This window comes from Taudactylus pleione, unplaced genomic scaffold, assembly GCF_031769625.1.
Source record: "Taudactylus pleione unplaced genomic scaffold, aTauple2 ptg000043l, whole genome shotgun sequence".
Classification (NCBI taxonomy): domain Eukaryota; kingdom Metazoa; phylum Chordata; class Amphibia; order Anura; family Myobatrachidae; genus Taudactylus; species Taudactylus pleione.
In genome coordinates this window covers 5,647,808-5,719,896 of record NW_028284445.1, presented here as the reverse complement: position 1 = coordinate 5,719,896, position 72,089 = coordinate 5,647,808, and the positions used below count along the sequence as shown (strand labels likewise).

At 44.0% G+C, this 72,089-nt stretch overlaps 1 protein-coding gene across 2 annotated transcripts; it reads right to left on the bottom strand.

Annotated features, from left to right (window-relative positions):
* Positions 1-12,700: 12,700 nt before the first annotated feature.
* SPART (spartin) lies at positions 12,701-44,478 on the bottom strand. 2 transcript variants are annotated; one of them, XM_088460145.1, is made up of 9 exons: positions 44,365-44,478; positions 29,217-29,992; positions 25,066-25,263; positions 22,045-22,183; positions 21,501-21,695; positions 19,871-20,029; positions 19,026-19,116; positions 17,900-17,945; positions 14,517-14,601 (listed from the first exon to the last, which is right to left on the bottom strand). In XM_088460145.1, exons 2-8 carry the CDS (start codon positions 29,988-29,990, stop codon positions 17,900-17,902), a joined length of 1,602 nt encoding a protein of 533 aa, XP_088316271.1. In that variant the 5' UTR covers positions 29,991-29,992; positions 44,365-44,478; the 3' UTR covers positions 14,517-14,601. The 2 variants fall into 2 exon arrangements, with proteins under 2 accessions (XP_088316270.1, XP_088316271.1); XM_088460144.1 differs by lacking the exon at positions 17,900-17,945 and having other exon boundaries at positions 12,701-14,601.
* Positions 44,479-72,089: the final 27,611 nt, after the last annotated feature.

Below are 72,089 nucleotides of genomic sequence, written 5' to 3'. Positions count from 1 at the left end.
AGATAATCAATGTTATTCACTTCACCCGTCAGTGGTGTTAATGTTATGGCCGATCAATTGTATATTCCCTTGTACAGTGCTGAGTAAATGAAGGTGCTATATAAACTTTGTTAATAATAAATACCAAGAGAGAAGTGGGGTGCTCATTTTTCTACAACTTACAGAGTTGTGCAAATTATTAGACTCAACACCAGTTTTTTTAATTTCATAGTTTTCTTGACTTTGTGGCCACAAACTTAGACTGTAAAACTTTTGCAATGCAATACAGTATTTTCATGGGTTATCTAACATTCTAGGTTCCCTATTTAAAAATAAAAAAAATTGATAGGGAAATTTTGGTTTTTGAAGGTGGTAGCTTTGGCAGAAAATAACATAGATATCATTCCCTGGCCAGGTAACAGCCCAGATGCAAATCCAATGAGAATCTTTTGGGAAAGAAAAAATCAAGACGATCGCCATCAAGACTGATCTGAATATGGCATAGGAATGAAGACATCAAGAGAACTATGAAACTCATGAACAGCAGTGAAATCGTATCAAAACGATTATACACAACAAAGTGTATACAAACAGTGCGTCAATAAGAGTTTTATAGAAAAAGTGTGACTTTGTTTTAAATTCCATTTTGAGTATAATAATTTGCACACCTGTGTATGATGTGACAGCATGAATACTAATAAAATTATTTACATCATGTGTTTGGAGTTTTAATTTGCTGCATGTATTGGTGTAATTAATTTGCAATCTATTAACTAGCATATACAGTATATATTGTAACACGGGGTGTAGAAATGAGAATTCAGAGAGGCAGGTATTCGGTAAAGAAGTGTCTTTTTATGGGAGGAGACATTGCACGTAAGCATACATGAGCTTAGGTCTGGACATACAAAGGCACATAACAGAAAATAAATGAATAAACACAAAAGTCCTAGCACTCCTCGTGCTTAGTAGCCAGTAGTGGCTTGCAGCCACAATCGCCATGCTCTGCCAGCATAGCCCTTGGTCCCTGGCACTACAACACTAAGGCCTACTACCTGGCCGCTAGACAGCATCAGGGCAAAGAGCATCAGATGTGTGTGAGTTTTAAACCCTTCCTGTGCTGCTGACTTCCTGCTGGCTCTGGGTGACCTGGAAAACCCGGAGTTCCATATTCTATACCAGCTGCAGAATGTGCCGGTCTTGTTCTTCTTTCCCACTGTGACAACCTGGAATTCCACACCTCCACTGCCACTGCAGGATGCACAGGCCTCACTCCAGCCTTCCTTGGAGGGAGCTGATCCCACCAGAATTCAGGTGAGAGACAACCCCTCTCACCACAATAAATAGATATATATATGTCATTTTAAGTAAAAAAAGACAATCCGCACACCTACATTGTATATCAAAGATTTATTTTAGTTTCCAACACATACTCCAATAATTAGCCATAAGCCATCAGATCAAGAAAAGCAAACACGTAAAGTGCCTTAGTGTTTGAGGGTGCAGACTTGTGATATTTGTTTATATATATATATATATATATATATATATATATACACATATTAATAAGATCAGGGTAGGAGGCCCCTCTCCTGGGGTAGATGGACACCTCCAAACACGCAGCAGCCAGGAAACAGCACAGCAGTCCAGGTTTTCGTGCAAGCTATCTGCAATTAGTTTTTATTATGCAGTATGAAAACAGAAATAATAAAAATAAATCCTAGCCCATCTGGGCACTAAAAAAACAACATATGCCTTCTCTCAAAAATGGTAGGGCCTATTGCCCTCACCAAAACAGGCATATGCAGTCTTTACAATAAGTATAACTTATGGTGCATACACACGGTCCAACTTTGCAGGACGATATGAACGATATCGTTTATCGTTATATCGTTGACTTTTTTGCATTGAACGACCAACGATGCACGTGGCTGTATGGACGATAACGATATCTGAGGTCGACCGTACATGCAGGCCAATTTGGTCGATATTTAAATACTGTCAGATATCGTTCATGATCGTTGATGAAATCGTTCAACGATATCATTCATAATCGAACAAGTTGGACCGTGTCTATGCACCAATACTGTCTCTGAACAAGCCTGTCTGCTTACTCTCCCCAGGTGAGACCCTGAGCCAAACCCTGACACAGCTTATATGAGCCTCTTTCAGGTGCAATCACTAATCAGCCTGCTCTCAGGCTGAAAGGCCCAACCCCTGATACGGCCCTGTGGATGGAGCCCTCCCTTCTCTTCTAACATCCACACCCCCAGGACCCATTATCCGGCTTTTTTTAAAGCCCAAAACTCCAATAAAGCAGATACAGACTTTTCCTGGGGGTTTAAAAGACCGTGGGCCTGATTCAGAGATGTTGGAATTCCATCCATTTAAAATGCAAATGCAGGAGGTGTCATACACCTCCTTGCCGCATTTGCGCGGTCAGAGCCTGGGGTCACCATCGGAACAATGATTGTTGTCAATGTTTTTTGGCCAGGCTGCAAGACTAAAGCTGGCCACACATCAGACCAACTTTCCTCCAACCAAGAAACTGAGCAACCGTCCAACTTGTTTGTCCAACTAAAACGCTTCCTCACACATCTAACCAACTTTTCAGCCAACCTGCCAACTTTTTTTTATCAGACCAGCCAACTTCTGTCCAACTTGTGATTTCACAGAAGTAGGCGGAGACTGCCTGCCAACTTCTGCATGTTTTGAATAAATATATTGAACACACACATATATATAATTGTATATGTATATATACTGTGTATATATATATATATATATATGTGTGTGTGTGTGTGTGTGCGTTTATATATATATATATAAAAAAAAAATATGACACTGGAGAATGCCAAATGAGGGGAGGAGAGTTGGGATGGATCGGCAGATATGGAGCCGTGATAGTCGGGAGGACGGTGGCCGGATGCAGTAGAAGTCAGATGGTCATAAAATATATAAGGGCCCATTTATCATTCAACATTTGCGCTGTATTCCCCCAAAACACCCGTTTTCGGGGGATAGCCGCAAATATTAAGTATTCTCCGCTATCTGTTGCTATCCCTCCATTTCTGTCGGCAATACAACCCCCATTAGCTTCTATAGGGGATGCAATGCTGACAGATTTATTATGTTCCGAAATGCGAAACATTCTGGACCTTGATGCGCGCAGCATAAGCCATCTGAAAATGGTTTAAGCCGCTGTAGCCTATGGGCTACACATCACAAATCTGTCCATGAGAGGATTCCATAGGAACTCTCCCTTGGCAATGGCCGCAGCACATGCGTGGTCTGCAGACCGCACGTGCGCAGGATTCAAGCACAGGAGTGAAGTGACTGCTGTCTCTGCAGGTGGAACTTCATACATCCGGGTGGTATGATCGCGTCCTGCAATGCGACCATGAGCGCTAATATGGCACCCAGATCGCATTGCAAATCATTACTAAATGGGCCACACATATACAGTCAGGTGCATAAATATTGGGACATTGACAGAATTTTCATATTTTGGCCTCTATTCACCACCACAATGGCTTTGAAATGAAACAAACAAGATGTGCTTTAACTGCAGACTTTCAGATTTAATTTGAGGGTAATTACATCCAAATCAGGTGAACGGTGTAGGAATTACAACAGTTTCTATATGTGCCTCCCACTTTTTAAGGGGCCAAAAGTAATGGGACAAACTAAACAATCCTAAATCTAACTTTCACTTTTTAATACTTTGTTGCAAATCCTTTGCAGGCAATTACAACCTGAAGTCTGGAACGCATAGACATCACCAGACGCTGGGTTTCATCCCTGGTGATGCTCTGCCAGGCCTCTACTGCAAATGTCTTCAGTTCCTGCTTGTTCTTGGGGCATTTTCCCTTCAGTTTTGTCTTCATCAAGTGAAATGCATGCTCAATCGGATTCAGGTCAGGGGATTGACTTGGCCATTGTATAACATTCCACTTTTTAGCCTTAAAAAACTCTGGTTGCTTTTGCAGTATGCTTCGGGTCATTGTCCATCTGCACTGTGAAGCGCCGTCCAATGAGTTCTGAAGCATTTGACTGAATATGAGCATATAATATTACATCTTGTGGTGAACCCTCTACATCATCTCCTGTGAAGTTGTCTCTTGATTGTTGACTTTGACACATATATACCTACCTCCTGGAGAGTGTTCTTGATTTGGCCAACTGTTGTGAAGGGGTTTTTCTTCACCAGGGAAATAATTCTTCTGTCATCCACCACAGTTGTTTTCCGTGGTCTTCGGCGTCTTTTGGTGTTGCTGAGCTCTCCGGTGCGTTCTTTCTTTTTAAGAATGTTAGAAAACGGTTAATTTGGCCACACCTAATGTTTTTGCTATCTCTCTGATGGGTTTGTTTTGATTTTTCAGCCTAATGATGCCTTGCTTCACTGATAGTGACAGCTCTTTGGATCTCATATTGAGAGCCGACAGTAACTGATTCCAAATGCAAATGTCACACCTAGAATCAACTCCAGACCTTTTACCTGCTTAATTGATAATGAAATAACGAGGGAATAGCCCACACCTGTCCATGAAATAGCTTTTGAGTGGATAGTCCCATTACTTTTGGCCCCTTAAAAAGTGGGAGGCACATATAGAAACCGTTGTAATTCCTACACCGTTAATCTGATTTGGATGTAATTACCCTAAAATTAAATCTGAAAGTCTGCAGTTAAAGCACATCTTGTTTGTTTCATTTCAAAGCCATTGTGGTGGTGAATAGAGGCCAAAATATGAAAATTCTGTCAATGTCCCAATAATTATGCACCTGACTGTATGTATGTATATATATATATATATATATATATATACACATATATATATATATATATATATACATATATACATACATACATATGCTCCATAGGGATGTGGTTATGAGACCGGCGGTCTCAATTCCAGCTGCGGAATCCCGACAAGGGATTTAACAGAGGCGTCAAAATACCGACGCCTCTGTTAATCCCGACGCTGGAACGCCGAACCGAACGTCTTCCTGTCAGGTAAGTACAACACTTAGCCTGGGAATGGGGGGGTTAGGATTAGGAACCACCGGGGGGATTTAAGATGCCTACACACTAGGCGATGTGGTCACGATCCGATATCGTGTCCGATTTCCCTTGAACTTTCCCCGGCACTCCAGGACATTAGGTGCAGCAAAAGCTGCACGATGTGTCACAAGATCTATCGTGCATGATCTAAAGATTTGCCGATCTTTAGATCGTGCAGGTTAGCAGGCAGATGCTTGCACGGATCACGGATATCCATGATGCATGTATCTGTCTGTAAAAAAATAAACACAGATGCAGGGATGGGAACAGTGAGACCTGTCTGTGCTGCTGTGTTTAAAAACACCGTGTAAAAAAAAAAACAAACTACGTAACTCCTCCCCCAAAAGAACAACCAGCCCCGGGCTTTAGTGACCTGCTGGTTGTGCAATATATGGTGAACAAACTACGTAGGGGTCCCCCATACTTAAGCACAACCAGCATCAGGCTAGTCAGAACCAGCCCTGGTTGCCAAAATACGCAGGACAAACGACGTAGGGGTCCCCCGTATTTTGCGCAACCAGCGCTGGGCTCTGATCCAGTCCTGGTTCTGGAAATACAGGGGGAAAAATTAGTAGGGTCCCCCTGTATTATCCAGAACCAGCACCAGACTTTTTCTAGCGGGGAGCTAATGCCACAGCCAGGGGAGCCCTTTCATTGGGCCGGGGATCCCTGGGGAGCTAGGGACTCCCCTAATAAAGGGGTCCCTCTCTCCAGGGCACCCCAGGCCCAGGCTGATAGCCCAGGGCTATCCCCGGCACCCCTGGACGGTGGCTGCCGGGTTGATTGTGTATAGTGTGTGTAAAAAATAGATGAACTAATATTGGGGGTCATTCAGACCCACTCGCGAGCGGCAGTACACTCGCAAGTGGGTCGATGTTCCCCACTGCGCATGCGCACGACAGAGGGAGCTCCGTCGTGCGCATGCGCGAGACCCGGCGAGCGAAGGACTTTCCTTCGCTCGGAGTGTCTCACCAAAGGGGGCGTGCTGTCGATGGTGACTGACAGCACGCCCCCTTTGGTGGGCGTGCCGGGGGCGTGCCTGCCAGACGGAGGCGTTCCCATGGGAACGCCTACCGTCTGAAGCCGTGTCCCTGTAGCATCGGTCCACTTGTCCAGTAGGTTGTCCATAGTGGACCTGTGATAAGAAACCTTACTCACCGTCTCCTATGCGAAGTAGGGTCCTTCGTTCCAAAGTAGGCATCTAGGGACAAAAAAAACAAACGGTATCTCAAGGTTAGGCAAGGGTAAGGGGGGGTTATGATTAGGCACCCCCCAGGAGGGTTAGGTTTAGGGTGCGGCGAGGGGAGGATTAGCTTTACGCACCCATGGGGGGGAGGTTAGGGTTAGGCACTGGGGGGAGGTTAGGCACCCCTAAAGGAGGGTTGGTTAGGGTTAGGGGAAGGAGAGGGGAGGGTTAGTATACTTACCTACCCCAGTTGGGATCTCCTCCGTCGGGCATCTGCTGTCGGGATTTCAGCCACCGGCATTTCAATCCCATTCCTAAACCTAACCTATATAAATATTATACACACACAATATGGTACCAACGGGCATCAGGACCGTCCAACAACCTGAAGAGGGTGGTCATCGACAGCACCCTAGGGATCGGAAGTCGGTCAGGCAGCATCCCGGCAGGTGTCAAAGAAGTGCCAGGAGGAAGGTCTGGAGCACTCCGGCTTCATCAATGCACCGGAGATAGAGCAAGGTGAGTATCGGGATCTGGGAAGGAGGGTGGTCGGCACCGACGGGGGGGGGGTTGCCTTTGTGATTGCGGGGGAGGAGGGGTACACCTGCGGGAGGGACAGCTGTAATGGCAGGGGGGAGGGGGAGTTTGTACCCACAGGGGGTGCAGCTGTGATTGCGGGGGGAGGGGGAGTTTGTACAAGCTGTGATCGCGGGGGGAGGGGGAGTTTGTACCCGCGGGGGGTGCAGCTGTGATCGCGGGGGGAGGGGGAATTTGTACCCGTGGGGGGTGCAGCTGTGATCGCGGGGGGGAGGGGGAGTTTGTACAAGCTGCGATCGCGGGGGGAGGGGGGAGTTTGTACCCGCGGGAGGTGCAGCTGTGATCGCGGGGGGAGGGGGAGTTTGTACCCGCGGGGGGTGCAGCTGTGATCGTGGGGGGAGGGGGAGTTTGTACCTGCGGGGGGTGCAGCTGTGATCGCGGGGGGAGGGTTAGTTTGTACCCGCGGGGGGTGCAGCTGTGATCACGGGGGGAGGGAGTTTGTACCCGCGGGGGGTGCAGCTGTGATCCTGGGGGAGAGGGGGGGGTTGATCACGGGCTGGCAGGGGAGACTGAAGGTGCTGCGGAGAGGTGTGCTACCCACCTGGATCCACCGCTGCTGCTACATGTTCCAGCCGGCTCCTGCTCCTCCTGACAGGTCCAGCGCTGATAACAAGGGACCCGCTGCTGAGGACTTGGTGCTGCCGGCGCTAAGCACACAGGACCCGGCCAGCGCTGATGACGGAATAGGATCCGCGGGAGCTGGCCACACGGGATACTGCACTGTTGATGGAGGACCCACGGGAGATGGAAAAACGGGACCCGGCGCTGATGATGGAGCACCCGCCGGAATTGAAGGCACACGCGAACCCGTCGCTGATGACAAAGGTCCCTTCGGAGCTGGAGACACGGGAACCGGCACTGACGATGGAGGTGAAGGTGAGACAGAGAAAGACTGTAGTGCAGCAGCGCCACTAATCCTCTCCTACGCACAGCGGCTGACAGGTGAAGTAGGCGGACACTACCGGCCAGTGCCCGCCTACTTATCATTCAGTTGGGGGGAACTTTCCCCCTACACTAGAATGAAAGTTGGGGAAAATCCAACATGTTTGATTTTCCCCAACTAGTTGGAATGAAAGTTTTTGCCCGTTTTTCAGCGTGTGGGAGCAAACGGCTGACTATCGTTTGCTCCCACACACAGGACGATTATCATTCCAACCAGTCAACTAGTTGGCTGGTTGGAACAATATCGTTCTGGTGTGTGGGGGCCTTAACAGTTACAAATTGGGTTAGCGTACATGTCTGAATCAGGCCCATAGGCCAGAAACCTTGGACAAATGTACACTCCATTTAGCACTTCACCAGTGTTTCTATCATAATATATACTGTATATAGAGAGAAAAATAGATGGGCATTAGTAAAGTCATCACTTGCAGGGGTGCCTCAGGTTGTTGGTCCAGCACCAAATCAAATTATGGTCAATGTAATGTAAATATGTGGACAAACAGAAATGCAAACCTGTCCACCGCCACATAACTGAATCTAAGGATGACAGGTGAGCACAATTTACTTCACTTTACTACATTTTGTTCTGAATTTCTCAATAACAAACTTTTGGCTTAGGGGTGCCGTGAAAACAATGCTGATACTCTAGGGCGCTGTGATTCAAAAAAGTTTGGGAACCAGTGCTCTCAGAGAAGGAATGGTTTTCAGCCTCCAGTATGTTCTGAATGGACCAAGAGATAAGATTTGGTAATGATTGTAATAGCAGCAGCCAGAGTTCCAGATCATAAGGATCATGTATGGTGAAGAGATGGGTTCCGAGAACACACTTGAGAGATTGATGGTTGGGGAGAGTCCTCTAGGCAGCAAGATCGGCTATAGCAGAGGTTCCCAAACTCAGTCCTCATGGCACCATAACGGTCCAGGTTTTAAATGATATACATGGTTGAGCACAGATGGTTAAATCAAATTGACTGAGGTACTAATTAAGTCACCTGTACCCAAGCATGGTTAGCCTTAAGACTGAGTTTGGGAACCTCTGGGCTATAGCGAAGTTTGGATTTCAGAGAGCACTTGAAAAAGAGCATGGGTCAGGTGAGGTAAGAAGTTCCATGAATGGGGAGCAGCATGGGAGGAGTCTTGGTGGGGAAGGAAGGGAATTAAGGTGAAGGATAAGAGGGTGATCATCTATATCGAAAATGGCAGGGGTCAAGCAGCAGGATGAAGTGATCCAATTGGCTTAGCTCTGAGCGGGTTATTGGCCACTTTAGAGATAGCAGTCTCTGTATAGAGAATGGAGTGTATACGTTAAACCTCCTACCAGCATTGTATAATGAGTGGGCAGAAGTCCAGATGGATATATATGCAACATCCTTTTATTATTATACCATGGGTGGACAATGTCAAAAAACATTACTAAAGGGTAAGACAAATGTGGGTTAGTTCAGGTGGTTTGGAAAATCTTGATTGTTCATTGCTGCAGCAGCTCCTACCCTCTTGCATGATGGGGTCTGCTGCTGCTGGTCCGGCTGGCCAAGTCCCGGCGCCTGCGCAATAGATCTGGCAGGTACCGGGACCAGTGCATGCGCATTTAACCAGCTTCTAGGGACTGCCTCAGCTGCAGCTCCTAGAAGCCCTGTACCGGTTGCAGCCCCTAGAAGCCTGGAACTGCCTCTTCCAGGGCGAGAAAACACCTCCCCCTGAGGCTGCCTGTCCTGTGTGTGACTGGCAGGTAGCTCTTACAATGGGAAGCCACTGCCAGTCACAGTGAAGCCAGTGCAGTCACAGACTGCAACTGACTCACTGAAGTGGCGGGTTTTACTGGGGAGGGGGGGGTTCGGCCTGCAGCCCCTAGCTAAAATCCACCACTGGTTCATTGTTTGTCTCACGGAGCTTATAGGACCCTCAATTGCAAGTTTTTGTTCCACTTGGTCTGGGTGCTTTTTCCATTTTTTATATAAATGATGGGGGAAGGTCCGGGTCTCTTATAAGCATAGAGGGAGAAATCCTAGTGATAGCAAAAGCTTTTAGTCTTATTTAGATAAAGTAAACACACTATATATTTGAAGGTTTGTGTGTAGTCTAGTAATGTCTCTCTTACTAATAAAATAATTAAATTAGGCATATACTGTATATGCAGGATGATCCAAATTATAATCATTTTAAAAACCCGGTAAGTATTTTTCTTTTCAGTCAGCTGCCCTCTGTAAAGATGCAGCTAAGTGTATTTGTGCCTAGCAGAGATACTGGTAGATTATCCATTCAGAGTTTGAACTTGTCATTTCAAGAGCAAATCAAATGTCGGTGGGTATGAGACCTAATCCTGTTAGACACCACCACATAAATGTAGACTTATAGTTAAGATCACAAGCGCAACTGCAAGTAGATCAAACCTGATTTGAAGAGATTTAAAATAATGAATGACAACGTATATTCTTTTACACAAATAAATAAATTTTATTTCATATGGAAAATAAAAGCATTTGTTTTTCCAGAAATAATTAATTAGGTAAATGCCATAAAACAGATTGAAAACGAATTCTTGTTAAGCATGTAGATTGTAGAAGTGTTATTTAAAAAAAAACGACTCATTAATGTAACATTATATTTAGTGCAGTGCCAGCCTGGCAGTGTCATTCCTGCGACCACGGCATTATAGAGCAAGTATACACGCAGCAAGTGCAACACTGTTCCCAGTGGCGTATGTATCATGGGTGTAGCGGGCCTAAGGAGCCGACGCACCCAGGAGACACAATTCATCCAAAATGGGGGGGAGGGGATTGGAGTTGCTGCACCTGGGCCTCCCCAGTTCTTAATACACCACTGGCTGTTGCCACGGCACCATATGCTAAGCTAGTCAGTATGGTGTGAGTGGGGAATGTTACATTATCTGAAATTTTCTTGATATAAAATGCTGTGGTTTTTCTGGTCAGAAAATCCTGTTATGGTAAGCTGGCAGTCTGTCACTGATGATAGGCGTACTTTGTATACAGAATGCACCAGTCCATCAATAAAATAGGTACAGTTCCAGTTTACAGTTTAGTGTTTTTATCAGTATTCTCTTTTATTGCACTTTATATGATGTCTATGTTGTAACATGGACAATATTACAATGAACAGCACACAACAATGGTTTACGATGTTAAGCATTAGTTTTAGAAACTCTTAAGGTGCGTACACACTAGGCAATCAGGAAAGACAGTACGATTACGACATTGTAATCGTACCGTCCTTCCTGATCCCCTGTAGTGTCTACACTGAACGATCAGTCGTTCAGTGCAGGCACTGTCCATCATTCCTGAACATGCCAATCTATCGTTATCGGCAGATTGTGCTGCATGTTCAGGCGATGGACAATGTCGGAAACGATCAACGGGAGTGCGCAACGCTGGTCGTTTCCGACATAAAAGTGCACGATTTGTGCACGATTACTGAGCGATTGCACAATTACGATGTCGTAAACGTGCAGTCGCTCAGTAATATCGCCCAGTGTGTACGCACCTTTACTTTATTCTTTGATTTAATACACGTTCTATGGGAAAAAGAAATACAGGGTGAACACTGTATTTATGTAGCGAAAATAAAGAAAATGTTTCAAAACCTAATCTGGACATATTTTATATTTAGACAGGCCCACTGCTGCTTTACATTAAGAAGTCAATAAAATTAGGATATCTGGAATCTGAGTAGGCAGATTTATGGGGGAGATGTACGAATCATTGGAGATAAAGTACCAACCAATCAGCTCCTAACTCACTTTACAGGCTGTGTTTGAAAAATTAGTTAGGAGCTGATTGGTTGGTACTTTATCTCTCTCTCTCCAATGCTTAGTACATCTTTCCCTATGCCCTGTCTAACTTTTGATAAAAGCAATACTTATGAATTGATTTCCTGTGTTACATATAAACTCCTCTCATACCAGTGTTTCCACTCCATGGTTTTAATCAGTAATTGTGTCAGATAGACCACATTAGAGCAAATGTCAGTGCCTAAAAACACCACAAGGTGGCATACGTTTGCATTCATTTCTATGATGAAAGCAGTTTTATGTAATATATATATAAGTGTGTGTAATTTACACGGAAAAAAGCTGCACATAACTAGTGTATTGCAGTTATAAAAATATGCATTTTTCTGTTAGATTTCAAAAATACTTAAAAAAAACCCTCTCTAATAAAGCAGCTACAACTCTCCATCACTCCCCAAAAGCAAATGACATTCAGTATTCTTAGTGATTAGAGTGCGCATCTGCATTTTCCCCCTTTTTTCTACATTAGAACTACAGGTCTCAGCATGGTAGCGCCTCTTATTATGTTTAAATTAGGATGTGCAGCCCAGCCCCCCCTTTTTCCTATGTATGTGTGTATTTAAGGTGCACTTGCAGGCGAGACCCCTTCTCCTGGGCTGGCACTCTTCCCACCTGCCCCAGTATTAGTATGGGTCCTGTGCATTGCAGTACTCACATGTAATGGGCACTAATAAAGATAAGGCCTAGATAAATTTACATAGTGTGTCAGTATTAGGGACCTACCTGATAAGGTTCACCATGACATGGTAGGTGGCCAAATGTACTAAGAACCTTATTATAAAACCATGTGTTGTTGGTGTTTATTATATATAGTTTCATAACCAGTATTATTAGTGCTTTTTCTCCTGGAAATCTAATACATGCAAACAAGTCAGCCAATCAGAATGGTTCATTAGTGCTGCCGTTCACCATCATCATCCGTGTGTGTATATATATATATATATGTATGTCTTCCCTTGGACATCCTCAAATGATACAGCCTGGACAGGCATATATGCGTGTCTCTGTGTCGGCCTTCATCAATTTGAAATGACATGCACAACGCCCTTACTGTACTCTGCCTGTTAGCCCGCCCTTTCCTCCCCTGTCCCGCCCCTTTCCTCCCCTGTCCCGCCCCTTTCCTCCCCTGTCCCGCCCCTTCAAGCACAAGTGCCATAATCTCACAAATCTGCATATGCGTGCGGCCGGCTTTCTGGGTAAGAACGATATTGAATATATAACGCTACACAAAGTGGTATGAGCTCCGCTTTACATCCTAAGTGTTCTTTCACTAGAGATCCAAATAATTTCTAACAGGGGTGGGGAAACTTTTTTCTGCCGAGGGCCATTTTGATATATAGAACATTATTTGCGGGCCTGGTGCAGGCCACGCCCCCTCGTTGTGATGTCACATGGGGCGGGGCCACAATCGCCGGTGATAACAGCAATGCGATGCTCCAGAGGGAGCGGTGTGACCGTCTGAAGCATCCTAAGGACGCTCCAGGTGGCACTGCTGCGTAGATTCTGGCTGCAGGGTGCCATTATAGCAGAAAAAAAGCTCAGAGGGCCAGACAAAATAATTCTGGGGGCCCCCGGGCCTGAGGTTCCCCATCCCAGATTTATAATGACAAAAAAAAAAAGAAAAGCAAAAACATAATAAAATTATATAATGATAAACACACAATGCTTCAACAAGGCTTTAGTAATTATTTCTAGCTTAATACGTCTTTGCCTTGTTCCACAAAACATATACAAGTCTTCTATTTAGTTCAGTTTATTTTTTTGCCTGCTCAGCCCATACCATAAGCCTTATGTTTAAATATAAAATATCCATGCAGTATGAAATTAGCCACATTTACCAACCCGCAGTAGTCATTTCACACTGGCTTCTAAAATGTTATAAATTATTGGTTGTTTTATATAGAAAGCTGTGGATTTCAGAGTCATAAACACTATATTAATCACATATAACGCTTTATAATGTACAATCCAACAATTCATAAACTGCAGAGTAATAATTATTTAAAAATAAACCGTTTGATAGTAACAAAGCTATAACACAAGCTATGTGAGCTTTTGCCACTGCTGTAGGGAGGACTCTGCTGAAGAAGTATAAAATATATACAAGACACTTAATGGTTTCTTTAATAACTTAGCGCAGTTGTTCTATAACAAACAGTGAGATATTAGATTGGGTCATTTTAGTGTGTGTAAGGTGCTGGAGCAGATGGCAGATTTTTATTGCGGTAATTTAGTTTATATGTGTGTGTGTACCAGGTTATAAATGGTTTGCTCTATGATAAAGTATACAGGAGAAATGGACCAATACCTGATTGCTGTCACTTAACAGGAGACACCTGCAGTATTTGTAGCCAGCAGAAAGTAGTTTTCATATGCACAATGAGGCAGTAAGTTGCTGCAATTGCTGGGTAATCTTACTGAACAATCTGATTCAGGCACCATGTGTTCCAGCCCACTGACTAATGAAAGCTAGCGTTGGTTGTTATTAGGTCTGCTTGCTTAGTGGTTAAAGAGAATAAATGAGCAATCGAACACACTGAAGCTCGTTACCCACGACAACTTATTTATATGTCCAATCTGATCTAATAAAGAAAAAATAAAATAAATAAATTATATATATTATATAATTATTATTTTTTTTCTTTCTTAGGTCCCACAATTAGGGTTAAAATTGAGACATAAAAGCTCACTTTTTGTTTCTAGAATTAGAATGATCTTTCTCAGAAGGGAAACGTAACTGGAAATGGATGAACTACTGTAGCAGTTATTCTTGTATTGCCACTGAGAAAGCTTAGATTCACACATTAAGGCAACAGGGGGAGACCACTATTAATGGTTCAATGAGGTTCCTCCTTCTTGTCCTCTTTCTCTAGTAATTTGTAATCATCCAGAATGGAATGACTGGTTTCCTTTGCAGTCTTTTTTACAATTGCTTTTATACCAAGGTGGTCAATGTTCAACGCGGTGACACCGACATTGATGGCAGAATTCATTGCATTGTCAGTGGCGTGCCCGGCGTCTTTTCCATACCTATGTCACAGACAGAAGCAGGTCAGAGTTGTTTTCACCATCAATTAACTTATTGGTTCAGAAAGATTGATAAGGTGCGCAGTTGTGCAAATAATTTGACAGGGTGTGCAGCAGATCACATAAATACGCTCACAATGCAATCAGCTTTCACTGAATCAGAGCAGCAAAAAAAAGCACAGTGTGCCATCGGCCCTAGTGACACAAAAAGGGACAGCACCATCCAACCCAGCTGGAAACAGCAGGTCCAAGAGGGTAACTGAAGCGGTAGGGGATTTATAGCGTAACCCCCTGTTAGCATTAGCACAATCATTTTGTTGGCGAGTCTATTTGGGAGATTACATAAAGGTTTAGGAATTCCACTTCCTGGCAAATCATTTGCACATTTTAGAAATTAACATGATTTTTTTTTTTATATTTCATAATTATAAATCAAATTGAATATACAGACAGACATTTATTGCCCAGATTCAGCAGAATTGAATTACCATTATGGACATCAAATTCTCGCTCTGTCAATACAAATACGTACAGCGCACTTTGTTGTTATACAAGCTGCTGTATAGTGGTCAGAAATGTTCTCCACCGTGTCCTGCACAAACCGGTTGATCCCTCATAGAATTTCATATGGTATAAACGTGTTATGTTATTATTTTATCTCACTGATATTAAAATTGATTCTACCTTGGCTAAATTATACATCAGAGGTTCCTAAATGTAGTCATCAAGACTCCCCAACAGTTCAGGTTTTAGAGATATCCATGGTTAAGCACAGGTTTCTTACTTAGTAACTCAGTCAATTTGATTTAACCACCTGTGCTCAACCATGGATATCTCTAAAACCTGAACTGTTGGGAAGCCTTGAGGACCGCGTTTGGGAACCTCTGTAATAGATGGTAAATTAAAACACCTTTAAAAAAGTGCAACCTCACATATAATTCCTTTTTTTTTTTACAAAAAGAAAAAGCAAGTTTGTACTTATTTAAAATGAATATTCACTTTGCAAAATGGACCTCTGGGTCAGATATCTATGGCTGCTACTGCCGAATAGAGCTACTCTCTCCTGAGCCAGTCAGTCAGGAAGCTCCTTTGTTATGGCAATGGAAGGAGGGGTGCAGGGTTCAATGTTTATAGTGTAATGTAAGCTTTAATGCTATGAATGGTTCATAAAATATGGGTTCTGTTATAATCTCCAGTAGAGTATAAACTCTCACAAACAGATTACACCCTACCCCTTATTATCATATGTGTACTTATTTTGTCTACCTGATAAGCCCTTGTTTTAGGTTTTATGCATTTTCTTTTCCGCCCACTACCTGGAGTGACTGTGGTTGCTATGGTAATGGCATGATGCTTCACAAACTGTAAATCATTAATAGCAGCTTTGACCTAAGCTCTACATAACAATGTACAACACCATGTGTGTTCTTACAGATAAACAAAAAAACCTAATCTAAACTACATAAACCCCATAACATTCATTATTTAACTTAACCCAGGAATCTGCTGAAGTGAGAAAGAAGAGCAGAAACGGGTATACCATGTGAAATGAGGTTTGTATTTAACAGCAGTGAAGGCACACTAGGACCACTGTCCATGCTGGTGGAACACCAAAGTGCACTACATCTGTACTTTCAGGAATATAGAGTCAGATGCTGCAACTGTAAAAGAAGAAGGATCATATAGAGAAGGGCCCAGCAGAAATTGATGCTCTTTCCATTCTTCCTAAACTCTGTATCTTGTGGGGTATCATTCCGTTGACACAGCATTAATCTTGCATCCAAAGTCTCCATCTCAAATGTAGAAGTAACGGAGTGTACCCAAGGTTGCATTTGAGGCATTACAACCTATACGACTTGGGTAAAATGTGCCGAGAAGTCAAAAAGAGCATCAAATTTGAGCAAGGACACTTTTTTTTCTAATTTTTTTCTAACCCATGATGATTCCTTCAAATTTTTACAACGTGCAGATCTTCGATGCCATATGTCATGTTACATACAGTATTACATCAGTCTTTCTAGAACACTTACAAGAGATATTATACCCTAAAATGAAAAAAAAAAAAAAAAAAGTGTAATAATGGATATGTGCATTCATTTTACCATATATTTCATAGCTGAAACTGTCCATTCATTTTTTTTATTTCCACTTCGAAATTCTAATATAAAGGTTAGTAGATTAAAATGAAATAATAATTCTTGTTCTATGTAGGTTGTATACATTTGGAATTTTCCATTCAGTAGGGGGCCATTGTTTTGGTCCCCTTATCTACTCTCAAAGCGCTCCTGTCAATCTTAATTACAATGAATATTTCCTCTCAGTACACAATGGGCTGAATTCAATTCAGTGCGATGTTGAATAGCCGCGGGAGGGAGCTCCTGCAGCTATTCAATACACCGCGTTGTTTGGGTGGCTAAAGGATTTCTTCTCGCACCCCCCTGGGGATGCGAGGAGAAATCAGACACACCCGGCACTTTAGTTGGAGAATGCCGGTTACCGCGCCTTAACACCCAGGATAAGTCACGAGAACCGGCATTCTCAGACTTACCTGCTTCCCGACCTGGCAAACAGCGCGTTGAATTGAATAGCTGCGGGAGCTCCCTCCCGTAGCTATTCAACATAGCACTGAACTGAATTCGGGCCACTGACTCTGGAGAGTGACTAGTAGAGGGGGGTGGTAGATTATAATTGGGGTAGTGGCAGATATTGAAGCTTGGAAATACAGAAACTGGGACATTCAGGAGCCTGAGGTTTTCTTTTATTTCAATAAAAGTGACAAAGGAGATCCAGTCAAACCCTATAGTTGGCCCATAGTCTGCAGAGAGAGAGTGCTAGGTTACAGTGACTTTTTATTTATTTTTTTAAATTCCGCTTCCACTACATTTTAACTTAAAAAACATCAGCCCAGTCTTCGTGGGCGACTCAGTGAGCCATGAGGTTCCATTGTAACCTTGCAGGCTAATACAAGGTGGGATATCCGGGCAAGGAAATTTTGTTTGTTTTAGCTCACATCCTATAGGAGGCGCTAGCAACAGCAAGTGAGATTTCCGAACCGTAGTGGCTTGAAATCAGCCCCTTATTGTAGGGAACACTTATAAGAACAGTCTGTAACATGGAAGTTTGCAGCTAAAGTAATATTAATATGTTATGTGCACAATAACAAAAGAGAACAGCCATCAAAGAACATATCATTGCAGGTCATAATTTTTAAAAACTTCATTTTAGGGTATAATATTGAGTACACAAAAGGTTTAATCAGGAAGGAAATAATTACATTAAACAATACATAAATGGTATTCACTTAAGGTTTCGTAGCCGGAGGTTCGTCCATATGGAATCCCCTATATCTAAAATGGAAACGTTACACATCTGTTATAGTTGCAGATAATTACCAAATACCATATATGCTCAATGCATCATAGAACCTTCAACTTTGTGTATTTCTCATGTGATGCTGGCAGGAACCAGACACTTGCATTAGCTTTAATTTGCACAGGACTGCAAATTCAAATCTGTTAGTAATTAACACCAAATATATTAATAAAAAAAAAAATGTATTAAAAACAATTTACTTTTAAAGAGTTAGGAAAAAAAGTGTCACAAAATTTTAAGGATGATTTAAAGAGGACCAGTCACTTCTAATTATAACTTATTTTAATACAGCTTCTTTAAAGCCATAACATTTCCACCTCCCTTCAGTTCATCCAGGAGAGGGAGAAATTGATAGTGTGCTCAGTATGCAGTAGCATACCCAATAGCACTGTGTCCCGGTGCGGTCAGCCCGCCATTCCACACCAATGCATCTAACTGGATTACAGGGCTGACATGGAGCAAGGACCGGCATTGGCCACAAATAACATGATAGCCAGGTGGATTAGCATGGTATATATACAGGTGTTACATGCTAGCCAGGCTAATTAGAATGCTAATTGCTGTAGCCATCTCTAGCAAAGAAGTAGAATTCCTGCATTTTAAGTGAGAACTACAGATTAACTTTTTAGTTGTAGTTTATTTTACTCTATTTACTTTAAGATTCAGGCATTATTTATTAATATTGTTTGCAATATTACAGACTTAATTTTGAGTCATCTGTAATAATGGGGTAAAAATGCAGGCTGGACAAACACCAAAGGATTCAGAGTCGTATACATGGGAAAAAATAAAAAACATGAAAAAAACCATAATCTGTGTGAATAGCTACAGGGTTGTAATTCCCTGACCTTGGCATAAAAAACACTGGGCACATTATAGATTTTACTCAATTTGTGTCCTTTGAGGAAATGATGTTTTGCATGTAAATATGTAAATAAAGCAAACTCTGGAGTATATGGGCTGCGAGGGAAAAGCCTGGATTACTCAGCACTGTGCAGAACCACAGGCACTATGCTCAGTATACCATGTAAGTCACAACAGACACGTAGACCTACTTGTACTTGACAGTATGTACAGTCTCGGAGGCCACACTCTTAGCGATGGTTTTCCCAGCATGCTCCAGGCCTAGCCAGACTGTTGCAAATCCTTAAATATAAAGCACAATAAAAACATAACTGTGAAAAGTGGAGAAACAATAATAAATAATTCAGTGCCGTAACAGGGCTCTAATGCGCCCTGTGTAGGCCCTGCCCCCTTTGCCCATGACATCGCACATAGGGGGCGGAGCCAGTCAGCATCCGGAAGCGCAGTAGTGTGCGGTGTTGTCTAGAAGACGCTCCATACAGTTGTATTCACAGCAGGGTGTCTGCCTACAGTGTCCAAATGATGCTACAGGTGGCACTGCTGCAGCGGTACTGGATGCAGAGTGCCAGAAGCAAGGGCCAACCATGGTGCCGCCCACAGAGCTCTGCGTTCTGTGCAGCGGCACACCCCTAGTTATGGCCCTGAAAAAATCAGAATTACTAATATATACACTCTTGTGCCAGAAAAACCAAGACAGCCACTTCCATTTCAAGAACATTCCACCCCTCCCCCCCTCTGCATGCATGGCAGCGTATCACGATTTAAGAGACTTTGCCACAGAGAACAGCAACATTTCATGCTGGGGCCACCACCGGTGAATATTAGGGAATTGTGGACCATTATTCAGGAGCCATGGTGTACACTATGTACACATTACTTCAGAGAGCTCGTGGAGTCCTTGTCCCATCATACAGCTGCTGTAATCTGACCGAAAGGTGGACCTACATGTTACTAGACAGGTATCTCAGTTTTCCTGGCACGTTAGTGCATATGCTGTAGATATACAGTATATGTATCACAGGGATCATGCGAGTACCTTGAACGCCACTGGCTGCCACCACCATCGCGCCGTCCAGTGGAGATTTGCCATCCTTATCTTTCTTCAGGGATTCGGGAAGAAGTTTGCTCCCATAATTTTTCACATGTGGCCCCAGCTCCTTCCCAACACAGCTTGCAACAGCGCACACACCATCCACTAGTGCAAGAAGGAGCAATGCAGACCTCGTTATTCAGGGCAAATAAATAAATAAGGTTGGGGGGAATGCATGCTAACCCATAATTCAACCTTTATTTTTCTACAATACATCAACTCCATTATCTAGAGGAAAATAGGTTGACCTGGGTCTAATCAAATTCAGGTGCTACCTTAATAATAGTGAGTTTCCCTAATACTACTACCACCCCCAACTAGGATTTACTCTGTTCTGCTCCAATCAGGGTTTGTTTGACTGATGTACTGGAAGGATATTTCTGGGCTGCAACCATGACTGTTCCATAGATGCAGAGAGTCCTTAAACGTCATTGGTGAACATGCTGATTAATTTTGCTACTTAGCAATTTATACTCCATTCTATGGGGGTGACTACAGTTGGAGTGAGGCTTTGCCAAATGTTGCTGCGCACATCACAGAACTACAGTTGGCTCATTTTCCTGCGCACTCCTATGGGGTTGTTGGGAAAAATGAGAGATGTTGCGGTCAATATGTGCCGCCAATATGAGTGCTCCAACAATACATCGGTAAATCTGCCCCTATACAGATGTTACTCCTCTTCATTGGCCTACCATGATGTCAATTATTTGAAAAAAAAAAAAATTTATATTTTTTAAATATTGTCTGAGATCACGCACCTTCCTCTGACACAGCACAGAAATGATAGAAAAAAAATAAAATTGAACATAACACAATGGTAATTTGTCAACCGCCAACTATGTAAGAACCTGTCCTAAGGTAGTAACCCCTGCCTCTCACGCTGCTGCTGAGTTACAACTCGCCATCCGGATACAGCATATGCAGAAAGCATTTAGGGCCTGATTCATTACGGATCGCTATTGCGATAGCGGGTGTGATTGTGCACGCAGATCTGCTGCGAAAATATGCTAATGAATGCTTAGCATAGCATAGCCGGCATAGAGACGCCCACTGCCTCCCACTACCGCTATAATACCTTGCAGTGCTGCGTATAAATCGGGAACATTGAGTAACATCGGCCCCTCACGCACAATTACAACAGGTCTGATCTTACTCAGATACTGCTAACCTCGTCACACGCAGCAAGTACTCAAGGTGCGTATGACGTCGCAGTGGCTAATTTGTGCACGCTCAAGTAACGGCGTTCAAACGGACAGGCACGCCTGCGTTTCTCTTACCACTCCCCTGTCACCCAAACGCTGACCTGATGTCACTCACTCTGCGATGGCTTTGTATCTGCGCGAGTGATCGCAGAGCAATCGCAATGCTAACTCACGCACACTGCAGTGCATACGCAGTACGCAACAATCGTCCGTCTGCGGACGCTATCGCAAAACCGATCCATGCTGAATCAGGCCCTTAGATCACTATGCATGGACCAGGCAAATGTACACAACGTATATTAGATGATGTTAGTAAGAAAGGTGGCAATGTAAAGATACACAATGTATGATCAATGCTAAACATGTTTTTTTACCGAGGAACTGGCTGACTTTAACTGCTCCGCCGGTGGCTTTCTTCGCCACGTGCAGGCCTTTAGCCACGGTGGGATTGACCTCTACAGGTTTATCTTCAGGCTGAATGTTCTCCCTTATTTTAGTAGCGCCTTTGTGGATGGCTCTCTCTGTCAGCTCTGCTCCTTTCGCCAAACCCCAACTCAGCCAAGAGGCCCCTGGAAGACCAAACAAGAGAATTAGGTTGTAGAACAGAGTGATGCATACACAAATTTACTTAGTCTAAAATCATTCCCTAGCTAAAGCCATCAAGCATACATACACTTTACAGGCCTTTTTTTAGTAATCATACTGTAATTTGCAGCTGTTTGCCCTTCAGCAGCCAGGACGTACATATAATGAAATTGACCCAGAATCTTAGCAATTGGTTACAGAGAAAACTACAAGCTGGACCATTATTTATTTCACCCCAACAGGTATTTTAGTTTTCATTCATCCTCCTAAACTTGACTGAGGAAAGGAAGCGTCACGGGAACAAAACGATTGGCTGGTTCTCCGCTTTCTTACCTTGGAGAATTCCCTGTGCCACCTTCTCACTCCACGGGGGCAGATCTTCCTTCTCCTTTGGTTCTGGCTCAGGTTCGGGAATAGTAACTATATGTATGGTTTGGGTCAGATCTAGGACTTCACCAGAAGCGTCAGAGGGCTTAAATAACAGACAAAGTTTAATCATTATTGCCATTTATCATTTGGGTGAACAGACAATTACATCACCATTCTCCATCTACATCCTGTTAGCTACTCCATCACCAGAGGGCACCCCCTCTCCTATTGATGACCAAATTGATACAAGTATGTCTGAAATATATACTGTATATATATATTTTTTTAATGGTTAACCAATGTGAGTTTAATATTGCTTTTTCTTGGGATATATCTTTCTGATGCTAGAATACGGAAAAAAACACCTTTGATTGAAAACCATTTTATAGAGAAGATTATCTTTTCCAATTCCACACCCTGTAACGCCCTAAAATATGCAGACAGCTAGATCTCCTGAGTATACCGATTCCTAATAGGTTTCTTTTAAATGTAAAAGTAGTCAGTTCTGTAAGTGTTTTTATTATTCTTATTATATATACAGTATATATTTTTTTTTAACTTAGGGAGACCCTGGTTTATTTGACCCGTATCTCCATTACAACATTAAATGATTAGTGTACACTGGAGGTTATCAGCTTACATGGATGTAATTGTACCAGACGCAGGAGAGATCGGATGCAGGTCTCATGTACACTGTACAGGGGGAAGCCCTTGTGACACCACAGAATTTGTCCTACAAACCGAGGAAGGAGAACACAGCGCTCACTTCAAAAAATAAAATAAAATACGTTTTGCGTTTGGTGTGCCAGGAACCACCTTTCTTTTTGCTTCCCTTCCACAAGAGTGTCAACACCATGCTCTGGCTGCCATTTTAAAATGAACTGGGCAGAAATAAAGATGGCATCGCACTGACATGGTGGTCTGTAGTATTACAAACCTTTTCACAAGAATCCAGTAAAAATGCAACAATTAATCACTAATTATTAAATGCAAAATGAGATCACTGGTACCTAGTGATTGGATAGGCTGCATTCACAGTACAATGGGTGCAGCACATAACAATACTTCCAACAGTGCAGGCAACTGGTGCAATTCAAGAAACTACAAAGAGTCAGTCTTGTTTGTACACATAGACAAACAGATGGGGGGAGGCTAGGAAGGAATAAAATAAAAAAAAGATAGGTTGCAGTAGGGAAGACCATCAAAAGACCAGCAGCAAATGGTAGAAGATGTAACCACCGTTTGCAAACCATTTGATTCAGAGATCTAGTTTGCGTATGTGCAAAGGACCTCTGCTCCAGAGTTTCTCCTGGTGGTGTACGCATCAGCGTGAAGCCGGGGATAGTTTCCACCATTGTCCTCATGGAATCAAGTTGAAAAAAAAATCACCACTATCTGGCTGAAAACACTGAAGGTTGCCGATGGCCATCCCTAGGTTGGGGATATAAAACCCAAACAAGACTGAAAAACAACTGTGTTTTCCTCTTTATTCAGAAATACTGCGGCACAACACTGAAACAAAGGATAAATAATCAATGTCTGGTGCCAGACTGGATGTTCTCCAGTGTATGCCATGTGAGATCCTGCCGCCTCACTCACAGAGAGAGAATAAAGAAACACTACTGTGATCAAAACAAAAGGGGGTTTGTGTGTCTGTTTATTATATAATCTAGGACCCAACGCAATGAACGCTTCAAAATATCAGTTGCCTCAAACAGCAGAAAGATGCGGTTATTTAAGAATCAATGTTCATACGTTTTAGATCTTGTTGGTACAAAATCTATACATCTGTTCTCAGACATATGACCAGGCGTTGCCTGTAAGGCTGGCTTACCTCTGCTACACATGGATATTGTTGTTCAGGTGTAATATTGTGCTGATAAATACAGCTTGGTGCCATCAGCATGATCAGGGAGCCAAAATAGAATGTATACAGGGGAGAGAGCAGAGGCCCTAGCACTGATCATTAAGGAATACAGACATCTACATCCAGAACAGCTGAGGGGAACTAATGGTGCAATTATAAAGATACATCAAGAACCATTACACAGCAGTGCCATGGACAAAATGAATGGGGTGCCTGAGAGAGGAAAGCGCTTCCCTGTGGTAAACCGGGAGAGGCCATTCTACACAATTGTCAGGAAGTGGGAAAGAAGCAATTGTCAAGTCAATCATTTTATAAAACATTAGATCAATGAAGATGTTGTTCCATGTTTTGAGACCAGAGGAGACCCCAACCTAGGGGGAAGATCATCCATGAGAGAGTATAAAGATGGCGCTTCTGGGGAGAGTCTGAAAGAGAGCTAAGGTGCAAAGCCTTGTGGGAAGATGAAAGCCTGTGGGGTATATATATACAATAACAGAAATCCTGAGGGAACAAGCATAATACAAGAAGCGAAATGGGGGAAAAGTTCACTGCCAATAGTTGTATTGAGAATTAAGAATAATCTGGCAATTTCTCTGTGATGAGTCAGGTTTGTGTGAGGAGGAGGACATAGAGGGGTCTATTTACTAAGCAGTGTTAGGAGACAGAGTGAAAAGTGATAAGAAAGCGATAAGGTGCCAGCCAATCAGCTCCCAACTTTAATTTTTCAAACACAGCCTGTGAGATGACAGTTGGGAGCTGATTGGCTGGCACCTTATCACTTTTCACTCTGTCTCTTAACACTGCTTAGTAAATAGACCCCAGAGTACCCTACTGCGATGGGTAATAAAGCAGAACCAAATTGTTGGTGTAGAGTGATAATAGGAAGTGCACCTACTGTATAGACATCATGGAGCAGCTACTTTGCGCTCTGAACCAATATTCATGGGAAATAACAATATACACTGCATGCACATGACAAAAAGGTGGAAACTGAAATAATAAAGTAAACACGTCATCCATCTTGATTTCTTTATAAAACCTCTTTAGAGGGGCCGATATTACGGTGCTCATTAAATGGCCACCACTGTATATTTGTCTTTGGTTTTCCTGTCACTTACCTGAATTCTCAGATCAGACAACTGTCTCAGCAGGTCCTCAAAGAGCTCCAGGTCAGCGGCCGGCAGTTCGGCAGAGAGCACCACTCCCACATACGAGCCCGAGAACTGCGACATCAGGTCCGGGAACATGTAGACTCCAGTGTTCGTGCGTAGAACCGGCGACTGGCTACACATAAACGGATACAGCCAGTCACACACCTGCCAAACAAACAACAGCCCTGTACGATTAAAATCATAAGCTAATGACAACACAATGTTATATGTTTTTTGATAGAGCAGACTTTCTGCTCACTTCAACCCAAGGGAAACTGGAGAACAAATACAATTTTATGTTTAGCCATAAATATAACATTTCACATAATTTTTATGGCGTGCTTCTATTATGTATACCAAGTAGGAATGAATATAAATGTTTTAGGAGAGATGGAGCACCTATAGTATATTGTTATCCAGAAGACTGCATGGTCAGCGCTTTATTTAGTAATGTGCCAAAGTCACAATTTAGAGATGGAGCACCTATAGTATATTGTTATACAGAAGACTGCATGGTCAGCGCTTTACTAAGTAATGTGCCAAAGTCACAATTTAGAGATGGAGCACCTATAGTATATTGTTATACAGAAGACTGCATGGTCAGCGCTTTATTTAGGAATGCGCCAAAGTCACAATTTAGAGATGGAGCACCTATAGTATATTGTTATACAGAAGACTGCATGGTCAGCGCTTTATTTAGGAATGCGCCAAAGTCACAATTTAGAGATGGAGCACCTATAGTATATTGTTATACAGAAGACTGCATGGTCAGCGCTTTATTTAGTAATTGCCAAAGTCACAATTTAGAGATGGAGCACCTATAGTATATTGTTATACAGAAGACTGCATGGTCAGCGCTTTATTTAGGAATGCGCCAAAGTCACAATTTAGAGATGGAGCACCTATAGTATATTGTTATCCAGAAGACTGCATGGTCAGCGCTTTATTTTGGAATGCGCCAAAGTCACAATTTAGAGATGGAGCACCTATAGTATATTGTTATACAGAAGACTGCATGGTCAGCGCTTTATTTAGTAATGTGCCAAAGTCACAATTTAGGGGGCTGGCATAGCCATTTTTTCATCACAAAATCTAGGGTCAAAGGAGTAAATTTACTAAAGTGAGAGTTTTTAGAAGTGAGTTTTAAAAGTGATGTTACCCACAGCAACCAATCAGATTCTACTTAACATTTAACTGGTGGAGGGGAGTGGCCAGGAACAGTGACAAATCGTTCGTCGTCCATCAAATCGTTCATCGGGCATACACACGGAATAATGTGTGCCAAATCATGAAAGATAGGATGTGATCTTTCTGCATGTTCAAGAGATCACAGACCACGACCAGCGGGAACGCGCATCGGCATCGGTACAGCGCCTAGACACGTCAATTTTTAACCGGTTTGTTGTTCCAATCGGTCAAAAACTGCCATATCAAAAATAAATAAATCGCACTGTGTGTACGCACCTTTAGGGTGCCTTGAAGATCGAGTTTAGGAACCTCTGCCTTAGTGGTTTTCCCAAGACAATGGGGCAGATGTATGAAACTCTGGAAAGTGATAAACTGGAGAGTGATAAACCATCAGCCAATCAGCTCCCATCTGTCATTTTTCAAACACAGCCTGTAAGATGACAGTTGGGAGCTGAGTGGCTGGACGGTTATCACTCTGCACTTTATCACTTTCCAGAGCTTCATACATCTGCCACAATAGGTGTTATAGAAATCTGTATTGGCCCAAACAAGGAAATTAGTGGCACTTCAACCTGGTGTATAGGCTACTATAATAATATGTGGGAGCTGTCCCTGTCTCAGTTATTTAATACTGCTGCATTATAGACCATAATAGAGGAAACAGCAGCACCTCAGACAACAGCAAATCCATCTTACTTGACAAAAAGGCACAGGCAACTATCTGGCCCACAGCGGGTCTTTATCTGGCCATACCAAAACCATGCACATACTATTATACTGTACAAATATGTACAGTATAATACGTACAATATAACAGTACAGATGTGTCCACATACAGTACATCTATCCTCCGTGTGCTACAAGTAGCACTAGACATAACGTGGGAGCTCCGTGTGATCGGTAGCGCTGAGCGTCTTTTTTTGGAAAATTTGTACCTTCAAATGCGTCTTATTAGCACAGCGATGCGAATAGTTAGTACAAACAGCTCCTGCTGATTAAAATGATGTGCAGCATGCCTATGTTCTGTGTGTGACTATGGGTGTATCTGCATGCGAAACGCTACTTTACAGTGTTATAGCCGCTGGCACTGTAACGTATCTGAAGGGAAGTCGTTGCATGAAAAGACGCTCGGTGCTACAGAGTCACGTCACAGCATGGCGCGACTAGAAGGGCTGTTTAGTGCGCAAGGAGGCTAGATGTATGTGTACACATCTGTACATCAGTATAACATGTACAGTATTACAGTATGTATATGGGGGTTTGTTATGGCATGATTAAGGTCATATGTGGCCTGAAAGGTTCCTTGTGTAATTGTACAAATAAATGTAATTACCGGCATCCAGGGCGCTGTCTCTGACTCATGTGACCTTTACAAATACTGATGCATGCTAGTGGGATATAACATAGCATATTAATGAGCACAGTGCCACCAATATACAGTACTATGCTAAGGGCTGGGGAGTGCGATCACAGAAGGTAGTCCATTATATAAATGACACGTGCTGAGCCAGTCACCCTTCAAGTGGACTAAGGAACTTTGCCCTGTTCTAACGACCTTACAGATAAGTATACAACAGTGATTACTAATCATAGAGCCTTACACAGAAATTAACAAGTCCACTTAGCATACTTGGAGGTAATTCATTGCATTTTAGTGTGTAATCTGAATGTCAAATACTACACAGAGCATGGTACTTATAATATTCAATTTACTGCAGCTTTCTCCTAGTTGGTTAAAGCAGTTGCCATAGTAGGGTCAAATAGAGACGCTATTAATGTTGTCTAGTTTTTTGGGTGTTATGCAATAGCCCTGCTTAGTGCAGTCAGACAAGGGTTAAACTCCGATTTACATATCAGCCTCTGTAAGATCGCTCTAATGACATAGAAAGGGCGATTGCCTTAGCTTGCCAATCACATCGCTCCTGACACAAAGACCTTCACACTGGGCTCGACCCACCACAGTTTTGGAAAACGGTCTTTGTGCCGCACCCCAAACGTTGCAGTGCTGGGACTTAGGGGGGGGGCTGTCAGTGATCACGCCGGACCCATTCTGCACAAGCAGAGACCCTGTACGGCTGTACACCAGGGAAAGGTTTGTAGCGATATTAGCGTGATGTCGCAAATGTGTGATCGGCGAAAGACGCACACACGGGTGCTGCTGCGTCAGATTCAGAGTTAGGCCCATAAACTCCATTGTGTCAAGAACAAGAAACAAAATGAAAATTGAGGTCACTCTTCCTAACACTGCACATGGGAACAATAGAATGTTATGAATTGGGGAACAGGTACAGACCAGCAGGCAGTTAGGAAGGGGTGTCTATGCTGCACTACATTTCCGAGGGCTTTCCGGTTCTTTAACGCTTTCTATTTCACTTTAGTTTCCCTTCCGTCCAGGGAGTTAGAGCATTACTTAGTAACAGTCACTTACACTCCTGGACGAGGCACAGTGATCTATGTCACCATAAGCAGCAGCAGATACAGTAACAGCACATGGCAGGGTATGGCCACTTTCAAACCATGGAAATATCAGTTCAGAGTAAATTCCCGTGACTGAATGACATGATTACTGAGCACATTCTCTCACAGGGGAAATCCCTCTGTGCCAACACTATGGGGTAGATTTACTAAAGCTTCTAAAAATGAAAAGTGGTGGTGCTGCCATAGCAACTAATCAGATCCTGTCTATCAATTTCTAGGATGCAATAGAGAAATGACAACTAGAATAATGGTTGCTATGGGCAACAGCGCCACTTTTCTTTTTTAGACGTTTTAGTAAATCTACCCCTGGGTCAGCTGGATATTTTTATCCATCTTAACACCAAGAGCAACCTAGGACTGGGGGGAGCATAAGTACATAAGTAGATGAACTGTGTTGTGATCTAATTATCGGTGTCAATAGTCAGAGAGTAAGGGAGAGCTGTGCATCTTACCTGGAGGAAAGCAGGGGGGCGCTCCTGGCCCATCTCACTGGTGGTATCCATAAACTTTATAATGCGGAGATACCCTGGATATGAGGGGGCACTCACCAGACCATCTGGGGTGACGTAAAAGATCTGAACCCCTCTGGGAATGAGGATCAGCTCCTCTGCATCTACCCCCAGACTCTGCACCGGGGGTGCCTGTGTGTGCATACAGTAGAATTCATCCCCTACTATAGAATGTTCCCCAGACTCTGTCCCATAGGAGACTGTGTAATGCCCATCTGTGGCCTGGGGGGTGTAAGCTGGCGGGGCTGCTGCACCTCCTATACAGGGATTTATGGCTTCTGTTGCTATACATGAGATGCCATTGGCTGGCTCTAAAGGGAATGGAACCATCTGCGGGCGTGGTGGGCGCTCTGGCTTTTCTTTCGGTGGCAGTGATGGGTATAGAGCTGATGCACCCACAGCAGGGCAACCCGACATACTCTGCTGCAAGATATTCAGTCTAGTGTTTATGTTCTCCAGTGTCTCCTGCATCTTTTCCTGCATTTGCCTGGCAGAATCCCAAGCTGGTCCCATGCACTGCGGTCCCTGCAAGGAGACACTTAATCCCCTTAGCAAGTTTTCCTGGCCCTGTATGTAAAAGGTGCGGGCATCTTCCTTGTAACCCGCTTCATCTGCGTTCAAACCTTTATTTATATAGTGGAATGCTTTCCTGTATTCTTCCTCAATGCTCCGAATTAAGGCGTTTTCCTGCATCTCCGGAAGCGGCTGCTTCTCCATCACTGAAACAGAAAAGAAGATCAAAATTTAAGGAAATATAGACCAAGAATACAGCAAAACACATGTCTGTATCTGGGCTTGTACAGCAGCTGTCTGGTGTATACAGCACTACTGACCACCTAAGTACACTGCCGCATCTCCTTAAATTGTACACTGCAGTGAGCAAGGCCCTTTTGTTACATTGTATGGTATTCTATTAAGGGGCACATCAACTAGGTGATATTAATGAGCGATTGCATTATTACGACATCGTAATCATGCAATCACTCATTAATCGTGCACTATAATGTCGGAAACAACCAGCGATGCGCGCTCCTGCTGGTCGTTTCCGACATCAATCATCGCCCGAACATGCCGGTCAATCTTCCGATAACGACAGATTAGCCATGTTCAGGGATGATGGCAGGTGCCTACACTGAGCGGCTAATCGTTCAGTGTAGGCACTGCAGGGGATGGGGAACGACGGTGCGATTATGATGTTGTAATCGTACGGTCTTTCCCTAGTCGGCATGTGGATGTGCGCCTTTAGAATAGTTCAGGTGCCAGTGGGCAAAAGAAAGGAAGAATTCCAGGGCAGGAGTACAGGTGACTGTGGTAGGAAATGAATTACGGGGCAGGAGTACAGGTGCCAATGGTAGGAAAGGAATTCCGGGGCAGGAGTACAGGTGATTGTGGTAGGAAAGGAATTCCGGGGCAGGAGTACAGGTGATTGTGGTAGGAAAGGAATTCCGGGGCAGGAGTACAGGTGATTGTGGTAGGAAAGGAATTCCGGGGCAGGAGTACAGGTGATTGTGGTAGGAAAGGAATTCCGGGGCAGGAGTACAGGTGATTGTGGTAGGAAAGGAATTCCGGGGCAGGAGTACAGGTGATTGTGGTAGGAAAGGAATTCCGGGGCAGGAGTACAGGTTATTGTGGTAGGAAAGGAATTCCGGGGCAGGAGTGCAGGTGATTGTGGTAGGAAAGGAATTCCGGGGCAGGAGTACAGGTGCCAGTGGTAGGAAGGGATTCCAGGGCAGGAGTACAGGTGCCAGTGGTAGGAAGGGAATTCCGGGGCAGGAATACTGCAAAGAAAAAAATATTTTTTGTTCCTGAACTAAAAATAAACCATTTAATTTTATAGTTCTGTAAGTGGTGATAATGATACAGGTTGAGTCTCCTATATCTAAACTGCTTGGGACCAGGGGTGTTTGGATATCGGGATATTCCTTATTTTGGTATATTTGCATACCATAATGAGATATCTTGGGAATGGAACCCAAATCTAAACAGAGAATACATTTATGTGTTATATACACCTTATACACACAGCCTGCAAGTAATTTTATACCAAATTTTCAATAATTATATGGCTCATACAAAGTTTATGTATAAACATGAAATTTATATATGTTTCATATACACCCTATACACACAGCCTGAATGTAATTTATAGTTTATTTTTAATAATTTGTGCCTTAAACAAAGTTTGTGTACATTGAACCATCAAAAAGCAAAGGTTTCACTATCTCAGTCATGCTAAAAATATTCCGTATTTCAGAATATTTGGATATGGGAGACTCAACCTGTATTCCAATTTATTTACGTGTCTAATCGCTTGACTATATAATTTCAGGTTGATTTCTATTTCAGATGGAAGTGCTACTGATGACCCTTTTATGTGATCAAAGATGGGTCTCTTACACAGTGCCCATGCCTTTATTATGAGAAGGGTTATGTGCACTGTGCAAGAAACTTTTCTCTTCCTTCTTAATCTTTGACCAAATGGAATATATAAAGTTTCCATTTAAAAAAAATAAAAAAAAAATGTTTGGATACCAAAATGTACTGTATGTAACGTTGCCTGACCTACCTGGTCAACATATATCGGTGTTACTCTGCTGCAGACTATGGGTCTGATACAGCAAGGAACGCAACTGCTAATCCGCACGCAATCGACCGATTGTTGCGTACTGCGTATGCATCGTGCGCGCGAACTGGTCACTGCGATCGGGACTGTGATCGCATCGGCTATGCAGACCAATCACAGAGTGATTGACAGGAAGTGGGTGGTGATGGGAGGGTGGTCGGGGAATCGCAGGCGCGCCAATGCGTTTCAACGCCGTTGCATGGGCGTACAGAAATTGACCACTGCGATGCCCTAAGCAGCCTGAGGCCTGATAGCGTGGTCTGAAGTTAGCAAATTCAGAGCTTGTGCATGTGTGCTTGAGGCTGCGATGATACTCGATTGTACCGATGGTTTCGCAGTCTTGCTAAACATTACGGATGTGTGTAAGGTAAAGTGGGCGTCCTTGTGTTGTGGCGGCATAGCGAGCGCAGTGGATTAGCATACTATCGAAGTTGAACTGCGTGCGTAATCGCTATTGCGATCCGTAATGAATCAGGCACTATGTTGGTGCTGTATAAATGTAGATAGATGCTAACAATCTACAGGCTTTATAAATTCAACATCAATAAGGATATACAGGCTAGGCCAGCATGCGGATTAGAATACAGCAATTATGTAACCCAGCTAATAATAGCCTAGTCATCGCTTTAATCCCTACCCTTCAAGTCCTATCTTCCATGCTTCAAAATATAGTACTACATTACCTGTGAGGAAATAAAATTAAATATATCTAAAAAAAATAAATAAATAATAAAAAAAAAAAATCTATAAAACAAATATGGATAAACAGCAGCAATGTGTGCAGACTGCCTCATCCACCCCTAATCTTGGAATATAAATGACTTTACTTTCAGCAGCTGTCTTCAGAAGAAAGATAATACAATTAATGTGTTATTTATTGTGGAGTATGAGGAAGATTCATAAGATTAGCTAAAGTTACTTGACCATGCAGATGTCTCCTTAGGCAATATATCTGACAGTAATTCATATATTTTTCATCACTGACTTACAGCCCTGCCCCCATACCCATATACACAGGTTCAATTAAGCAGATATAACACTGTTTTGTATCTTTAATATTTCCATACTTTGTCCAGTAAATATAAGGCTGATTCATAAGGTGGACTGCACCATATACAACATTTTTAATTCATTTTGTGATGTTCCCCCATCACATGTATGAAACTGGAAAGCGATTCATTAAACAGGCTCATAAATATAACATGCATTTACAACATGGGTATTACAAGCATCACTACAATCTACTAAATCCACTGGGAAGTTGCTTACAGTAACCCAGGCAGGGCTATCAGCAGGTGAAGTCACGGACACATTAACATAACTTGTTCATGAATACATTTGTTTTATTCAGCATAATTTCTAACTCTTCCCAGTACTGGTTCAAGAATATCACAATCCGGTAACCAGTCATTGGCGCTGTACATTTATCTATACATAATGTACATATCAATTACATGCTCTCAACAGGTCATGTTGTAAATTTAGTTTTCATTGCATTTTTGTCAACTGTAATAATAAATGCCACATTTTCTATTTCGCCTCACATGTGAGAAGATTGATAAAACAGAAATTCTAATCTAATTCTCTGCGCTAATTGAATTGAATAGAGAAAATATGGCTAAAAAATAAATATATATTTATACAAAATAATTTAATATTAAACAAACAGTGACATGATATCAATTTGACCGGTCAAAATAAAAATAAAAATACATAAACAATAAATAGTAAAAAAATTATAAAAAACATCAAGTTATCATATAAATTATGAAAATTGTAAGAAATCACATGTTTATACTTCAATATATCTAAAGGAGATGGATCCTAAAATATCTGGTAAATACCAGTACTATAAGATACTCAATAATTGTAATCCACACCTGCAGTATGATCAAAGTCTCATTCAGAATCAACGTTAATCGATGGTATATCTCTGTATCCCATATATATTTGTGGAATGGATACGTTTCCAGACGGAATCACATGTAATCATACATTCAGGAGACACAAAGGAGAGATATAGTGAAAAAAAAAAATCACTTCTCCGGTGGGAGATATCAGGCAAAAGTTGTGTATGTTGCTAGTGGTAACCGCTCAAGCTGGACGTGAATGTAGTAGAGGGAGGCAATTTCTCCAACGGGAGGAACAGGGGCCGCGACTACCTTGCAAATGTGAAGAATCCTGTAGATCGCGTCTGCATCCCCGCCTCAACTCCAGTGTTGTAGGAGCATCCAATTTGCTGTGCAGCGTGAGTCTCTTCGGATTTCCTGAGGTGATAGCAGGTATCTGAGGGCACCGCTATTTGGATTTTTTTGTCAAAAAAGCCCCCCAAATAGCGGTGCGAAACGCGTCAGTCTTGGGACACTGGACCCTTTTTGTTACCCTCAGATACCTGCTATCACCTCAGGGTGGCAGCACCCCAAGTGCACCAACCACTGAGTTGGAGAAAGAAAGGACTCCAGCCGTGCTCTTGTAAGCAAACAATAGTCATCTGAAGATGACATTGTAACAAGTCCTGTGATTGTGCCAATATCAGGAGGTCATCCAAATATGGCATTATCCTGACCCCATGTCGTCTGAGATGAGCCGTCATCACTGCCATTATCTTGGTAAATACCCGAGGGGCTGTGGCCAGCCCAAAGGGTAGACCCCGAAATTGGTAATGTTGCTGATCTACCGCCAATCTTAGAAATCTTTGGTGGGATTGTGCAATCGGAACATGCAGATATGCATCCTGTATGTCCAGGGAGACCATAAAATCTCCAGGCTCCATTGCCAGAATAATTGACTGTAGGGTTTCCATAAAGAATTTGGGCACATGGATGAATCTGTTGAGAGACTTCAGATTCAGGATAGGGCGATGTGGCCCATTTGGTTTCTGAATCAAAAACAAATATTTGAATAAATAACCCCTTCCCTGTTATGTCACAGGAACGGGGATTATGACTCCTCACCTCAGGAGGGCCCCAATAGACTCCCGGATGGCCGACGACCTGATCGGGTCTAAAGGCAGGGTTGTACCAACAAACCTTTGAGGGGGATGCCTCAGGAACATAATGGCGTAACCTTGAGAGACCACCTCTCAAACACAGACATCTGTCGTGGTCTGATGCCAGGCCTGAGAAAACTGTAGGGGTCGGTCTCCAACCCTGAGACCCGCCAGGGAGAGGTCCGCCCCATCAGACAGTGGGCTTACCATCCGACTTGGAAGCAGGACGCTGGTTGACCAGGATTTCTTGGTCTGCCGTTTCCTGTGGGAATTATCCTGTCTAGAGGAAGACTGTCCCTTTGCCCTACTCTGTGGGCGAAAGGACAGAGCTGACGACTGCCTATACTTAGGGGTAGTCGTAGATGGCAACTCCGCAGATTTAGATTGCCAGAGAAGACACTATGTCATCCAGCTCTAGTCCAAACAGTACCTTCCCCACAAAAGGAAAGGATTCCAGGGCTTTCTTGGAACCTGTATCCACCTTCCAGGTCTTTAGCCAAAGGATTCTTCAAGCTGCAACTGAAGCTGCCGATACCCTAGAAGCAAAGATACCTGCGTCAATGACTAATTCCCACATATATATAGCTGCTTCTCGCATCCGACATATATAGCTGCTTCTCGCATCCGACAGAGGGAACATAGCAGTTCTCTGGTAGCATTGGGCATGCTAACCTCCAGGGACTTCGTCCATTCTTCCATAGCCTTGGCTACCCAGGCTACAGCCATAGCTGGCCTGTAATAGCTCCAGATAATGAAAACACTAAAGTTTTCTATCTTTAACCTCCTTCAAAGAGGATGCCTCAGGAATGGGTAATGTAGAGCTCTTGATCAATCTAGTCACATGAGCATCTACTGATGGTGGAACTTCCCACTTACTATATTCACCGTGAGCAAATGGATATCGAGAGGCTAAATTCCTTGTAATATGGAAATGCTTATTTGGAGTAGGCCATGCTTCAGACATGAGATTCATCAGTTGCTCAGACTGGAGGAAAATAGTCTCTAGCCACTTTTTGACACCGAAAGACCGGAGACTTAGATTTTGGTGGCACCTCCTCTTCCTCTATACTGTGGACAGATCTAACCGCTGTCACTAGAGAGGGGACATCCCCAGAACTCTGAGGAGGTTGGGTCAGAATCCTGAGGCAATGTCTGAAGAGAACCTATCTTATGCCCCTGCTTCTTTACTGCCACTGGTCTATTCGCCTCTACCACCTGCTGAGAGGCTATAGACAGCAGCATACTCTGACTAGAGTGCGCAGAAGAATCAAACCAACAGGAATTCATAGGGGACATGTACATGGAAGGATGCAACTGCTGTGGGCAGTGATCGCCCACAATTTCTGGGTCCCATCACAATATATGCCTCACTGCCTGTAGAGCGCACAAACACTCTATAGCGCATACTTTGCAATCACTGTATTAGAGTGGATACGGCACCATATTTATTCATCACCAAAGCCACTGGTCTATTACATATCTGGATATTTTATGGTAGGCAAAAAAAAATAAATCAGCAGCTTACTAAAAGCAAATATGCAGAGAAATGGTCTACAGTATCTATAACAAGAAGGAAATATGATAAATACAAATAAGGGTATACTGCTCTTTAATTAAACAAGCAAAACTGCTATAGGTAATAAAGGAAGGGAGAGATGTCTTAAGCCGGGTAACACTGGAGCGATGGTGGTCCGATATGCCATTTCGCCTACATCGTATAGTGTGTACACATGATTGCGCGCTCCCTCAGTTGCTAGCGACGGTCACCAGGTTTGGTGTGCTGCACATCAAACCTACCGATATCGCTATCGGCCAGTGCATTGTTAATGAATAATGTAATGGTGATTGTTCAGTCGTTCGTTAAAGTCGTCCAGTGTGGACGCACAATCACTGTTCACAAGCGTTTATTTCGATGTCAGAATAAATGACCATTGCTCCAGTGTGTACCCAGCCTTATTGTGAAAAAGTGCCCCATGCAGTCAGCAGGGCTTGTTTTGCTATATCCACCACTGTTAACCACTGTGCATTACATGCTTTACCAGTAGAGACCATAAACATGCAGGGGAATAAATATAATAAAGTTGTCGGCTCTAAAGGGCACAAGTAGCATACCTACATTAGTTGGTGGCAGCCATTTTGTGGGCTGAACCAATAGTCTTGAGAATGCAGTCTACGAAGAACAAAAAAATGAATGAGTCACAAAGTTCATATGAACAAACCAGTGATATCTTTACATTCCCATAGTTGCTGCCTGGACTGTGTGAATGCAGGTGACAGGAGTACTTTTGCATAGGCCTCTCCATTGTGGTGTTGTTGTACAATTCTTCAGTAACTCACCAGCAGAATACATTTTCCATATTGAGGATGAGAGATCAGGACGAATAGAAAGAGGTTTTATTTCCACACACCAATTTTTGAACCTCAATTACCACCACATTAAACATACACTGCTTTCAACCTTTCTAAATTCGCAATCCATTATCGGCAATAGGTAAACAGCACACAGGATATTGTTCAGAGCAGCAGTGTCACACCCGGATGGAAGGCTGCTACTATATACTATAACCAACTATCACCGCACCTAACCAGCCCCTACCCGCGGAGCTACCTGCTTTATACCGATCGTTACCTGTCTATCCTCTGAGTCTCGGTCAGGGAGTACAGCATCTTGCCTGGTCCACCTTCCAAATACAGGGTGCTGGATGCCATCTTCACGCTGAGGCCTGGGTGCCGGGGCAGTCTTTAAGTCGGGGGGCCAGGCGCAGTCTTCACGTCGGGGGCCAGGTGCCGGGCGCAGTCTTCACGGCGGGAGCCAGGTGCCGGATCAAGGAAAGGCGCCAAAGTGCTGGCTCTATCTCCCGGGCCAGGGGAAACATCAATAACTTAACCTGAAGGGTCTTGTGTAGGTGCAGGTGTACCAGTTAGGAAAGGTGGCCGTTTACAATAGGCACTACACAATCCATCATGCACAAAATCCTGTTCAGACAGGCCTGCAAAACAGAATTTACGGCACCGGAGACTCACCCTTCTCACCTTTACCCTCAGACATGACAAATGTGTGATCGGTATAAGGTGTACAGTATAAATGCAATGTGACCCACTTCACATATGAAAACCCCACACACTCTTTAGAGGGAATGGGTATGAAATACCGCCGGCCGCTGGCCTCACAGTAGTAGACGCTAACTAATGCGTCTACTATCCATCCCCGGCGACAGACGATATGGCCCCGGCTGCCTTAGTGAGTACACGTTACACAAGACCTTCACCCACAGCCGCCTCTGGTGCGTCTCCTACACCGGAGTCCAGGACTGCGTCGCACAGGATTCCTCTCATGAGGACCCCAGCGACACCACTAGCCAAGCCTCGCTGAAGCCCGCCAAAATCCTCAGGGCATATACCGGTACTGGCGTTTCGGCATCAGCGGAGGTAGATGGAGTCGAAGTACCTGCGTCCTATTCGGCACTTAGTACCGGTCAACTCAGAAGTTAAAAAAAAACTAATGTACATCAAAAAAAAAAAAGCCTGGGACTGCCTAGGTAGTCCCGCTGTTAACCAAGTGCGTCTGGATACTTGCCGCGCACCAAACAAAAAAAATTAATGCCTGTGGCTGGAGGAGGGGTATATAGGGAGGAGGACCAGTGCATGCTGGGAGCTTTAAAGCTGTAGCTGTTTGGTGCAATGGATCTCTCCAACTACATACCCCAAGGTAGATCCTGTGGACCCTGAAGAAGAAATAATCACATTTCAACGACGTGGATATCCTGAATGACAACATACCATTCATTTTGGATTCTCCTACAACTCAAAAATTAAAGAGATTAACAAAAAAAAAAAAAAAAACTTTGATATTTTAATTTATCCTACCAGTCATCCTAATATGCATATGTCACGATGCATATTTGTCGTTGCGGCTAAAATGCTGAATTTTAGGGTAAAGAGACAGCGCCCAGACAGAAGTTATTTAGGGTTGTAAGACAGGATTCTGCACATGACGCATTGGAGGCACGGGCTGTCACCCGATCTGGCTGCTGGCCAGCCCAGGCATGTGACTTGTTATCTGTGATCATGTGCAATTACAGCAGCAGCTTTCACACCTGAATGACCATCAAATACACTGAGTAAATTGTATAATTTCCTGCTCTACCATACAATAACCTGTTAATGCGGGAGGGAGGCTGGTGTCTGACCTGACATGCAAGCTGTCTGCTCCAAACATTTTCTTAAGCCAGCACCGGAGATGATCACTAGATATTTCGCAAACTGTGGTTTTCCAGCTGTTATTATTAGACTAGAAGTCTCCAGCTGATGTATTATTGTTTAGGAACAGATTACCTACCTGTGCTCTGCAACTACAAGAAACACTGCTTAATCTAGCTCTGCCCAGCCATTTCCATGCTACACCATTAATGGTCATTAGCGGATAAAGGTTCATTAGATTAGATTTGAAAAACCTGCACTTTAGTAAAAATACCCCATTGTGTCTGGCTGCTATATAAAAACACAGGTTCTCAGCAGGTCACGTGAGAGAAGAGGAGAGAGACAGTGAAAACAGCAGAGAGAGGCATTCCAAAGCCCCTCTGCCATGTGACTGTGGTTGCTATGGTAGTCACATAATACTGCAGAACATCTGAATATTTTATTTACATATTTCTCAATTGCTCAAGCACTTGTATGAGCTCCCATTCATACTTAACTGAGGATCATCTGAACAAACAGCTTCGTATAGTACATACAGCAACAGTTGTTATTCTGTACATTATAGTAGTTGTGCTTCAAAATCAATAAGAGAGGATTATATAAAAAGTGGTCTTCTATCACTAATAGTCAATAAGAGGCCTCTAAGAAGAGTGCTTAAAATGCACTTTTCTGTACATCCAGTAGAGGCGGCCATGTTGTGCATGTAGTCTGTTCTATGCAACTTTCATAATTTTCATTCTCTCATGTATAGGACTCTTCATTACACTTTGTGCACAAATACAGTAATGAGACTTTATCACAAACACTGCTGAGCGACATCTCCACACTGTCATGGGACCCAAGATACATATTTGTAAACCTGGCAAGTAAATTCTCCTGTGTTTTGAGTTGGACCTACTGTACCTTGAGATACAGTATGTGTGACGCACCCAATATACACACAAACGTAAATACACAACTTTTTTTTGTTATTGCGGCAGAATTTTAGTTCAGGGCGCAAAATGCGTCAAAATTCGGAAGGCATCCTCTGACACATTAACAGAGAAAGTATGAAAAAGTCATAAAATGAAAAGAAATATCTGATGCTGCAGGTACATTCATCCAGGCTCTCCTTCCACTAGGAAAATACTGTACACCACACAGTTTGAGTATTGTACTGTCTTAACTGTAGTCATTTCTATCAAATCCTATACAATAATTTCTGAGACAGAACAGAGCACAAACACAGGACAGGTGAGGCTGACAAATTAGGGAGCTCCCAGGGATAGGTGCCAATCTCTCCCCTAAGCATAGCCTATTACAGACAGTGGTAGATAACGAGTGGAACTACATATCCCAGCATGCCCTGCCACAGTTATGCTGTGTTAGAGTAAGCTAAAAATGTCACAGAGAATGCTGGGGTCTGTAGTTCCACAGCCTAGCATGATTTTTATGTATATATACTACAAGGAAAAAAAACAAAAACAGCAAAATGATTTGCCGTTTGTAGACCACAAAACTCCCCCTGCACTGTCTGAACATGTACACATACACACACACACACTACATACATGTCTGATTGTGTAGCATGTAGCCACAAACTGTATACTTGCTAGCATATGAACACAATAGATCCCTCTCACAACACAATCTATACAAGTATAATACAAGAGACCTATGGTATGATCTGATAGTCACGGGACACCAATAAGAAATGCTGGAGCCCCAGACATACAGTAGCACAGCCCTGACAACCACACAAGGGCACAGATGTGATGACGTGCTTCTGCTAAAGAATGAGTTAAGATTATACATAATTTAAAAATATTTTTTTTACTAACAATTTAATAAAACTGGACACATATTGCTGTAGCAAAATTTATTCGGGAAACACGGAAGCACCAGGTACAACCATAATGAGGCACAGCTGTATTACCCATTATGCAACCTAGGCCCAATGGGCACTGAGGCACCAGGGTAACATAAATCGGTTTATTTCTGGCTTTTTAGTTTTTGACAAATGGAGGGGTGGTGGGGAGAGGGCCCCGAAGCAATGTGTTGCTTAGGGCCAATGGGATCCAAGGCTCTGAGCTAATGGATTTAAAATAAAGTATTACAAAGTTACACAAGCTGAAAACCATGCCTCCCACACTTCTGTACTTATTAATGTGATACCAGCGGCGTAGGATATGATTTTTACTGACCACTAGTTATTTTCTTACTGGGTGAAAGTGTCACTTTATTGTTACCATTTGGCAGTACAATTACAGACAGCTGGCAGCCCTGGCACACATACTTCACACACAAGCACCATGTAAATAAAGAACACTTAGGATTAGGAAAACTTTGAATATGTAGGGGGCTCAGTATATTATTAACATTCACTAGCACACATGCTGGGAAAGGACAGAAAAAGAAAATATGAAGCTTATTCTAGAACACTAACAGGGGTATCAGAGTTTTTACCTGCGTTAAAGTATCGGGCGCGTGCCCGCTTATTCCCGTATTCAATATGAAATTAACGAAAACGGGAGTCTGCGAGGTTGGATTTGCCTAAAGTTACAAATTTTTCCTTAAAAAAATTGTAAGACCCCCCTAAAGTTGTAAAAACATGGGGGATCACTATGGGTACCCCCGTTTTAGCCTTTAAATGAAAGTCGGGGATTTAAATAGCCGCAGCAGGTGTTTTTTCCCGACATTGAAGAAGTGATGCAGAAGAGCACTTACGTTATTTTTTACGTTTTTTTAAGTGGTCCCATCAAATTTGGGGTACACGAAAATGGGTACTAGCATATTTTTAAGTCCCTAAAGTAAGTTTTTAAAAATTCTGCAATTATGCACCTGCCGCTATAAATCTATTCTAGAATACATCTGCCGCATACTTGCAGAATAGCCCTGAACCTATTTCCCTATTGTTAATAAATTTTTTCCCATTTTTTTTTTTTTCACCTCAATTTTTAAATTAATTTTTTGGGGTGTCCCTATTTTTTTAAAACTTTTTTTGACACAGTTCTTTTTTAAATGTCATTCCCAGGGGTGCAGGCTATTTTTTTTAAGCCTGCACCCCTAAACCCCAATTCTGCACTTTTTTTCGACACCTATTCAATGGTGAAAAGTTATCCCCGTTTTTTATCAAAGACTTTTCGAACCTGCGATAAGTCTTTGAAATTGAATACGGTGTAAAAGTAAAACCTGCGATAATGACGTCATAGGTGCGATATTAACGCAAAAACTATGTTTTCGCTCCCATATTGAATACCCCTATAAAAGCACAGCCTCCTCCTGTAACCCCCATACCACCATAATGTTCATCTTTTTGCTATATTTAGGGGTCTTTCAATTATCATTTACAGTGACTTAGCAGAACTTAAGTTTCTAAAGTTCAGTGGTGGCAGGAAAACTATGCAGGTGAGCAATTTAGTATTGTTATAATGCTAGGACAGCTGCCCTGCAATCCCTAAAATACACACTGTTATCACTAATTAGTAAAGGTGAAAGTTTAGACTAACCCGCAGTGTAAGTGCACATGCGTGAACGGGTGTAGTATGTATTACTGCCGGTCGCGTGGCCGGCGGTTCAAATCCCGACAGCAGAATCCCGGCAGAGGTGAAGAACCCGAAGCTACAAAGGCAAGTACTAACTAACCTATCTTTACCCCCTAACCCTCCTTTAACGGTGCCTAACCCTAACCTCCCCCCAAAGTGCCTAACCCCCCTCTAAGTGCCTAAACCTAACCCCCCCCTTCCCCGCCGCCTAAACCTAAATCCCCCGGGGGGGTGCCTAACCCTAACCCTTCCTCCCCCTAGCCTAACCCTAACCTCCCGGGCAGTGCTTAACCCTGTCCCCCCGGGAGCCCTAAACCTAACCCCCCCCCCCGCAGCTGTCCGCACCCTACTTACCTTCGTTTGGTATGCCGGGCGTCGGGCTCCCGACGTAGGTCTAATGACAGGCGTCAGGATTTCGACGCCTGTCATTAGTACTTTGCCAGGATTAGAGAGTCGGGAAGCCGGTGGTCGGTATTTAGACCGTCAGCTTCCTGACTACATCCTGTGTGAACGTACATCACACATGTACAAAGAGGGCTGGTGGAGGCGGAGGGATCCGACTTTGCGCTCTGGGCTAGTATCATCTAAAATTGGAGTTAGTTCTCACAATCAAGCTACAAAAACATTTAGTGCAGATGGCTGCCACATCAGGACTCCAATGGTGAATAGGCCTCGTACATAAAACAAATGTGGAAAGTACTGTTCCTACATGTATAACGGGCCAGTTCATCTTAATGAATAGGCCCCTTAGCAACATAGTTTTTACATCATTTATGCCGCAGGAACTAGATTTACACTGTGCTAGAGATGCTCCTGCCAGCCTTATGCCCTTACACTCACTATGGGGACACTGAGGTTTCACACTCACTATGGGGACGCTGAGGTTGAACCCGACATGCTAATAGTGCGGTTTACAGAATTTTAAGTGTCGGCATTACAACTTGTAACATTATGCTTTACCAACATCTTTGAAGTTGTACAGCCGACAATGTAAAAATGCTGTAAATCACATCCTTAGCAGGTTGGCATGCTGGGTTCAACCTCACTGTGATGTCCATGTACTAAGCCTTGGAGAGGAATAAAGTAGATGGAGATAAAGTACCAACCAATCAGCTCCTGCTACTTTACAGGCAGTGTTTGAAAATTGACAGTTAGTAGCTGATTAGTTGGTACTTTATCTCCATCTACTTTATTCCTCTCCAAAGCTATGTACATAGACTCCTGCATCCCGTAGTGTCAACATGTTAATTATTAAACTCACGTCCCCAACCTGCCCTTACTAGTGTTGGTTTTATATTCTTTCTACGAGTCTTTTGTGAATCATTTTTCTTATAAATATATATAGATTACATTTAAAAAACAAAAAAAAAAAAACACCTCACAGAACCGGTCTGACAAGTAGAAAGTCAGTGAATTAGAGGGGAGATGTACCAAGCCTTCTAAGGGGTAGAGAAGTTGTCCATAACAACAAATAAACAACTACCTTTAATTTTATATAATGAATTTGATAAATGTTAGCTAGAAGCTGATTGGCTAAAATATGGGAAACTTCTTCACTCTTTATACATATGCCCCTTCTCCTGTATGGACAGTGCAGAGTATGAGCTGCTGTCACGTGAGGAAACAGGCACTAGCTGGACAACTGGTTACCCAGCTGTGGTGCAGCTACAAGTTCCTGCATGGGGCGCAGTGACCACAGACACCCAGGCTGTACAGTGCTAGTGCTGCTGCCGGCTCAGTGATCATACTACTCACAGGTGTCTTCTGCTGCTGCTGCTGCTGCTGCTGCTGCTGCTGTGTGACGTCTCTGCTGCTGCTGCTGCTGTCAGTGCGCTGATTCCCACTCACTCTCCTCCAACTGCTGCTGAGTGCTGGTCTTTTTCCCTACAGCTGTCACCCCGCCCACTCTCCCAGCATACACCTGACACAGACTTTTGTTTAAAGTGGCAATGTCACCAAAGCAATTAAAGGGGCCATCTGTCACTCTCCTGCCTGCCCTGTATATCTGTGTAAGCTTTACGTGCTGTACTATGGGGTATTTTATATACTCAAAGATAGATAGAGAGAGACAGAGAGAGAGATAGAGAGAGTCAGAGAGAGAGAGAGACAGCTTGCATAAAGTGTAGAAATAATGGATTTTCTACACTTGATGCAAGCTGTCTACATGGTATCTCCTCGGTCCTGATGACGGGGTCCCTTGTGTCCCCAGAACCTCGACTGTGTATGAGGTTAATGATGTTTCAAGAGCCAGGGACGTATTCAATTAGAGGCGAAAAGCCGTAATCTGCTAAAAAGTTTTGCCTATTGCCGCTTTTCGCCTGGTCGGAACTTATCTCCAAATTCAATTCCAGACGGAATTCGTCTAAGCGGAAACTCAATGCAATGTAATAGGCGAAAAAGATTCACCTATGAATAGCAGGTGAAAAGAAGTGCAAAATCTTTATTTTGGGGTGCAAAGGTGGGGAAACGACCCAGAACCCTTGAGACAGTCCCCCCAATGGACAAATCTAGCAAAAAAAAATGTTTTAAAAACCTCAGAACACCCCAGAAAAGTAAATTTTTTGGGCGAAAAAGTAAAAAGTGGGGGGGACAAGCATAAAAGTTAGTGAAATAGGCTTCTTGGGGGTCTGCAAAGATGGGTCAGGTGTTTTTGGAATTGCAGGTGCATGTAGCAGGAGTGTTTTTGACATTTTTTAAAAGTTCACTTTAGAAACATAAAAATATGCCAGCACCCATTTTCAAGTACCCCAAATTTGACTGGACTACTTATTTTCACCAAAAAATACAGCTTTATGCCATTCTTCACCACTTTTTCATACACACTAATAAGAAGCAATTTAAATTAAGTACCCCACACACTTTTATTAGGGCTATTAGTACACATCTACATTGATTCCCTATGTTAGTGCATCTTTTTTTGTGATACAGACTGATTTCCCCACTTCTGACAGTACTGACAGTGGTTTGGAATTGAATAGGACGAAAAGCGGGGCCGCGCACAAATTAAGCCCTGTCGCCCCAGCAGATTGAAAACCACGGTAAGAATCCCCCTATTCTGTCCACTTCACTATGAAGTGGGCAGGATGCGGGAGAAGTGCCTACTCTTCCGGGGCTACCTGAAAAATCGGGAGCCTACCGCAAGTTCCGGGTGAGTGGGCATGTATGATATTACGTCATAGTTAAGCTGAAAAATAGCACTGATAGTAACCATTATGGGCAGAGTTGCATTGCAGAGTTTGAGACAAAGGTGCTGCCAAGCATAATATGGAGAGCAATATGTGGCACCAGGCAGGGCTGTAACTGCAGGTTGGCCAGGGTGGCACTAGCCAGGGTCATACTTGCTAACCTTTTGACTGCCTTCTCCGACACTGTTGGGTCTGGGCTCAGTGGACGTGGGTGGGTGGGTCTGAGGGTGGAGTAGGGCAGGGCACGAAAAAGGAGGATGTCTAAGGATGTCGGGATTCTGACTGTCAGGATGCTGCTGTCGTTATTCTGACCAGCGGCATCCCGACCGCCGGAATCCCATACCCAACCCGTCAGAGGTATCTGTTTGAGCTACAAGCTTCTTTTAATGCTTGAAATTACATAACAGTCTTTGACTACGGGAAGATCTTCACTGCCTCCAAATGTGACCATGCCTGACCTGTTAGGTCCCTGAGCGGCACTGCTTTTTAATCAAAGTTAGGAATAAACTAAAGCTATGGTAATATCACACTGTACCTTGGACAGCGATGTTAATTTATTTATTTTACATCAACTGTGGCCAATTTTAAATTGCTTCAGTTTTGTTTATCTGTGCTTTAAATACCTCCAATATTAATTGTCTGCTACAGGTAGGAGACTTTATGTATCCAAGAACCATTTTTTGGTTTGTGGTTGAGCCTGCTCCTCCAGTGGAGTCTAGCTGTACTTTAGGAAGCTGGCACTGCCAAACAGTGCTAATTATGACTACATTACTAAGAAATGCTAATGTCTCAGCATTCTCTACAATGTAGCTGCAACTCAATGTTACGTAACAGCTCTGTACAGTATATTGGAATACACCAACTTTGGTGAAACAGGCTGTTTCGTCTTTGGTTAATGGTAGCTGCCAGTATCCCTTTTGTGATGTCAAGTGCTATGATTGACCTTACAGACCCCCGGTCTTTCCATCAGTTCATCAACAATGGGCATGGAACACACATTCAGTTTAAAAATGTATTTAGCTTTTGGAAATTTGAACCATCAGACTTTGGAATTAGCACTTTGGGGTCTATGATTTAGTCTGAGTTAGGTGAAGCAGTGTGATTCCGGCGATCTCGGCTGCAAATTTAAAGTGGCAATAATTGAAAAGATAAAATCAATAATCATTTAAAAGGCAGCTATGGGGCTAATCCACTCACTTTAAGATTCCTGTTCTATTAATGGGGTTTAATTTGTAACATTTTCTTGACCTCCTCAGAAATAGCCTTCCTATTTGTGTCCTCTGCCAGAGAGGGATTTCTGCTTTATTATATTTATGTGCCTAGGTGACCCAGAAAATACCTCCATATTTATTGCTTATCGGACATAGAGACTCAGTCACTATAAATTTGGAGGTGTCATGTATCTGGGTCACCTTTACCACTGCACCTTTCAATTCTTTCAAGACTTAATCAAATGAAATGCATTTATTTGCCCATGGGAGTTGTGCACATCTTTACAAGTGGACTGCTGTCATTATTATCAGTGAGCGTTATTCTTGGTGCAAGAGATACGTCTGAAAGCATGCATATGTCCACTTCCACCCAACTTTATGCAGCATGCAATGCTTATATGTCAACATCCCATCACATACCAGTTACCACTCTTCATTTGCAAGTTAAAATGCTATTGAAATGTATGACTCTCTATTGCCGTAACTGCATATGCTTGAATCGGAGCATGCACAGTGCGAAAACACGGTAAATACGCTCGGCAAATGATTTACAACACACACAGGCGAATGGGTGCTTCACACAAAATAAAAGACTTCCCTTAAAAGGGGATCATATCTACCGATCCGTTTTGATCAGGATGCTGTGTTCACCAATAGCTTTCTCGTACAAGCATATTGTTACAAGTCGCGGCCACGTCTCCCTCGGGCAGTTTTCCCTCTCATGACGGTGTTGTTCCGGGTCCTTTAGCTGCAAAGCGATCGGCACGCCTCAGGAGGTCACATGTGGTCCACAGCACGGCGTGATTGGTCTCTCCTCCTATTTGTACATTCTGGCCTTTTGCCGGCTCACCGACTATAGCGTTACTGTAGGTCCACTCGGCTCAGCCGCACCAACAGCTTCCATGCTGCCATCGGGCTCACCTGTCTCTCCTACGGCTCTCTGGCCACACCAGCAGCTTCCGTGCTGCCACCAGTGATAGCACTGTCTACGCAATTTACATACACATCGTGCGAGCGATCACATTTAGCGAGCAGCTCTGAATCAGGCCCTATGGTCCTTACCGATCATAAGAACCTCTCTTACATCCAGTCTGAAAAGAGATTAAAGTCTCGGCAAGCACGCTGGGCATTATTTTTCACCCGGTTCAACTTTATTATTTCCTTCCGTCCTGTGTCTAAAAACATCAAGGCTGATGCTTTCTCCAGGAGCTTTGAACCGGTGCAACAGATTCCCAGTTCTGACGAACCTATCCTTCCTGACACCTTCTTCCACTGTGCCATCACCCGAAATTTGGCCAAACTCATTCGGGCTTGTCAATCAGAGGCACCTCTGGATAAACCTGCTGGTCTTCTTTTTGTCCAAGAGAAATTCAGAAGGTCAGTTGGGTCCGAGGTTCATTGGTCCATTCTGCATCATTGCTCAGGCGAATCCGGTAGCCTTCAAGCTTCATTTAACAAAGTCTCTCTGCATCAATAACACCTTCCACTGTTCTTTGTTCAAACCAGTCTTCAGTTCAGTCAAGTTTAAGCCCAGGTTTCCTTCCAGGCCTGCTTCAGTTGTGGTCCACGGTCAACACGAATTTGTGATGGAAAAGAGCTTGGATTCTAAGATTTCCAGGGGTCATCTGCATTTCTTGGTCCACTGAAAGGGCTATGGTCTGGAAGAGCGCTTTTGGGTCCCTGAAACTGCTTTGCATGCTCCCAGACTGAGAAGTCTTTTCTTTCAAGATTTCCCGGACAAACCAGAATCTGGGGCCTCTTCAACCCCGCGTCAAGGGGGGGGTACTGTTACAAGTCACGGCCATGACTTGTCTCCCTCGGGCAGTGTTCCCTCTCATGATGGTGTTGTTCCAGGTCCCTCAGTTGCTAGGTGATCGGCACGCCTTAGGAGGTCACGTGTGGTCCACAGCACGGCGTTATTGGTCTCTCCTCCTATTTGTACACTCTGGTCTTTTGCCGCCTCACCGACTATAGCCTTCCTGTAGGTCCACTAGGCTCAGCCACACCAACAGCTTCCGTGCTGCCATCAGGCTCACCTGTCTCTCCTACGACTCTCTGGTCATACCAGCAGCTTTCGTGCTGCCACCAGCTCACCTGTCTCTCCTACGGCTCCCTGGCCACACAAGCAGCTTCCAAGCTGCCACCAGCTCACCTGTCTCCATTGTAGCTCCCGGGCCGCATCAGTAGCTACCGTGCTGTCATCAGCTCAAAATCGCAGAACACCAACTTGTACCTGAAATTGTACACAAACTTGTACACCAAATTGCGTACCGGCACTCAAAGCTGAAGTACACGAATTGTACACAAACTTGTACACTAAATTGCGTACCAGCTCTCAAAGCCTCATCAATTATTTCCTTTCTTCTGCAACCGTCTCCAGGCCGCACCATCGGCTCTCAAAGCCACAACAATTGCTTACTTCCTTCTGCTACCATCTCCAAGCCGCACCATCTGCTCTCAAAACCGCATCAATCGTGTACTTCCTTCTGCTACCGGCTCCAAGCCGCACCATCGGCTCTCAAAGCCTCATCAATTGAGTACTGTCTTTTACAACCGGCTCCAAGCCGCACCATTGGCTACCAAAGCCACATCAATTGAGTACTGTCTTCTACAACCAACTCCTTGCCGCACCATCAGTTCATCAGCCACATCATCGACTCTCAAGTCTCCTGGATACCAGTTTCTGTTCCTGTCATTCCTCTCTCCATTGAATTCCATTGTATTTCCGTGTTAACACAAGGGGTATTACCCCGAGTTATAAGACCAGGCGGCCACCTAAGTACCAGTGAATGTCTCATAGTTCTAAGGGAACAACGGGCTGTTGTTATTGGTGGAAGACCTCGGATTTTAGGGGGATCACATGGAGCAGGCTTTGGGATTCGTAACACATATAAAGGAAAGAACAATGTCATAGTGTAATACTGTTTCATCAAATATACATAAATAAGACTCCTACCAGAAAATACGTCTACTGAAATTAGTAGACAGATAGCGCAATATATGGAGAGGGAATAACTCACTTTAGGCAATTGTCCCACTGATAATTCCTTCTTTATGTACAGATGGATAGTCTACTCAAGGCGGTAGACATATATAGTAAAATAGAAGCCAAGCATCCCCAGGACTTTTTCACTACAGCCAGGTATTAAGAGTCCATCCAGGTCACCTCCTCACCGACGCGTTTTGACAGTTGATGTGTCTTTCTCAAGGTACCTACTGTTCAGGTTGAGCTACGCTCTCTCTTGAAACCTCTCTCGTTTCCCTCTAATGTTCCACATAACAACTTATGCCACAATGGAGCATTGCACAAAGTATCAGTTTCCATTATTAAGATGTTGACTCTTGTGATGAGGTCACAGGTAAGAGATTTAGTTATTTTTCCACTCTTCTATGTGGATCATATTTTTATAAGCAACACTGTACTTTGGACCACTCCAGTCTTATCTAAACCTTTTTACGGGTCCTTTGAGTGATATGTGAGTTTTGTTGTGCACATCTGACCAGTTTACAAGCAGTTCTAACAGTGCCTTTAATAGGTCTTCTATTAACAACAAAAAATTGTTGACAGCAAAAAGTTCTATAACTTTTATTTGTAAGTTTGGAAATTCCAAGCTGGAAGACTTTGAAGCAGATTCAATTAAATGCGATCTGCTGTCAGCACATTTTTTCTGCCCATTACGGTAGGGTGATTCTGCTCGCACCTTCATAGGCAGATTGGGCCACCGTGTAAGTTCCCGCTGGGCTGGTCCCATTCCACCCTTTGCCAGGCTGGCTTACCCTGTCTGCCGGGATGGCCCACACTGCCTACCAGCCTGGGCTGATTCATACGTTTGCCTGGCCGATTGCCGCACTTCCAGGATTTTAATGGATAGTAATCCATTCACTCACTGCGGAATGCAAACCGGAAGTTGTCATTAACTCACTGTGGAATGCAATCTGGAAGTTGTCATTGGCTCCCAGCTAGCAGGTACTATCGGGCACCATTAGGCGGGAGCATCGGCATAGCATTGGCACTGCTGCTCCCTTGCCTTATTATTAGCAGCATGCTCATCCTGCAGTGGTGCAGCCAGCCCACCACACTTATATTGTCTGAAAGCCAGTGTGCGGGCGGATGCGGAGTGTTATACTCTAAACACCCTCTCCCCGTCCCATGACATACTCTCAGGCTTGGGCTGGGCCACCAGGGAGTCGGTGAAATCCCCGTTGGGCCCCACTGATTTGTAGCCACGCCCTCTATTGTGGGAGGGCAGGGCTTAAAGCGCCATTTGTTATCTCAGGGTGCAGTGCAGCTGCTTGCCAGGCAGTCATCAAGGCTGTGACTGAACCGGCCGGCAGTTACACTGGTACACACTGCAGCCAGCACTGCACTACTGGGTAATAAATCCCAGTAGTCTCTGCAGAGGGGTCAAAGGAGCATGTGCTGAGCTCTGATTGGACGAGCCCATCACATGCTCCTCTGACCCATGGAGATCAGCAGCAGCGCAGCCTCATGGGAGGTACTCATTGTGAGGCTATGACTGCTGCTCTGCAGGCTGCTGTGGCTTCTGGTGAGTTCACTATGTGTTTAATGTGGGCACTACAGTGTGGCATAATGTGGATGCACTACCTTGTGGCATAATGTGGTTGCACTACACTGTTGCATAATGTGTGGGCACTACAGTGTGGCATAATGTGTGGGCACTAGAGTGTGGCATAATGACCAATGTGTTTTATTTTTATCTCTACTGAGGCCAGTGTGTTTTAGTTTTCTCTTGTGCTATGTTTTTTTGTCAGCACTTTCCACGTTCCCAGTGGCGTTCATACAGAGTTGCAGTACAGATTCAGATGCACACACCAAGAAGTGTATTAGAAATGTTGTGTTGGGCAGTTACAGGGGTTGGCGAATCAGACGCAGATGTAACGCAGTATGGGTGTGTTGCCGAAAGTGGTTCCATATAGAAATGCCGATTTGCTCACATTGCCGGCCATACTCATACTCAATCTGCCCCTGGGCTGCAAGCAGAATCAGCTTTCTGTAGTTAACACACAGAAGCCACCGGAATAGGTCTCGGCGGCTCCTGGACTTAATTGAATATTCCCCTATGTGTTTCATTAGCCTTCCCCTGCAATATATTAATCAACCATCCCTATTTTTTCTCATGCTCAGTCAGATACTAAATAAAGACAATGGTTGTTGAGAGTAGACACAACATTCAGGGAGGTTAGAAGAGACAGATTATACATTTAATTGTTATCCTCACCTGGCCTAATTTAAGTCTTTAACAATATAGTTTAACTTTTGAAGGCTAAAAAACTAACTTAATAATAACTCATAAATCAACTTGAAGCGTGTCTAAAATTTGCCACATTTCACTATTTCACTTTTAATTTATTTCAGATGTGTTAATTTCCGCAGATTTCATGAAATTATAGAAACTGAGGCCTTTGTGCTAGGGGGATGCTAAATGTGGACTTCCAATGTGTTATTCGCCAATATCTTCAATAGACCGTAAATAATTGGTATCCATAAATAGCATTACCTGTCATTAATGATCACACGTGGTTGCTGTAGTAATCCATTCACTCAGAGTAAAAAACACAAGGTTCACATACAGAAAATTCCCTACGTTTCAGATGAGTCATATCTGCATGACAGCAATCATAAGAGAAGCAAGTCACCTGAAATGCAGAGGAAACAAATCATGTGATAGGTGACGCCTCGCCCCTTCTAAAGGTCATCTTCACTAATAGGCAGGTAATCTTTAGAGTGACACTGAATCAGTGAGTTAATGTTTTGCCTACAACGTGGTTATGGGTTGCATTAGATTCATGTTATTTGTATGATCATATTATAGCTCAATGTGTCATTGTTGTTGAGATTAAAAATATAGCAAGGAATGGGCATGTTTATCATTGGTAAGTAGGACAGCTCTTGCAGGGGTTGGTAGCCTGTAGTTTGTAGGTGTTCCCGAACTGGTATGCGTTCTGGATGACGACGCTCCTATTACCCGCGCCTAAATCCCGATGCCGGTCAGAAGCCCGGCGCCGGCATCGCGACCGCCGGGATACCGAAGGTAAGTATCGGGGTGTTAGGGGGGAGGGGTTAAGCGCTAGAGGGAGAGTTAGGATTAGGCACTGAGGGGGGAGGGTTAGGGTTAGGCACCGAGGAGGAGGAGGTTAGGATTAGGCACTAGGGGGGAGGGTTAGGGTTAGGCACCGGGGAGGAGGAGGTTAGGATTAGGCACTAGGGGGGAGGGTTAGGGTTAGGCACCGGGGAGGAGGAGGTTAGGGTTAGGCACTGGGGGGGAGAGTTAGGCACCAAAGAGATGGGTTAGGGTAGGGAGAGGGGGAGGGTTAGCATACCGACCAACGAGTGTCGGTATGTTGTTAACCCTTTCGGGATGCCGGTGACAGGATTCTACCAGCCGGGATCCCGAGCGCCGGCATCTCATAGATACGATCTGCAAGTCAAAACAACTATATTTACTAAACAGACAGTATATCACAATCCCTAAAGTAAAACATGTTTGATGAGGTAATTTCCCTTCATAATAAAATTACAGTCTTATTCCTTACATTGATCATAAGTTAAAACCTGCCGCTAGCAGCAGCCTATGTCACACTGCCAAACTGCCTATTCACTTTTACTACTACTATATGGTACATCCCAATACTGCACAAGTGCTCCATGAAAGGGAAATGTTGCGCCATAATAGGTACTTGGCACTGTTGGCAACCTCAAATTTTTGTTTTTACCTCCATGTTGTGTACGTTATACATGTTTACTCAAGTTGGAAGTTCAAGTTTGAAGTTTCCGCTTGCAGCTAGCAGTTTAGAGATGTTAAAATAAACTATACAATGTTTCCTCTGAAATGCTTATAGTATTTTTTATTTTATTTCTTTACTTCACACAGACAATAAAGTCTGAATTCATATGAAGAAAACTTTTAAAATACTATACAATTTAGCAGTTGCATTCAATTTGAACAAGCTCAAACATGGTTAAACCTGTTTGCCTGGTTCGAATTTAGCTCAAATTTTTATTCTATCTAAAGGAGTTTTTCAAACCACTTTAACAAACCAGCTTAAGACATACTTACCAACTCACCTGCAATGGGTGGGAGCCTCCCAAAAATTGGGTGGCTCTCCCAGCCGCTCATAGGAGAGGGCAAGCCTTCCGGACTGGCTGTCACTGGCCGCCACCCCCCACCCCCCCACTTCCCTCCGTACCCTTCCTCATCTACCTATGAAAAGTGGGTGGTCTGGAGGGGTCCAATGATGCAATTCGAGCTGAATCGCGTCATCGTAGCAATGCCCCCTGCTTTACAAAGCCGAAAATCTCTGCATTGTATAGCGGGAGGCAATAACACGATCGCACCTCCATGCCCCCACACCGCCCACTATTGCTGCCACCATGCCCTCTGCAGTGCCGACCTGGCTGCCCCCTCCTGGGCCAAGCCTGGCTTAAGAACATCTTTGGCATAATTTCAGCATCATTTTGAGCATGTTTAATCACTACTATACGTAGACTGTTGGACGCAGGGTAAATCTGTTCTATCCATGTTGCATAATAAATGTTTATACTCACATTAAGGTAGCTGAAGACTGTGGAAGTTTAAGGCTATATAAGTGGATAATCTTAAAGCTAATAAGTAGTTGTATGGTTTTTACATAGTTTACTTGACAGTTTTTAAGGGGTCCTTTAGCCTATCATAGTGCAGGAAGCAGGGACGTGTGCGGTGAGGTAAATGGCTGGGGAGGCACTGGCTAGTATCAGAGTCAGATATACAGATACATATATGAACCCGAGGGCATTATACAAAGGTGCTGCAGTATATAGTGCTGGAAATTTGGTGAGTTTTGATCAGGGATGTTTGGAAAAGGTAGACAGGGGAGGCAGTGCCTCACCTACCAACCTCTTTATACTCCAGAGTTTTGACTATAAAAATTATTAGAATAATACAAACAAGATATTTATAATATTTTCTTTATTTTTTTTCTTAGAATTTTTATAGTAAAAACTGTGGAGTATACCTAAGTACGACAGGAAAAACTCTGCCTCACCTGACCGCACATCACTGGCAGGAAGGGAGGGTCTTAGGAAATTATAAAGGGTAGGGTCAAGTTACTTCCTCTTTTCTTCAGGATTCCTCGCTCATCCTTCCCCCTTTTTGTGTTGCTGTTGTATGTTCTGTGTGTTTGTTGTCTTATTTGTCTCATGTAAATTTAATTTTTCAGCAAGTCTCATCTGGGGAGGAAAGCATTGCTTCTCAGCAGCCAATAGGGGGCGCAAGTGGAAGCTGGGTGGGCTGTCTCTGCCCATAAGGGGCACCTGGGCTCCTCCTTTAAGGTTGTTCCCCAGTAGTGTTTGGCTAATAGAGAGGGGTGTGTAAGCCTTCCGCAGTTCGGTTTGTGTCAGGGGGTATTCAGCTCCCCCCCTATTAATAGTCAGAGTACATCTGAGCTAGAGATAAGTTTTGCAATGCTTTCTTTGGCCACCTTTTTATTAATTATAGAAAAAAAAACCTGTGTTACTGGTATTATTATTAGTTATTATATATTTGGGTTAACTAATCTTCAAGTTGTAGGCAGCTTAATACTGTGTTTATAGTAAACATATTTGTTTTTACTTTTTTATTGTTTTAAATAGTGTATGTTTTTGAATTATTATTATTTCTTTAACTCATGCATGCCTACTCTCCCAGAGGTCGCGGGAGGCTCCTGATTTTTTGGGTAACCCCCTGCACCCTCCATTAGAGTAGGCACTTCTCCCATATTCCTGCCCACTTCCTAGTGAAGTGGGCAGAATGGGGAGAATTTCCACGGAGATTGGGAGTCCCCAAGTAGGAGGTGAGGCTTAATGACGCGATCCTACAAGAATGACATCATTTGGCTCCGTCCCCTATTTAAATATGCGCTATTTGTGGCAATTTGCAATGAAGGGGCGGGGCTTAATAATTCAAACCATCAGTCCCCGTCCCCATCACCACCCACCTGCTTCTGCTCCAACGACTACTCCCGGTGAGGAAAACTTAAAAGGTAGGCAGGCAGACCCTCCCCCCACCTGCACTGGTATATGTGCAGTGTAGTGTAGACTCTGGGACTATGCCAGAATCTATCACACATTCATATATCTCCAGGCAAATGATGCTGGCTCCATTTTCCCAGAAACTCCTGAGGTTGGCACAGAAGATATGTATTTTACATGGATGCAGGGTGTTGGGCCTGGATAAACCACATGATGCAGTTTTGTGTCTATTTTTAGTGATGTTACATTTTGGCGTAAACAAAAAATAGACCAAGACTTGTACTTTGCCATCAGTGAGCTCTTCCATAGAACTAAATAACACTATAACTTCTGTGACATCGGGTGTAAGCAAAGCACAAACTATCTTGTGTACAGGTCAGTCTGCTTACATTTTCTGTGGCTGGTGGCTCATCATATATTTGCAAATGTATTTATTACTATTATCATGTTGGATGTAAATAATTTTTGCTGGGCTATTTACAAGGGCACCAGTGAAGTTGCTCTCTCCAGAAAGATGAAATGGAATGATGCAGCCGCTTGTGTGTTCTCCGCTCTGCTGCGCTTATCACTGTGTGCACTAGCGAAGCTGACTACTCGTTTAGATTTCAGCATCTGTTACGCTAAGTCTGTCTACTAGCCGCGGCTCAGCAGAGCGGAGAACACACAAGCGGCTGCATCATTCCATTTCATCTCTCTGTAGAGAGCAACTTCACTGCCGGACATCCCACTGCCTCACTGATTGCAGTCCTCACAGCGGAGCTTTGGCTGTGTCTCACGACCGCCGGAGCGGCCAGTCCTCCCGGTACACACGTGTGTAACCACTCCGCACATTCCTTGGCCCTCTCCAGCTGCGTACCGGCCTCTCACCAACAGGCTGGCACCGCATCCTTCTCTGGAGCAACATACCATCATTGCCTTGGGGTGAGCTTTGACATGTGAGCTATTTAATATAGGACTATCCATATGCTATCCAGATAATTTGCTTTATTAACTGACTTTTATATACTTACTGCAATTCATTTTTACCATCAACCATATACGGATACATTTAATATTTTGGTCTATCCCAACCAGGCTATCTCTTTGGAGCTTTACATCTTGCCAGCTATTTGGGAATAGATATTTAAACACATTTTTTCTTTATTGATATTTTTGTATCAATGTTTACAGCTATGTGATACATAAGCTGCTACAATATATCAATTGGCAACACACATATCCTGGTGCAGTGTTTATATATTAATTTAATAAATTTTTATATGTTGATATTATTGTTTTCATTGATATCCAGTACAATTACATTTATAATAAACGTTTTATGCAATTTCATATGTATCATGGTTAATATCAGATTCTCACTAGTCTGTATATACCCGCGGGCACTTTTCTCCACATGGACAGAATGATTTTGTATATTTTACCCTACGCAAACTGGTTAAAGCTCTACGCCGCATCAACATAATTTTATTTATTTGTCACTTAATTAGGTTTTATCAAAAACTTCTGATTAATATTTTGGAAAATATGTAGAGCCTCATCAGAAATTGAACAAAAGTCTCTTCTTATTTTATAGTAACCAGACACTGGGGATACTAACATGATCTATCTCAGAAAAGTTACTTACGGTGACACAAATCACACACACTTATTGGCAAAAGTACAGTTTTGGTTCAACATTACAGCAACATAGTTTAAAGGTTAAAATGGAGGAATAGTCCATCATATAGGGACTGTCTTGCTGAAGGCAAGTATAGCGCACACTGTGGTGGTTGCAATATAAGTTGTAAGACTTGCACATATACGTCATCATCAATGTACTCAGGAGAGTCCAGTCTTTTAAAATATGTTTAATATTATAATTTGCTGTACATATTGCTTATGCAATTACAAGATGAATGGCAGAGAAACGTTTTTAAGGTGCAGACTAAGCTGCTTTTTTGTGAAACCACGTTAAAGCAGTCTTAGGGGTAAATTCAATTGCAGGTGATGTCGGATCCACAGCAATTCACGAAACCAACATTGTCAAATGCAGTAAAATTGGTAATGTTGGACTACTTTGGCCCTGATTCAGAGCCGGACGCTCTGACCAGAGCGCTCGTTCTGAATCAGGGCCATCCTATTTAAATGTGGAGCGTCCTGATCAGGTCACATGTTCCTGATCATCCAGCAGGTGCACAGGGAGAATTCATCAAACGTCACATTTTCCAGAGCACAATGGTGATGTATATGTAAATGTAGGGCGGGTGGGCGGACGTTTTGACACATAACTCCAAAACGAAACAACCAATTACAACACCAATATTGTTCTGCAAATCTACAGACCAAGACCTTTAATTTGGTATGATGTGCCCTGCTCGGATAACGGCATCATAGAAATATGTCACTCATAAAAGTCGTCCTTCTGCTATTAAAATATAAATAAAAGAAATTTTTTAGCAGTGGAATACTGTATTACCTGATTTTAACCACTAGATGGCACATGAGCTCTATACTTTAGAAACAGCTGCTCAGTATAATCTATTTTTTGAGAATGTTTTGCTAAAATAATTTCTGTTATGCTCCAGTTACTATTTGTTATATTTTATCACTTACAAAAAAGCAGTAATCCCACAGAGATTGGTAAATAGTAAGTTACTGTAAGTACTTTTTAAGCCTGTGTATACGAAAATCATTGTTATAAGGCCCTGATTCAGGGATGGACGCAAAACACACAGCAGCTGCATATTTGAATGTTTTCTGGACAACTGCCTGGTGCCACCCCCACCCCCAAATGACTACAGCCTGTCAATCAGGCTGCGGCTTAGGGGGCTCTGCGTGTGATGACGCAAAAACCCTTACTGCGCATATCATGTGTGTGCACAGTCCCCCCGTCATCAGAGAGGCAGCCAGGAGCACAGTGTGGGATGTACTTTATGTGGTGGGAAGGGGAGTACAGTGTGAGATGTACCACACTAGACCACCGGGAGGGGAGGGGGCACCAACATCTATCTTGCCTCCGGGCAAATGGGATGAAGATACACCACTGGATGGACACAGTGCAGATGCTTACATGGTTGAATGATTATCAGTGGTCTGTGCAATGCGTCTGAGTCGCCCTGCGCTTACATCAAGTTCCATTACATCGTCGCTTGCAGTGAGGGTTTATTCACAAAGTGATTAACAGGCAGGGACCATTTATGGGAGGCAATTGGGGGTTGGCACCTGAAATGCCTGTCCCAGCCTGCAACTGTGATCCTGTACGCAGTACAAATGGCTCTGCCATCTCAGCTCTGGCAGCCATTCTGCATACCCACAGGGTTACTCAGAACTCTGATAATTGACTGATCTGTGAGATGGAGATGGGGGGGGGGTTATGTCACTTATCTCATATCTCTTACCTCATATCTCACGTATGTCAACAGAGCTTGGAGAGATGTGGCAAAGCCTCTCTGTTCTGAAACTTGGGGACTATTCAGGGTATAGGCATTAGTGTATGTATAAACCAGGCTTGTCTACCCTCCCGGTTTGGTCGGGAGCCTCCCGAATAACGGGTGCAGCTCCCAAGCCCCTGGAAAGGCAGGCAAGCCTCCCGGCTGCCGCCTGACCCCCCGACTGCAGCTAGAAATCCCCCGCAGCGGGGGGGCCCGATGACGCGATTCGCGCTAAATTGCGTTATCGTGGCTACACCCCCTACTTCACAATGCCTTTATTTTATTTTCGGCATTGTGAAGAGGGGGCGGGGCCAGGGGCGTGTCCACATGATTGTGTCATCGTGGCCCCGCCCCCTCTTCACAATGCCCTCATGAGGAGAGCGCCCGGCCACGCCCCCCCCGCTGTGTGCAGGCATTCAGCTCCCTCCCGGAAGGAGGGAGCTGAATGTCGGCAACTATGGTATAAACTCCTGTGCAGACTATAATTATAAACAATGTTTAGTGATGTCACTTCAATATTTTGTCATATATCCTTTATTCCATGGTAAATTCTAAAATAGTTCTAATTCACAGTTCCCTGTGTAATAACATTGTTCTGTAGAATGTGCTGACAGTAATGAAGGGATACAATAGATGGCAGTAGTCATATAAGGGAATAGATAATACAAACTAATTTATTATACAATAGTTAGCCATTTACATTCACCAAGCTCATCATTCATGTACTGTATGTCTGTATACTATGTAAGGTTATATCATAATTTCATTATATTATTTTCATGCAGTGAGTAAATCGCCGGAAAAATGGCGACCACGCCATTTTCCCGGCGACCTGCGTATGCGCGGTGCCGCCCCCACCCCCAAATGACTGCAGCCTGTCAATCAGGCTGCGGCTTAGGGGGCTCTGCGTGTGATGACGCAAAAACCCTTACTGCGCATAGACTAGTATCCAGAGTCTACTGATGCTGCGGTCGATGGTCAGCTGCGTCAGACTGCTGCAGGCCGCCGGGGAGAGGGGAGGAGGCCTCGGACGCGGAATGCACATGGGCCCCCTGCTCTTTTAATATGCCCCTGATGTGTGTGATGTGTGTTTCTTTTCCTATACCTTTCCTTGCCTGCTAACCAGCTAATTTTCAGCCCCTACTAGAAGCAGCAGCCATTTTTCATTGTGGCTGTAGAGCGTACAGAGGCCCTGATTCAGAGCCGGACGCTCTGACGGAGCGCTCGCTCTGAATCAGGGCCGGCCTTCTTGTTTTTTAGAGCGGCCTCCTGGCCACTGGCATAGCTGTGGGTGACCACCCACAGCTATAGTGAGCGGCCAGGAAGATGGTCACGATGGTCAAGACCATCGCAACCATCAGGCTTGCGACGAGACCCTTGTGGTAGGGTCTCGTTGCTGCAAGCCCCAGAGAGATTTCGGCTCTCACACTCGTGATGTCAGTGGGGCCGCCCCCAAACGGAGGTGTTCACATGGGAACGCCTCCGTTTGGGCAGCCACTCCCCCGGCCCGCCCACCAAAGGGGGCGTGCTGTCACTCAAAATTGACAGCACGCCCCCTTTGGTACGAGACCCGGAGCGACGGTTTGCCCGTCGCTATCCGGGTCTCGCGCATGTGCACGATGGAGCCGGCTCCGTCGTGCGTATGCGCACTGGGCCACCATCGACCCGCTTGCGAGCGCATAGCGCTCGCGAGCGGGGCTGAATCAGGCCCAGACTCAGGAGCTGTTGGCTTAGCTACTGTTGTGAAAACTTTTAATAAAGTACTTATAGGTATATACATTACATATTGGGCTGGCTGGCTACTGTGAAGAGGGAGGGAGTTGGGAGCTGTTGCTGACCATATTGGCTGCCTGGTTACTGTTGTCCATATACATAGGGGCTAGCTGGCTACTGTTGCCCATATATAGAGGCTGGATAGCTGTAGTGCTGTGCTGTCCAGGGGGTGCTCTGTGTGGTGTAGGGGTACATTGCCCTTCATCAAACTAATTTTTACAGGGGATGTCCTGTGGTGTAAGCTGCCCTTCATCAAAATAATTTTTACAGGGGATGTCCTGTGGTGTAATCTGCCCATCATCAAAATTATTTTACAGGGGCTGTCCTGTGGTGTATGCTGCCCCTCATCAAAATTATTTTTACAGAGGTTATTCACTCCATAAAAATAATGCACTCCATAAAAATAATGGAGGACAAAAATTTGGAGGATAAAATAGGGAAAGATCAAGAACCACTTCCTCCTAGTACTGAAGCTGCTGCCACTAGTCATGACATAGACGATGAAATGCCATCAACGTCGTCTGTCAAGGCCGATGCCCAATGTCATAGTAGAGGGCGTGTAAAGTCCAAAAAGCCAAAGTTCAGTAAAATGACCCCAAAAAATAAATAAAATTTAAATCATCTGAGGAGAAACGTAAACTTGCCAATATGCCATTTACGACACGGAGTGGCAAGGATTGGCTAAGGGCCTGGCCTATGTTAATGACTCCCGCTAGAAAAATTAAAAGATTTAAGCTGGCAAAAGCACAGCGAAGAACTGTGCGTTCTGAGAAGATATCACAAATCCCCAAGGAGAGTCCAAGTGTGGAGGCGGTTGCGATGCCTGACCTTCCCAACACTGGACGGGAAGAGGTGGCTCTTTCCACCATTTGCACGTCCTCTACAAGTGCTGGAATGAGCACCCACAGTCCAGTTGTTGATATTCAAATTGAAGATGTCACTGTTGAAGTACAACAGGATGAGGATATTGGAGTAGCTGGCGCTGAGGAGGAAGTTGGCGAGGAAGATTCTGATGGTGATGTGGTTTGTGTAAATCAGGCGCCAGGTTGTTGTTGAGACAGTTGTTGTCTGTGGGGTGAAAAAGTCCATTGTCATGCCAGGACAGAATAACAAAAAATCTACCTCTTTGGTCTGGAAATATTTGTATCCAAATCCGGACAGCAATTGTCTTGCCATATGTAGTGTATGTAAAGGTGTAATAAAAGTAGGGGTAAGGAGGTTAACCACCTAGTAACATCCTCCCTTATACGTCACCTGCAACGCGTTCATAAAAAAGTTACTGTCAAGTTCAGAAACTGTGGCTTAGACCGTAAGCAGTCCAGGGACACCTAAATCCCTTTGTCCTGTTGTATCCAAGCGCCTGCAAATCACACCAGTAACTTCCTCCTTGTCAATTTCCTCCTCAATCAGGATCGGAAGTAGTCCGGCATGACTGACTCCTATCCGGGATCCCTCCGGAGGATCCTGCATTGCTATGCCTACTGCTGCCGCTGCTGCTGTTGCTGCTGGGAGTCGTTCATCAGAGAGGAAGTTGGAACACCACTACTACTTTTACTAAGTAATTGACCCTCCAACAGTCCTTAACGAGGAGGATGAAGTACGACAGCAGTCATCCTGTTGCAAAGCGGATAACTGAGGCCTTGACTGCTATGTTGGTGTCAGATGTGCATTCGGTATCCGCCATTAGTGCAGTGGGATTTAGACAATTGAGGGAGGTAGTGTGTCCCCGGTACCAAATCCCATCTAGATTCCACTTCACTAGGCAGGCGATACCGAGAATGTACAGAAACGTCAGAAAAAGTGTCCTTAGTGCATGCAGTTGTACCCAATGTCCACTTAACCACGGACATGTGGACAAGTGGAACAGGGCAGACTAAGACAGCCCACTGGGTAGATGTATCGCCTTACGCAGCAACAACAGCAGCGTCACCAGTAGCAGCATCTCAGAAACGCCAGCTCGTTCCAAGGCACGCTGTGTATCACCGGTTTCAGTAAGAGGCACACCGCCGACAATCTCTTAGAGAAACTGTGGGAAATCATCGCCCAATGGCTTACCCCACTTAGACTCTCCTGGGGATTTGTGATATCTGACCATGCCACCAATATTGTGCGGGCATTACATCTGGGCAAATTCCAGCACGTCCAATGTTTTGCTCACACAATAAATTTGGTGGTGCAGAATTTTGTGAAAAACGTCAAGGGCGTGCAGGAGACGCTTTGGGTCGACCAAAAAATGTTCGCCCACTTTCGCCATTCAGCGACTGCGTGCCGAAGATTGGAGCGCCAGCAAACACTCTTGAACCTGCCCTGAAGCAAGAGGTTGTAACGCGGTGGAACTCAACCCTCTATATGCTTCAGAGGATGGAGGAGCAGCAAAAGGCCATTCATTTGTACTCCGACAGAGTTTTTCGTGCAGCCGGGAACCTTGTCAGTGAAAGGCGTAGGAGGTTTCTTCCAGAAAATGTGGAGAAGATGATGTTCATCAAAATTAATTATCAATACATCCGGGAAGACCAGCCTCCAGAAAGTACGGAGAGACCTGTGATGGAGGATTCTAGTGGTGACGAATTAGTACTCTGTGAGGATGAAGATGTACACAACACTAAAGAGGGTATGGATGAGGATGAGAACGAGGACGACATCTTGCCTCTGTACAGCCAGTTTGTGCAGGGCCAGATTAATTGCCAGCTTGTTTTGTGGGGACCCAAACGAACCAATCATTTCAGCTGAAATGACTGGTCTGTTAAAGTGTGCATGTCCTGTTTATACAACATAAGGGTGGGTCGGAGGGCCTAAGGACAATTCCATCTTGCACCTCTTTTTTTCTTTGCATTATGTTCTCTTTGGGGCCTAGGTTTTCAAACTGCCATCCTGTCTGCCACTGCAGTGCCACTCCTAGATGGGCCACGTGTTTGTGCCGCACACTTGTGTCGCTTAGCATAGTCATCCAGCTACCTCGGTGCAACCTTTTGGCCTAAAAACGATATTGTGAGGTGTTCAGAATAGACTGGAAATGAGTGGAATTGAATGTTATTGAAGTTAATAATAGTGTCGGAACAAAAAAAAAACAAACTCTGTGATTTAGCTGTTTTTATGCTTTTTTCACAAAAAATACAGATCCAAAATAAAAACCAAAACCCGGAAGAGTGGTTTTGGTAAAAACCAATCCAGATCCAAAACACAAAGAAAGATCCAAAACCAAAACACGAAAAGTGGCCGGTGCACACAGACATCAGACATCACAACATACCGCCCAGTTGTGATGTCATTGTCGCTGGTTCCTGTGGTCAGTCGGTCGCCCGTACACACAGGCAGATGTGCACGATATACCGTTCAGATATATCACATCTTCTTTGCTGCATGGCCAATGCGATACTGTATGTGTGACCGACGTCGTTCACAGATACATTGTGCATGCACATGACCAGATTAACCAGATTTATCGTTTGTCGGCTGTACAAACAATATACAGTAGTATCGTGCAGTTTGTACCCAGCATAACAGCATTAGATATGTAGCTTTATCTTTTCTAAAGTAATAGGAAGTTAGACTTTTATTTGATATTTACCCTTCTGCACAGTGCACTTCTGAAGCTTTTCCACCTTCCAGAGCATTTCGCTGCGCTTTTAAGGCCTGATTTAGCAAGGATCGCTATTCTGCTTATACGCACGCAACATAGTTGCTAATATCAGTGATGATATGTAAATGTTTGCATTCGCATTGAGATCACAGACTGACATTAGGACGCCCACTTCCCCTAACTCACATCAGTATACTTGGGCAACATAGCAAAATAATCAGTAACATCGGACCCATACGCACAGATAAGGCAGGTCAGATCTCACTCAGGAATTGCTAACTTCAGCGCACGCTATGAGGCCTCAGGCTGTGTATGGTATCACAGTGGCTAATTTATCCATGCCCATGCAACGCCGTCCCAACACACTGGCACGCCTGCGTTCGCCCGACCACCCCCCTGTCACCACCCACAAAAGGCACTTCCTGTCAATCACTCTGCCATGGGTCTGTGTATCCTCTGCGATCGTTCCGCATACGCATGCGCAATACGCAACAATCGGCCAATTGCGTGCGTATAAGCAACTGCGATCCTTGCTGAATCCGTGGATGAGTCTCCCAGGGTGAGAGGAATGCACTGGGAGAGCTATCTTGCTGAGCTAGAGCTTTGATATCAGGTACACTGTGTCCACTGGTGAGTCTGTGCCTGGAAGTCAGCGTTTGGGGGTGGTAACAGGGGGTGGTTAAAAAGCACAGATGTGTCGGAACGTTTACATGCTGTGTCATGGTCGTGCACAAATTGGCCATTGTGTAATCGCCTTCGCAGCATGAGAGCCCTCTGCGTGTCAGAAGAGCTGAAGTGTTTGCAGCTGGTCATACCTGACTTACATGCTGTGTGACTGGCTGCTGTGCCTCGATAGTACCGATGTTTATGCTGTTATGTACGTAGTCGGACGGATATGAGAAGGCAGCAGCGGGCGTCCGTATGCCGGCTGTGCTTTGGAAGGCATTTGAATATATTTTAGCAATTGCGATCCGTGAGAGAATGCAGTTGCGTTTGCATTAGCGTAAATCGCTGAATCAGGCCCTTGGTGCACACATATTACGCAGCACTTTTATAGAGAATATTTAATCATTTACACCAGTCCCTGTCCCAATGGAGCTCACAATCTATATTCCCTAGCACATGCACACACATACACACTAGTATTAATCTTTGGCATAAGCCAAGTAAGCAACCAACCAGAATGTTTTGAATTGTGGGAAGAAACTGGAGTACATGGAGGAAATCCATGGAAACATGGGGTGACCTGACAAACTCCAGACAGATAAGCTATCCATTGCTTCGTCCTGCTACCCCACAATATTCTGAGGCTACTGACCTAAAACAGTCACAAGTATACATTTAATACTCGTCTACTCTACTAGGATGTCCGGGAGACTCCCGAATCTCGGGTGGCTGTCTTAAGTGCCCGGAAAGGAAGACAAGTTTCCCGGAACCTCCACGCAGTAAAGTGGGCTGTCCGGAAGGCCTGACGATGCAATTTGCAATGAATCACATCACCATGGCCCTACCCCCCCATATTATAATGCTGGCAGTCAAAGCATTGTATAGCGGGGGCAGGGCCACAAAAATGCATTTGCACTGTCATGCCCCACCCCCCTGCCCACTAGGCCGCACCATGCCTCCAGCTCCTCCCACTTGGCTGCTCTCTCCTGGAGAAAGCAGTCAGAAAGTGTGATACAGTTAAGGTGCGTACACACTGGGCGATAAAGTGGACGACTGAACGATAACGATATCGTTATCGTTCAGTCGTCCACTTTATCGTCCATTTTTAAGCCCAAAAAGATGAACGATGATGACGAGGCGCGTTCCCGCGGGTCGTTCGTCATCATCGTTCATCGGGCTGACATGCAGGCCAACCTGACGATCTCGTCAGGTTGCTGCATGTCAGGGAATGGGGGAGAGAGCCCGGCGCTGAACGATATCGTTAATCATATCGTTCAGCGGCTGTGCTCAATGTCATGAACGACATTGAGCACAGCCTGCCGGGGACACACTACACAATATCGCTCAGGGAGCATATCGTGTAGTGTGTATGCACCTTTACTGTCATGTGTCTCTGTGTCACACTCAGCCAGCCCATGACTTATAACCCCACTGAAAACACTTCACCTAATATAGCAATAGCATCTGAATCTGCAATCTGTCAAGGGAAAATTTGCAAAAGTCAAAGCCGTGTGTCCTTTCAGGTGGAAATTTGTCAAAGACTTGAAGCACATTCAATGCAAATATCTCCCCAGCGGTGTCTGATCCCAATGAGTCTCACTCCTGTATAAGATAACTTTTAGCAAACAGACACTGACAGATTCTCTATTCCTGTTTTTTCTGATTTCTATAACTTCACCTGTCTTCAGAATTTCTCATTTATTCCTGGTTACTGCTCTGATCTCTGGATTTGATCTTGCCTCTAATTTGCTCTTTGATTCATGATATATATGTCTGACACCGACCTTGGCCAGGTTGTTTATGTTCCTGTCTTCAGCAGAGCCATAACTAGACTTTTTGGTACCCTGTGCCAGAGAGAGCATTGGCGTTCCCCCCCCCCCATTTTTTAAATAGGGACATAAGATAGTGCACCTGAAAAAGGGCCATGGCCTTATGGAGAAGGGCAGGGAAGAGATAGGGGAGGCCAGGAGATGCCGGGGAAAAGAGCTACAAGTGAGAATGGTAATAAACAGGAAAATAGACAGGCCCAAACAGCTCCCCCTGCCCTGCGGTGCCCTGTGCCATGGCACAGGTCGCACCACTCTAATTACGGCCCTGGTCTTCAGTACTTAATAATCAGTCTGAATTCTTCTGTTCCAATTCAGAGTGGAATCTTGTCCTGCACAAACTTTCCTGCAAAAGCTTGTATCCACTAATACAATAGTCTGTCCCCAACAGTGAATGTATTGAAGCTACTGCAGCTTCACCCATCATCTCTGTGGATTATTTAGGATATTTATCCCAAGATAATAGCAATACAGACTCATATGGATATCCTGAAAGTAGTCAGTCCCAGACCTATAGCTACTCCTCCACAGCCAGTACTATTTGTGGTTCACCATCTGCAAGCAGAGACTGAGGGCTCTAGTCAAGAATGAGCCCTAACCCCTTTAGCACTCACTAAAGAGGTTATGAGTCCGTTCAACAGCAGTAAAGTTATCTTAACTCTTAAATCTATAGATTAACGTTACGATCCCCATTGCCGGCAATGAGAACCCAGCAAAAGCCTTTCCGACTTTAGTGTAGCCTTCCATTCTTTGCGGAGTTCAGGTCTGGTAGAAGCACAATGCACATGTGCAGGCAGCCATTGTGCATGCACTTAGTCATCAACCCATCGCTGCTGCTGTCAACGTAGCAGAGGACACCACCAAGGAGCAGGGCCATTGACGTTCTTAAATCATGTGCTGTATGCAAAAACTCACTGTTTCCATCCTTGCACAGAGAGCGGTCCGACTTAGAATCAGTCCCACAATACTTTATATTACCAATAGTTTACTGTTTATTTCAGAATTTGTTGATTTATGATTAATGTATGTTTATATCTGATTTTTTCTAATATTGATTTTAATGCATTGTATTTATGTCAATAAATACATACTATATACATTTAATACTATGCATACTTGTCAGACCAATAAGAAGCTAAGAGGTATTCAAAGCTTAGAAGAGATGACCCTGCAGACCAATAACAAGCTGAGAGGTATTCACCACCTAGTGGGGATGACCATGCAGACAATAAGAAGGTGAGAGGTATACACTGCCTAGAGGGGATGACCATGCAGATAATAAGAAGGTGAGAGGTATACACTGCCTAGAGGGGATGACCATGCAGATAATAGGAAGATGAGAGGTATACACTGCCTAGAGGGGATTACCATGCAGACAATAGGAAGATGAGAGGTATACACTGCCTAGAGGGGATGACCATGCAGACAATAAGAAGGTGAGAGGTATACACTGCATAGAGGGGATGACCATGCATATAATAGAAAGATGAGAGGTATACACCACGTAGAGGGGATGACCATGCAGACAATAAGAAAGTGAGAGGTATACACTGCATAGAGGGGATGACCATGCAGACAATAAGAAGGTCAGAGGTATACACCTCCTAGAGGGGATGACCATGCAGACAATAAGAAGGTGAGAGGTATACACTGCATAGAGGGGATGACCATGCATATAATAGGAAAGTGAGAGGTATACACCACGTAGAGGGGATGACCATGCAGACAATAAGAAGGTTAGAGGTATACACCTCCTAGAGGGGATGACCATGTAGACAATAAGAAGGTGAGAGGTATACACTGCATAGAGGGGATGACCATGCAGACAATAAGAAGGTTAGAGGTATACACCTCCTAGAGGGGATGACCATGCAGACAATAAGAAGGTTAGAGGTATACACCTCCTAGAGGGGATGACCATGCAGACAATAAGAAGGTGAGAGGTATACACCACCTAGAGGGGATGACCATGCAGACAATAAGAAGGTGAGAGGTATACACTGCCTAGAGGGGATGACCATGCAGATAATAGGAAGGTGAGAGATATACACTGCCTAGAGGGGATGACCATGCAGATAATAGGAAGGTGAGAGGTATACACCATGTAGAGGGGATGACCATGCAGATAATAAGTAGGTGAGAGGTATACACCATGTAGAGCGGATGACCATGCAGATAATAAGTAGGTGAGAGGTATACACCTCCTAGAGGGGATGACCATGCAGACAATAAGAAGGTGAGAGGTATACACTGCATAGAGGGGATGACCATGCAGACAATAAGAAGGTTAGAGGTATACACCTCCTAGAGGGGATGACCATGCAGAGACAATAAGAAGGTGAGAGGTATACACTGCCTAGTGGGGATGACCATGCAGATAATAGGAAGGTGAGAGATATACACTGCCTAGAGGGGATGACCATGCAGATAATAGGAAGGTGAGAGGTATACACCATGTAGAGGGGATGACCATGCAGATAATAAGAAGGTGAGAGGTATACACCACGTAGAGGGGATGACCATGCAGACAATAAGAAGCGGAGAGGTATACACCTCCTAGAGGGGATGACCATGCAGACAATAAGGTTAGAGGTATACACCTCCTAGAGGGGATGACCATGCAGACAATAAGAAGGTGAGAGGTATACACCATGTAGAGGGGATGACCATGCAGACAATAAGAAGGTGAGAGGTATACACTATGTAGAGGGGATGACCATGCAGACAATAAGAAGGTGAGAGGTATACACTGCCTAGAGGGGATGACCATGCAGATAATAGGAAGGTGAGAGGTATACACCACGTAGAGGGGATGACCATGCAGATAATAGGAAGGTGAGAGGTATACACCTCCTAGAGGGGATGACCATGCAGACAATAAGAAGGTGAGAGGTAGACACCATGTAGAGGGGATGACCATGCAGATAATAAGAAGGTGAGAAGTATACACCACGTAGAGGGGATGACCATGCAGACAATAAGAAGCGGAGAGAGGTATACACCTCCTAGAGGGGATGACCATGCAGACAATAAGAAGGTGAGAGGTATACACTGCATAGAGGGGATGACCGTGCATATAATAGGAAGGTGAGAGGTATACACCACGTAGAGGGGATGACCATGCAGACAATAAGAAGGTGAGAGGTATACACTGCATAGAGGGGATGACCATGCAGACAATAAGAAGGTTAGAGGTATACACCTCCTAGAGGGGATGGCCATGCAGACAATAAGAAGGTGAGAGTTATACACTGCATAGAGGGGATGACCATGCATATAATAGGAAGGTGAGAGGTATACACCACGTAGAGGGGATGACGATGCAGACATTAAGAAGGTGAGAGGTATACACTGCATAGAGGGGATGACCATGCAGACAATAAGAAGGTTAGAGGTATACACCTCCTAGAGGGGATGACCATGCAGACAATAAGAAGGTTAGAGGTATACACCTCCTAGAGGGGATGACCATGCAGACAATAAGAAGGTGAGAGGTATACACCACCTAGAGGGGATGACCATGCAGACAATAAGAAGGTGAGAGGTATACACTGCCTAGAGGGGATGACCATGCAGATAATAGGAAGGTGAGAGATATACACTGCCTAGAGGGGATGACCATGCAGATAATAGGAAGGTGAGAGGTATACACCATGTAGAGGGGATGACCATGCAGATAATAAGTAGGTGAGAGGTATACACCATGTAGAGCGGATGACCATGCAGATAATAAGTAGGTGAGAGGTATACACCTCCTAGAGGGGATGACCATGCAGACAATAAGAAGGTGAGAGGTATACACTGCATAGAGGGGATGACCATGCAGACAATAAGAAGGTTAGAGGTATACACCTCCTAGAGGGGATGATCATGCAGAGACAATAAGAAGGTGAGAGGTATACACTGCCTAGTGGGGATGACCATGCAGATAATAGGAAGGTGAGAGATATACACTGCCTAGAGGGGATGACCATGCAGATAATAGGAAGGTGAGAGGTATACACCATGTAGAGGGGATGACCATGCAGATAATAAGAAGGTGAGAGGTATACACCACGTAGAGGGGATGACCATGCAGACAATAAGAAGCGGAGAGGTATACACCTCCTAGAGGGGATGACCATGCAGACAATAAGAAGGTTAGAGGTATACACTGCCTAGAGGGGATGACCATGCAGATAATAGGAAGGTGAGAGGTATACACCACGTAGAGGGGATGACCATGCAGACAATAAGAAGGTGAGAGGTATACACTGCATAGAGGGGATGACCATGCAGACAATAAGAAGGTTAGAGGTATACACCTCCTAGAGGGGATGACCATGCAGACAATAAGAAGGTGAGAGGTATACACCACCTAGAGGGGATGACCATGAAGACAATAAGAAGGTGAAAGGTATACACTGCCTAGAGGGGATGACCATGCAGATAATAGGAAGGTGAGAGATATACACCACGTAGAGGGGATGACCATGCAGATAATAAGAAGGTGAGAGGTAAACACCATGTAGAGGGGATGACCATGCAGATAATAAGAAGGTGAGAGGTATACACCACGTAGAGGGGATGACCATGCAGACAATAAGAAGCGGAGAGGTATACACCTCCTAGAGGGGATGACCATGCAGACAATAAGAAGGTGAGAGGTATACACTGCCTAGTGGGGATGACCATGCAGATAATAGGAAGGTGAGAGGTATACACCACGTAGAGGGGATGACCATGTAGATAATAAGAAGGTGAGAGGTATACACTGCATAGAGGAGATGATTATGCAGACAATAAGAAGCGGAGAGGTATACACCTCCTAGAGGAAATGACC

What these genes read in the sequence shown, in the direction of transcription:
- SPART (XM_088460144.1), bottom strand. Translation starts at nt 29,990, where the DNA reads ATGGAGAAGCAGCCGCTTCCGGAGATGCAGGAAAACGCCTTAATTCGG. An exon ending in GGCACAGGGAATTCTCCAAG is followed by an intron (nt 21,696 to 22,044) that starts GTAAGAAAGCGG and finishes TTGGTCTTCCAG; the next exon opens with GGGCCTCTTGGCTGAGTTGG. An exon ending in TAAAGTCAGCCAGTTCCTCG is followed by an intron (nt 20,030 to 21,500) that starts GTAAAAAAACAT and finishes TTCTTGCACTAG; the next exon opens with TGGATGGTGTGTGCGCTGTT.